Source organism: Oncorhynchus tshawytscha, linkage group LG05, assembly GCF_018296145.1.
Source record: "Oncorhynchus tshawytscha isolate Ot180627B linkage group LG05, Otsh_v2.0, whole genome shotgun sequence".
Taxonomy (NCBI): Eukaryota; Metazoa; Chordata; class Actinopteri; order Salmoniformes; family Salmonidae; genus Oncorhynchus; species Oncorhynchus tshawytscha.
In genome coordinates, this window is record NC_056433.1 from 65,694,750 (window position 1) to 65,747,096 (window position 52,347).

The following is a 52,347-nucleotide window of genomic DNA, read 5'->3' on the forward strand; positions in this document are numbered from 1 at the left end:
GCAGAGTACTGGAACGAAAGGCGGCCAAATGAGGTGTTGGCTTTAGGGATGATCAGTGAGATACACCTGCTGGAGCGCGTGCTACGGATGGGTGTTGCCATCGTGACCAGTGAACTGAGATAAGGCGGAGCTTTACCTAGCATGGACTTGTAGATGACCTGGAGCCAGTGGGTCTGGCGACGAATATGTAATGAGGGCCAGCCGACTAGAGCATACAGGTCGCAGTGGTGGGTGGTATAAGGTGCTTTAGTGACAAAACGGATGGCACTGTGATAGACTGCATCCAGTTTGCTGAGTAGAGTGTTGGAAGCCATTTTGTAGATGACATCGCCGAAGTCGAGGATCGGAAGGATAGTCAGTTTTACTAGGGTAAGCTTGGCGGCGTGAGTGAAGGAGGCTTTGTTGCGGAATAGAAAGCCGACTCTTGATTTGATTTTCGATTGGAGATGTTTGATATGAGTCTGGAAGGAGAGTTTGCAGTCTAGCCAGACACCTAGGTACTTATAGATGTCCACATATTCAAGGTCGGAACCATCCAGGGTGGTGATGCTAGTCGGGCATGCGGGTGCAGGCAGCGATCGGTTGAAAAGCATGCATTTGGTTTTACTAGCGTTTAAGAGCAGTTGGAGGCCACGGAAGGAGTGTTGTATGGCATTGAAGCTTGTTTGGAGGTTAGATAGCACAGTGTCCAATGACGGGCCGAAAGTATATAGAATGGTGTCGTCTGCGTAGAGGTGGATCAGGGAATCGCCCGCAGCAAGAGCAACATCATTGATATATACAGAGAAAAGAGTCGGCCCGAGAATTGAACCCTGTGGCACCCCCATAGAGACTGCCAGAGGACCGGACAGCATGCCCTCAGATTTGACACACTGAACTCTGTCTGCAAAGTAATTGGTGAACCAGGCAAGGCAGTCATCCGAAAAACCGAGGCTACTGAGTCTGCCGATAAGAATATGGTGTTTGACCTGTTCATAGCCCATCTGTATACAGCCCATCTATCTACCTCATCCCCATACTGTATTTATTTATTTTGCTCCTTTTGCACCGCAGTATCTCTACTTGCACATCCATCTTTTGCACATTTACCATTCCAGTGTTTAATTGCCATATTGTAATTACTTCACCACCATGGCCTATTTATTTCCTTAACTCCCTTATTTGACCTAATTTGCACTCTGTATATAGACTTTGTTTTCTTTTTTTCTACTGTATTATTGACCGTATGTTTTGTTCATTCCATGTGTAACTCTGTGTTGTTGTATGTGTCGAACTGCTATGCTTTATCTTGGCCAGGTCGCAGTTGCAAATGAGAACTTATTCTCAACTAGCTTACCTGGTTATAGTTAGGAATGGAAATTTCAAGGTTTTTGGTGGTCTTCCTAAACCAGGATTCAGACACGGCTAGGACATCCGGATCGGTGGAGTGTGCTAGGGCAGTGAATAAAACAAACTTAGGGAGGAGGCTTCTAATGTTAACATGCATGAAACCAAGGCTTTTACGGTTGCAGAAGTCAACAAATGAGAGAGCCTGGGAGATGGGAGTGGAGGTAAACACTGCAGGGCCTGGATTAACCTCTACATCGCCAGAGGAACAGAGGAGGAGTAGGATAAGGAGGGCATTATCCACAGTATGGCATTAAGTCTAGTCCTACAGTAGATAGCCTGATCCTTCTCAAACCCCATTCAAAAGGGTCAGTCTCTAGACTGTATGATGTGCTACAGGCCCACATAGAGGTATCCACAGACACTATTAAAAGGGCTTGGGAACAAGAAATTGGTTCAGAAATCTCAGATGAGGACTGGGTATGAGCTCTCTCAGGAATATAAACCATAGTTCAGTGAATGCCAGGCACAACCTTGTTCAGTTTAAGGTTATACACAGGTTACATTACTCAAAAGTAGAACTGCATAAAATATTCCACTGTGTGAGGGGACGTTGACCCACTTATTTTGGACATATCCTAAGTTACATGCTTACTGGGCTCTCATTTTTGATTACTTATCTAATGCCTTCAATAGAGTTCTAGCCCCAGACCCATTGATCGCTCTGTTTAGTACAATTGATGGGAATAACCAGGAGGGGAGGCTGTCTCTCTTTGTACTCTATTAGCCAAAAGGCTCATATTGCAATTTTGGAAACTGGAGTCTGTACCTACCTAAATGTGGTTACGGGATTTAGTAATACATATGGAAAAGATTCAATACCATACCTCAAATAGAAGTCCATTGTTTTACAAAATATGGCAGCCGATACTGGATAAATGGTCTAGTCAAGCTTCATAACTGGGTTGATGATCTGCTGCTACTCTGTGCTGTACTCCACTCAATTTTTTATTTTTGGCTTAACTGCACTGCTTGTAATGACTATATGCTGTCTTCTTATACATGTACCACCTAATAGGATTTCGTTTTATTTTGTGTATGTGTGATTTAAGTGTTGTTCGGGTTAGAGAGGGTTTGGCCGGCAGGGATAACCTTGTCTCATCGCGCACTAGCGACTCCTGTGGTGGGCCGGGGGCAGTGCACGCTGACACGGTAGCCAGGTGTACGGTGTTTCCTCCAACGCATTGGTGCGGTTGGCTTCCGGGTTGGTTGTGTTTCGGAGGACGCTTGTCTCTCGACCTTCGCCTCTCCCGAGTCCGTACGGGAGTTGCAGCAATGAGGCAAGACTGTCACTACTACCAATTGGATACCACGAAAAAAGGGGTGAAAAATACTAAAAAAATAAAAAATAATAATAAGACAACTCAATCGAAGTGTATCAGTAATTGGGAGTTTTTATTATCCGTCTTTGACATTGGTTGTGTGTGTAGGTTCAGAAAGAGCTGAGGCAGAGCCAGAGAGGATCAGAGCTGTGAACTGAGGTCCTGAGGTTAAAGAGTGAGAGGAAGCTGACACTGACCTACAAACCTTAGCGGATTTAGGTATGGGCACCCGTACAAACATTTTCAGAATGGTGACATTTGCACTATCGGTTTTCTATCGCTCATTTGCATGTCACGTCAATGATATCATGTCACCATGTGGGACTGAGGGTCAATTCACCTTGTCAGAGTGGGCGTCCTGATTCTAGTTTCTGAGCTAGGCAGGCCTGGGAAGGTCTCCCTCTCAGAAGTACGAGATGGCGGGGGTAGGTTGACCTCAGGTCTCCCCACTGGAAGCCCGAGGTAGGGGGAGCAGGGGAATCTATCAAATAGCGCACCTCTAACTTTATACAGTACTAATGCAATTAGTAAAATCAGTCACACTATGAAATGCTACCAAATAAACCACAATTCATTCATAATACTGTAAATATATAGTTTCACAATATACTGTTGTTGTTTTTCTGGTTTATGTGAAGTTGTTAAGAATAATATAAAACTAATCTGCACACCACCAAGGTGAATTGGTTTAGTCTTGACTTTTGCTCGACAGTGTTGGGGGATGGGTAATGTATTAGATGCTCGAGTGCCAAATCAACACAAATGGATAAGAAAAGTATTAAACCATCAGGTGCCCAGTTTAGGAAAAAGAGGAAAGAAGAAGAGGAGAAAAAGATAAAGATATGCAGCTACGTCATCTCTTTATGAGTATAATATTATGCATGTATTGAAATTGGCTAGTATAACACTTATGTTTGTTAGCCTATGTTGCTATACATATTGCCCATTTTTTAACCTTTATTGTACCAAGCAAGTCAGTTAAGAACATATTCTTATTTACCGGGGAACAGTGAAAATTTGATAAATTGTGCATAATGACATGCATATTTAATTGTGCAACAAATGTATTTAGGGTGTCAAACTCATATACCGTATTTCAATGCAAATTCAGGGGCACTTCCAAAATATTTTGGAGCACCCTCTGGCACTGGCCTTGTGCCTTGTTCAGGTGCAGAATGACAGATTTTTACATTGTCAGTTTAGGGATTTGATCCAGCAACCTCTTGGTTACTGGCCCAACATTCTAACCACTAGGCTACCTGCACATAGGGTGACAATTTTCCATTTTCTGTCCAACTAACTTACATAACATTGGATATAATTTCACACAGTTTCATCATGATAATGTGTGTAGCCTGCAGCAAAATGATTACAACCTAACTAGCACATTATTGATTCGGTTAACTTTCATTGAGGTGACATCAAATGTTTTCTGTGATTGTATTGACTAGGTCTTGAGCTCAGTAAGGGGAACTTCCAATGCTGTAGGCTAACTTAAAAGACATCGATATTATGCTGATATTTTGTATATTTTGTGATATATGGAGTCTTTTGGGGTGTCTTATGCCTAAAATTAGCCAAGGAGGTTGTATGGTTCATTTGGTTCCTATTCTGAAAGTTTGATAAATTTTGCATAATGACATGTATATTTAATTGTGCAGCAAATGTATTTAGGGTGTCAGACTCATATACTGTATTTCAATGCAAATTCAGGGGCACTTCTGAAATATTTTGGAGCAACCTCTGGCACTGGCCGTCTACCTCCTCAGCTACACAGGCCTCTTCAGAAATGATCTCGGAGCCTCAGGATGAGGAGCCATCCACCTCCTCAGCCACACAGGCCTCTTCAGAAATGATCTCGGAGCCTCAGGATGAGGAGCCATCCACCTCCTCAGCCACACAGGCCTCTTCAGAAATGATCTCGGAGCCTCAGGATGAGGAGCCATCCACCTCCTCAGCCACACAGGCCTCTTCAGAAATGATCTCGGAGCCTCAGGATGAGGAGCCATCCACCTCCTCAGCCACACAGGTGTCTTCACACATGTTGTCTGAGCCTGAGGATGAGGATGAACACCTGTTTGCTTCCACTTCTACCCAGTAGGATTCTTCAGGTGTGTTTGTGGGTACACGCACATGTGTTTGTGTGCATCCCTGCATAACATAAACAATAAATAATATCCCTTTTGCAAAGTTTGAAGTTTCCATATTGTAGGTAACAATGCTGATTTTATTATTATTGGGTATGTATGTAGGATGTTCCACCACTATAAATGCTGTGAATGATGTGTGTAAACTAATTCCAATGTGCTCTCCGTTAGAAATGCCTGTAGCAGCAACCCCACCAAATCCTGCTGCTGAGGATGAACCACTGTCTACAGACCGTGCTGCTGAGGATGAACCACAGTCTACAGACCCTGCTGCTGAGGATGAACCACAGTCTACAGACCCTGCTGCTAAGGAGGAACCACTGTCTACAGACCCTGCTGCTGAGGATGAACCACTGTCTACAGACCCTGCTGCTGAGGATGAACCACTGTCTACAGACCCTGCTGCTGAGGATGAACCAGTCTACAGATCCTGCTGCTGAGGATGAACCACTGTCTACAGATCCTGCTGCTGAGGATGAACCACTGTCTACAGATCCTGCTGCTGAGGATGAACCACTGTCTACAGATCCTGCTGCTGAGGATGAATCACTGTCTACAGATCCTGCTGCTGAGGATGAACCACTGTCTACAGATCCTGCTGCTGAGGATGAACCACTGTCTACATATCCTGCTGCTGAGGATGAACCACTGTCTATAGATCCTGCTGCTGAGGATGAACCACTGTCTACAGATCCTGCTGCTGAGGATGAACCACTGTCTACAGACCCTGCTGCTGAGGATGAACCACTGTCTACAGACCCTGCTGCTGAGGATGAACCACTGTCTACAGACCCTGCTGCTGAGGATGAACCACTGTCTACATATCCTGCTGCTGAGGATGAACCACTGTCTACAGACCCTGCTGCTGAGGATGAACCACTGTCTACAGACCCTGTCTACAGACCCTGCTGCTGAGGATGAACCACTGTCTACAGACCCTGCTGCTGAGGATGAACCACTGTCTACAGACCCTGCTGCTGAGGATGAACCACTGTCTACAGACCCTGCTGCTGAGGATGAACCACTGTCTACAGACCCTGCTGCTGAGGATGAACCACTGTCTACAGACCCTGCTGCTGAGGATGAACCACTGTCTACAGATCCTGCTGCTGAGGATGAACCACTGTCTACAGATCCTGCTGCTGAGGATGAACCACTGTCTACAGATCCTGCTGCTGAGGATGAACCACTGTCTACAGATCCTGCTGCTGAGGATGAACCACTGTCTACAGATCCTGCTGCTGAGGATGAACCACTGTCTACATACCCTGCTGCTGAGGATGAACCACTGTCTACAGATCCTGCTGCTGAGGATGAACCACTGTCTACAGATCCTGCTGCTGAGGATGAACCACTACAGTCTACAGACCCTGCTGCTGAAGATGAACCACTGTCTACAGACCCTGCTGCTGAGGATGAACCACTGTCTACAGACCCTGCTGCTGAGGATGAACCACTGTCTACAGACCCTGCTGCTGAGGATGAACCACTGTCTACAGACCCTGCTGCTGAGGATGAACCACTGTCTACAGACCCTGCTGCTGAGGATGAACCACTGTCTACAGACCCTGTCTAATGACCCTGCTGACTGGCCTTCAGTTCTGACTGACAGAATGACGTGGATCAGAAAACTGAGAGCCTGGCCCTGCTGCAGGATGAGCTGTCCAGGATGGTAGGGCACTAGGTACCACTGACAGACCTGTCTATGTCAGCCTGAGTACAGTTATAAGATCTGTCAAACGGGGACTAAACACTGTTCTGTCTTTCATTCTGCAGGAAAATACTCTGTTACAGACATGGAGAACTCTCTATAGTAAGTGTAACCTTTTTCAGTATGAGGGAGAATTATCCGTTTGTGCATTTGTGTGAGAGGCCTGTCGCCCGAATGTGTGTGCGTGGAGAGTGAATCAGTTATATTGTGTTGTACCTGAGCAGCTTTGAGAGGGAGACAGCCAGTCTACACAGACAACTTGACTCTGCCCAGGAGGAGCTGTCTGGAGTGGGGAGAGACAGGGAGATTGCCCAGGGAGAGAACAGGAGACTACAGGATGACCTAGCCACTATGACCAGAGAGAACCAGGTACAGACCAAAGTTTGATATCCAAGAGCTTTTATGAAGACAAATACTGTAGGAAAAGAGTCCAGTGGGGAGAGTTTGAGTTCTGTTTAATATGTTAAATCTTGTCTGTCCTTGCTCACCTCTAACCAACATCCTACTAAACTGAATTCACTTGCATTCACTTGCACTGGCTCCCGCACAAACATGAACTTGAAGTAGTGTTTTAGCCTGTAGCGGATCTCCTCTGGCTTCAGGGAGGACAGGAATAGCAGGTCACTCTTGTGGTCCATCTTGATGCTGACGTCCACGTTCTCCAGAGTCCCACTCAGGACCTTCAGAACCCTCTTCCAGTTGGAGCAGGCCACCTTGGGGACGTAGCAGCAGAGGAAGCGGTGCTCGTCGTTCACTAGGACGTGCTGCAGCAGGGTTTTCCTCTGCAGGGGGCTCAGGCACCTCACACTGTGAGGCATGTTCTTCTGACCACATATGGTCCGGATACGGATCTCCTGGAGAATCTGATTGGGGAGATGAAAATGTTTTGACATAACTATTATTATGTTACACAAAATGTTACACAAAATAATAATGCATGTATAATACAATATCACGTCAATATAATACCTACACAATGATATGCATTCCATCAAAGAGTGGACAACTAACAAAATGTAAACAATGTAGCAAATGCATCATGACATTTTCATGATATAGCCCAGGGATGAGCAACTTTGATGGGGTGGGAGCCACAACAAATCTGAACTCATGAGGGGCAACAGTGGCTCATGGGTCTGCGTACCCACACATGCAGTCAGCCGGTGTCATGTCTGCTCCTGCTCCTCCGGCGTATGAGGTGACCAGAGTACTAACCACCGGTCCTGAGATTCATCAGCACACCTGGCAGTCATCATTACGCGCACCTCATTATGATTCACACCTGGACTCCATTACCTTCATAATTTCCTCCCCTTTATATGTCAGTCTCCCATGTTCACTCACTAGTTGGTATTGTTCTTGTGTATTGGCGTACTGCCTTATGTTAGTGTCATGTTCTTGGTTTTATTAAAATGTTGCACCTACTTCTGACTCACCACCCCATCATCACACCCGGGAATAGCCCAATTCTACACATCTTGCCATGGGGCACAGAGAAAATGTTGCAGGTTTAAAGAAAGTTTGCTGCAATTCTAAACATTTTGCCATGGAGCGGAGAGAAATATTTGCAGTTTTGAATATGATATCTGAGTGAGACTAACAAAATCAATGGGGTGGGGTCATTTGACCATGATTACTACAAGTTTAGATAGCTGGTAAGACCAATCTAAAAATGTGTTTGCTGACTTTTTATTTAACTAGGCAACTCATCTAATTGAGTGACTGACATAACAGAAACTGCGGATGCACAACCAAATTTCGAAATTGCACCTGTATTCTACTATAGATACATGGCGAGGCGTGGCTTAACGTGACCATGCCCCGGCGTAGGGTACTCCTATTTCTCCATTGTAATTAGCCTAACTTTTGCTGGCATCCTAAGCAAACTGACACTTTTTTTTGTCGTTTCAATAAATGTTTTCAGCAGCCTCACGTGTTAACATACGTGGCTGTCACAACAACAAATGACTTGCATGATACTTGTTCTGCCACTAATTTGTTACCCGACCTGCTGACACTAACAGTAAAACTGCCGTATCATCCTACGTCACTGTTTGTTTACCCCTAGCTTTTTTTCCCAGTTAGCTAACTTCTCTCGCTAGCCAGTCAATCTCGATCTAATTCGCTAGTCTTTGATACGTTGCCTAACTACTTGCAGTCTTTGCAAATTGAACAGTCAAGGGCTATTTAGAAAAATGTATTATTGTTGGCTTGCCTATGTCCTTTCAACTTGCCGGGGACCAGCTGGGGAGAAAATCCTACCAAATAGTTAATTATCTACACCTACTTGGTGGAATCTCCAGATTTCCATAAATCTCCACATGCAGAAGAATAGTATAGCTGTTATTTGGATGGATATAGCTCACTAGTCCTTACTACAAGCTAACTAGCCAGCTTTATGCAATACACATTGCTAGTTAGATACAAACAAGTACTGGTGACTTACCGGTAATGAAGTGCATCGCGGAGTAATAGCCTGAAATCATGAGGTTCGTCTAACTTGGTACTTGGGCAGTTGATCAAACTTAATTTGGTCGTCTTTTTCGCCTACTATTTTTCAAACAAAACGGCACGCCACAGCTTTTTGTTATTTTAAAAGCAAGGTTAGCTAGTTAAGAAAGTCAGTGGTGAAACAGAAGAGTTGTCTGTTCTTTTGAGTTTTGATGTTGATTCTTTGCCCAGCAAAGTGATGTCATGATATATAATTTATCCTATACAAGCTTTTGTGCCGAATACAATACGCTGTTAGATGTCAAGTTTATGGACATGTGGCAACAGTGTGTAGGAGGGATGTTCCTAGGTGTGAGAAGTGTTCAGAATGGAATGAGACAAAGGAATGTGTAGCATTGGGGAAAGTAGTGGTATGTGTTAATTGTAGTGGTGCCCAATGGGCTGGGGATCAGAAATGTCCTGTGCAAGAGAGGAAGGTTGAGGTTTCCAGGGTTAGAGTAGTGCAGAAGTTGTCATATGTTGAGGCAGTGAAGAAAGATGGGTCAAGGGGGAGGGATCCTGAGAGGAGTGGTGTGAGTAGTAGATATGTACCAGTACAGAGGGATAGGCCAACAAGTGAGTAGGATTTATAGCAATGGTTATCAACTGTACTGCAGGGATGGAATGCAAGTCGCAGAAAATTGAAGTTGTGGTGACAGCTGCAGAGGTTTTTGAGTGTGCGAGTTACAGGGTGTGTTAAGTGGTGGTGTCCCATCCTTTCAGGTTGTTGAACTGAGGTAGGACTAAATATATTTCAATAGTGGTATAGGGTGGTATTATTTTTTATTTTTTTGTGAGTGTAGTGTTAGATGCTTGGTTTATTTTTTCAAGCAATGTGTAAGGGAGTTAGTAGTAGGTGGCGGTAAATGCAACATTTATTGTATGCCAACCGCCAGTAAACCTCATCGAAGAAGAAGTCTCTTCGGCTGATAATCGTGATGTACATTCCATGTGACAGTCTGTTCATGCTAACATTTTTATGTTTAGAATCCAAGTGTTTTTAGGTATGATGTAGTTTGTTGATTAAGGCGACATGGAAGTATGTTAAAAATTACCAACCAAGAATATCCTAAATGTTTATAGAATGATGAAAAATACAGCTGATTATGAGAAATTAGTAAAGTAGACAATTTACAATAGGAGTAACGGGAGTACCTCAAGTGGGCTACTGCTGGAAATCGTAATGGATTTAAAAGTCTTCCGTTTACCTGAGATTCTGCGTCCACAGATGGATCAGGATGACGAGCTTGTCTGAGGCAGTATGACCTTGCTGCTTCCCCGATGTGGAGGTGTCTCCATACTATTCAGCATTCCTTTCTCTATCATGAACAGAAGCCCCCCAGACGCCACGATGACAGTGAACGTCAGCACCGACAGCGGATCTGCGCAAAGAGCCAGAGTTCACTGTTCGTCTGAAGTTTATCACGTACCCGCTACTGGCCCCTCCAGAGCTTCTCATTCCGAAATCCTGCTTTGATGGCTCACTCGGGATATGTTATCAGAGTCGGTACAGCCACCTGGTTTAGTCACGCATCGCGCCGATAGAAACAAACATCTCTCTGGTAAGAAGAAGGGAGGGGGTGTATGCCTTATGATTAACGAGTTGTGGTGTGATCATAACAACATACAGGAACTCAAGTCCTTTTGTTCACCAGACCTAGAATTCCTTACAATCAAATGCCGACTGCATTATCTACCAAGATTATAATCACAGCCGTGTATATCCCCCCCAAAGCAGACACATCCACGGCCCTGAAATAACTTCATTGGACTCTTATGTAAACTGGAAACCACATATCCTGAGGGTGCATTTATTGTAGCTGGGGATTTTAACAAGGCAAATCTGAAAACAAGGTTCCCTAAATTTTATCAGCATATCGAATGTGCAACCCGGGCAGGCAAAATTCTGGATCATTGTTACTCTAACTTCCGCGATGCATACAAAGCCCTTTTCGGCAAATCTGACCATGACTATTTTATTGCTCCCAGCCTATAGACAGAAACTAAAACAGGAAACGCCCGTGCTCAGGTCTGTTCAACACTGGTCCGACCAATCTGATTCCACGCTTCAAGATTGCTTTGATCACGTGGAATGGGATATGTTCCGGATAGCATTGGACAACAACATTGATGTATACCCTGATTCGGTGAGCGAGTTTGTTAGCAAGTGCATCGGTGATGTTGTACCCACGGTGAATATTAAAACCTTCACCAGCCAGAAACCGTGGATTAATGGCAGCATTCGCGCAAAACTGAAAGCGTGAAACACTGCTTTTAATCAGGGCAAGGCGACCGGAAACATGACGAATACAAACGGTGTAGCTATTCCCTCCGCAAGGCAATCAAACAAGCTAAGCGTCAGCATAGAGACAAAGTAGAGTCGCAATTCAAAGGCTCAGACACGAGGTATGTGGCAGGGTCTACAGTCAATCACAGACAACAAAAAGAAAACCAGCCCTGTCGCGGACACCGATGTCTTGCTCCCAGACAAACTAAACAACTCCTTTGCTCACTTTGAGGACAATACAGTGCCACTGACACGGCCCGCCACCAAAACCTTCGGGTCGCCCCCAGTGGTGAGGGTACGAAACAACATCTCCTCCCCGCTGATCCTCAACACTGGGGCCCCACAAGGATGTGTTCTCAGCCCTCTCCTGTATTCCCTGTTCACCCATGACTGCGTGACCATGCACGCCTCCAAGTCAATCATCAAGTTTGCAGACGACACTACAGTAGTAGGCTTGATTACCAACAACAACGAGACGGCCTACAGGGAGAAGGTAAGGGCTCTCGGAGTGTGGTGTCACGAAAATAACCTCCCACTCAACGGCAACAAAACAAAGGAGATGATCGTGGACTTTAGGAAACAGTAGAGGGAGCACCCCCCTATCCACATCGACGGGACAGTAGTGGAGAAGGTGGGAAGTTTTAAGTTCCTCTGCGTACACATCACAGACAAACTGAAATGGTCCACCCACACAGACAGCGTGGTGAAGAAGGCAACAGCGCATCTTCAACCTCAGGAGGCTGAAGAATTTTGGCTTGTCACCAAAAACACTCACAAACTTTTACAGATGCACAATCGAGAGCTTCCTGTCAGGCTGTATCACCGCCTGGCTCCGCCCACAACTGTAAGGCTCTCCAGAGCGTAGTGAGGTCTGCACAACGCATCACCGGAGGCAAACTACCTGCCCTCCAGGACACCTACACCACCCGATGTCACAAGAAGGCCAAAAAGATCATCAAGGACAACAACCACCCGAGCCACTGCCTGTTCACCCCGCTATCATCCAGAAGGCAAGGTCAGTACAGGTGCATCAAAGCTGGGACCGAGAGACTGAAAAACAGCTTATATCTCAAGGCCATTAGACTGTTAAACAGTCGTCACTAACATTGAGTGGCTGCTGCCAACATACTGACTCAAATCTCTAGCCACATTAATATTTTAAAATTGGATGCAATAAATGTATCACTAGTCACTTTAAACAATGCCACTTTATAATGTTCACATACCCATATCATATGTATATACTGTACTCTATACCATCTATTGCATCTTGCCTATGACGTTTGGCCATTGCTCATCCATATATTTATATGTACATATTCTTATTCATTCCTTTACACTTGTGTGTGTATAAGGTAGTTGTTGTGAAATGGTTAGATTATTTTTTAAATCTTTATTTAACTAGGCAAGTCAGATAAGAACAAATTCTTATTTTCAATGACGGCCTACCGGGAACAGTGGGTTAACTGCCTGTTCAGGGGCAGAATGACAGATTTGTACCTTGTCAGCTCGGGGATTTAAACTTGCAACCTTTCGGTTACTAGTCCAACGCTCTAACCACTAGGCTACCCTGCCGCCCCAGTTAGATGTTAGATATTACTGCACGGTCAGAACTAGAAGCACAAGCATTTCGCTACACTCGCATTAACATCTGCTAACCATGTGTATGTGACCAATAATATTTGATTTTAGAGGAGGGCCCTAAAAATGGTCAAAGACTACAGTCACCCAAGTCATAGACTGTTCTCTCTGCTACCCCCAAGCCATAAGACTGCTAAATAGGTAGTCTGGGTAGCTATTGGTTAACTATTTAACTATCTGCATTGACCCCTTTTTTGCACTAACTCTTTTGACTCATCACATACACTGCTGTTACTGCTTATTATCTATCCTGTTGCCTAGTCACGTTATCCCTACCTATACAGTATGTACATGTCTACCTCAATTACCTCGTACCCCTGCAAATCGACTTAGTACTGGTACTCTGTGTATATAGCCAAGTTATTGTTACTCATTTTGTATTTATTCCTCATGTTATTCTTTAAAATTATTTATCTTTTTTTCCTCTGCATTGTTGGGAAGGGACGAAAGTAAACATTTCACTGTTAGTCTACTCCTGTTACCAAAGCAAGTGACGAAAACAATTTGATTTTATTTAGATTTGTTTACTAGTCACATGCACAGCATACGCAGGGTACAAAAAAAGAGAAATGAATGAGAAAATAATCATTTAAAAAATAATATACACATTTACAACTGTAGCAATGATAAATGTCCATTGGGGGGTGGGGGCAGGGGAAGTGTCTGTTGGGGGTGTAGAATGCCCATAGGGGGAGCAGCACGGGAGTGAAGTGTGAAGTCAATGAGACAATAATGCAAATTATAATAATAGACACATTTACAACTGTAACAATGTCCATTGGGGGTGTGGGCAGGGTAAATGTTTGTTGGGGGTAGGAAGTCACGGGGGCAGGAGGGAGAAAGGGGGAGCAGATAGCTGCCTAGTGGCTATTCAGCAGCTTGATGGCCTGGGGATAGAAGCTATTAGCCAGTCTGACAGTTTTTGCCATGATACGCCTGTACTTTCCAGGTCTGAGTGATGGAAGCAGGGAGAACAGGCCGTGGCTACCTACCACAGAGGGGGGCCCTCTGACCTTCTCATCCAATGGTTTTTGAGAAGAAGGCAAGGAGAGAGGACATGAGGAATCAAGGGAATGTATTGATATTCTCCCTGAGTCTGGGAGCTGACAGAGGAAGTGAAGGACTTGTGTATATATAAATGATTGATCCTATACCGACTCCTACTGGAAGACCAGCCTACCTACAGCTGCAAGCAGCTGTTTTCAGTTTCTGACTGCATTAGTTTATGAATGCCCTTCCAGTAGCATTTTTGCACATTGATTTGATAAAAGGTTGCCTACATTTTTTTCATGACTTTAAGCCTAGAACTATCAGGGTGGTGTTAAATCACTGAAATGGTCCCAAACTATTTAGGCCTTTATGCTTTAGGAATTATTAAAGCACCCACTCCCATTGCAAGTAAAAATAGTAATTAATCTGGTTCCTTTTGCCAGGGTTGGCTCAAGATGCACAGTATAAAGAAGTCAGTCATGTCAGTCTTGATCAGAGAACAATAACGATGTGAATACGTTATGCCTCATGAATTGAGAAAGCGCACATTCTTCACATATCATTTTTTTCATAATATTTTGAGATCCATTGCACAACGGCTGACGGAAGGGAAATTTTGATTAGTGCAATACTAATTATACAAGACAGAAATATGATAGCCACTGCACCGTAACAGACTGAGACAAACAAGCACCTCCACTCCGAATAAAATACTAGGCCTATCCATACATTAGGCCTATACAAGATCGATAGCCAAAGCTATTTGTGTGAATATATGCTATATACAGGCAACCATTTTCGACCAACAGATGAGCCGCATCGCAGCGGAGATCGGTTGTGGACGTTAGGTGATTTTTGTGCCAAGCACAGCCTCCGCCAGCCCCACCCTCCCGCCTCATGTGCTTGCAGGTTTCTGTTCGATTGTCTGTGCGCGTTGCCGTGCGTGCGCGTCGGTGCGAGCACCCGCAGCATCAGTAACACAAAGAGGGTCGAAGAGCTGTGGCTGGGAGATACAAGGCGCGGTGGGCAACTTCAAGACCGATTTGCGGGCAAACAAGATCACTTATAAGGTGGTGGGAGCTTGTCCTTTACTCTTGCATATTTTCTTAGTCATAAATGGTGTCTTTATTTTCAATAAGCTGCTGACCTTGTCACAGCCTTTCATTTTCATTGACCTGCTGACGATTGCTCCATCGTTCAGAGATGTGTGTGCACTGGAAAAGGACAGTGTCGTTTCATTTGATTATAAATGCGTAAATATATTTGGCATGGCTCGAATTGTGGAGATCATTGGCTATTTGGCATTTTCATTATATTATTTTATATTGCAATTGGAACACGTTCACCCTACAGCTTTCGTTTATGTTGGCTACTGTCTCAATTTACAGAAGGCATATTTGTGATAAAATATGAAATAAACAACAGATGCTTTGTTCTCCATATGCTTAAGACAGCCTTTTTATATCAATGTATAACCAGGATTGCAGCTCCTACGTTATATTATAAACCCTTATGTTTTATCCCTGCATCTCTTTGTAGGCTACCTGTGCTGTGCCATATCCTATTGTGTCATGGACTAGAGAGATGGCATTATGCTTTTCACGCAATATTGTTTCTACTCGTATCCCCAGATATCAGATGGAATGTCTAAAAACAGAAATTATTGTCTCAAACCTTGTAACACGGAAGGCGCATAAACACGGGTTTGTTGAGTTTCAGCCAATGGTTTTGGCCTCATTTTCTTCAATGCAGCATGTACCGTTATAAATTGCAATTTTTCCTTTGATCTTAATATAGAAAACATGAATAATTGAATTTAGCCAGAAATTGACATTCAGAGCTGTTATCTGCAGTAAATACACTGTATCTCGGTTGGGTGATGCGGAGTTGTGTTCCTATCAGTTATGGTTGGCTTATTTTGAGTAACTCATAAGCTTACACATTGCAGAGTAAGCAATATGATGATCCAGTAAGGCCCCACACCTTTATGTGTGATGTAGCCTGTAGAAAAACATAATTTTAAATGGCCAGCCATGTTTATGTCTCCAAGCCAGGGAGGGGAGCATTGTTGACATTAGGCCTCTGAGAGAGTTTCATATCTCATAGCACATATACTACCTTAGAAATGTCCTTGTTTTTTAAATAAAAGCACATTTTTTTTGTCCATTAAAATAACATACAATTTCTCAGAAATGCAGTGTAGACATTGTTAATGTTAATGTTGTAAATTACTATTGTAGCTGGAAACGGCTGTTTTTTTATGGAATGTCTACATACAGTTGACGTCAGAAGTTTACATACACTTAGGTTGGAGTCTTTAAAACATGTTTCTCAACCACTCCACAAAGTTCTTGTTAACAAACTATTGTTTTGGCAAGTCGGTTAGGACATCTACTTTGTGCATGACACAAGTCATTTTTCGAACAATTGTTTACAGACAGATTATTTCATACACTAAGTTGGCTGTGCCTTTAAACAGCTTGGAAAATTCCAGAAAATTATGTCATGGCTTTAGGAGCTTCTGATAGGCCAACTGACATCATTTGAGTTGGAGGTGTATCTGTGGATCAATTTTAAGGCCTACCTTCAAACTCACTGCCTCTTTGCTTGACATGGGAAAATCAAAAGAAATCAACCAAGACCTCAGAAACACAATTGTAGACCTCCACAAGTTTGGTTCATCCTTGGGAGCAGATGAATGGATGTACCACGTTCATCTGTACAAACAATAGTACGCAAGTATAAACACCATGGGACCACACAGCCGTCATACCGCTCAGGAACGAGACGTGTTTTGTCTCCTAGAGATGAATGTACTTTGGTGCGAAAAGTGCAAATCAATACCAGAACAACAGCAAAGCACCTTGTGAAGATGCTGGAGGAAACAGGTACAAAAGTATCTATATCCACAGTAAAACGAGTCCTATATCAACATAACCTGAAAAGCCACTCAGCAAGAAAGAAGCCACTGCTCCAAAACCGCCATAAAAAGCCAGACTACGGTTTGCAACTGCACATGGCGACAAAGATCGTACTTTTTGGAGAAATGTCCTCTGATCTGATGAAACAAAAATAGAACTCTTTGGCCATAATGACCATTGTTATGTTTGGAGGAAAAAAGGGGAGGCTTGCAAGCTGAAAAACATTATCCCAACCGTGAAGCACGGGGGTGGCAGCATCATGTTGTGGGAGTGCTTTGGTGCAGGAGGGACTGGTGCACTTCACAAAATAGATGGCATCATGAGGATGGAAAATTATGTGGATATATTGAAGCAACATCTCAAGACATTCATCAGGAAGTTAAAGCTTGGTCGCAAATGGGTCTTCCAAATGGATAATGATCCCAAAAGCATACTTCCAAAGTTGTGCCAAAATAGCTTAAGGACAACAAAGTCAAGGTATTGGAGTAGCCATCACAAAGCCCTGACCTCTAACCTATAGAAAATTTGTGGGCAGAACTGAAAAAGCGTGTGTAAGCAAGGAGGCCTACAAACCTGACCCAGTTACACCAGCTCTGTCAGGAGGAATGGGCCGAAATTCACCCAACTTATTGTGGGAAGGTTGTGGAAGGCTACCCGACACGTTTGACCCAAGTTAAACAATTTAAAGGCAATGCTACCAAATACTAATTGAGTGTATGTAAACTTCTGACCCACTGGGAATGTGATGAAAGATATTAAAGCCGAAATAAATAATTCTCTACTATTATTCTGACATTTCACATTCCCAGTGGAATGTGAAAATAAATTTCACTTAAAATAAAGTGGTGATCCTAACTGACCTAAAACAGGGAATTTTTACTAGGATTAAATGTCAGGAATTGTGAAAAACTGAGTTTAAATGTATTTGACTAAGGTGTATGTAAACTTCCGACTTCAACTTTAGGTTTACAGAGGTCCATTATCAGAAACCATCACTCCTATGTTCAAATGGCACGTTGTGTTAGCTAATCCAAGTTTATCATTTTAAAAGGCTAATTGATCATTAGAAAACCCTTTTGCAATCATGTTAGCACAGCTGAAAACCGCTGTGCTGATTGAAGAAGCAATAAACCTGGCCTTCTTTATACTAGTTGAGTATCTGGAGCATCAGCACTTATGGGTTCGATTACAGGCTCAAAATAGCCAGAAACAAATAACTTTCTTCTGAGACTTGTTTGTCTATTCTTGCTCTGAGAAATGAATGCTGGCCTTCTAGGCAGAGTTCCTCTGTCCAGTGTCTGTGTTCTTTTGCCCATCTTAATCTTTTCTTTTTATTGGCCAGTCGGAGATATGTCTTTTTCTTTGCAACTCTGCCTAGAAGGCCAGCATCCCGGAGTTGCCTCTTCACTGTTGATGTTGAGACTGGTGTTTTGCGGGTATTATTTAATGAAGCTGCCAGTTGAGGACTTGTGAGGCGTCTGTTTCTCAAACTAGACACTCTAATGTACTTGTCCTCTTGCTCAGTTGTGCAACGGGGCTTCCCACTCTTTCTATTCTGGTTAGGGCCAGTTTGCGCTGTTCTGTGAAGGGAGTAGTACACACGGTTGTAAAATATCTTCAGTTTCTTAGCAATTTCTTGCATGGAATAGCCATCATTTCTCAGAACAAGAATAGACTGACGAGTTTCAGAAGAAAGTCATTTGTTTCTGGCAATTTTGAGCCTGTAATCGAACCCACAAATGCTGACGCTCCAGATACTCAACTAGTCTAAAGGCCAGATTTAGTGCTTCTTTAATCAGAACAACAGTTTTCAGCTGTGCTAACATAATTGCAAAAGGGTTTTCTAATGGTCAATTAGCCTTTTAAAATTATAAACTTGGATTAGCTAACACAATGTGCCATTGGAACACAGGAGTGATGGTTGCTGATAATGGGTCTCTGCACGCCTATGTAGATATTCCAATAAAAATCAGCCGTTTCCAACTACAATAGTCATTTACAACATTAACATTGTTTACTCTATATTTTTGATCAATTAAATGTTATTTTAATGGACAAAAAATGTGATTTTCTTTCAAAAACCAAGACATTTCTAAGTGACCCCAAACTTTTGAATGGTAGTGTACATCGAACCCTAAATGACCTTAGAGTGCCTAGGTCCATGTCTTATTTAAGACCAAAGTGCTTTGGCAAGAATAATTATATCCCTGCTTGGATGGATGGTTGGGTAGGTAGTTGATAAATTGTATTTTTATTTATTATGGATCTCCAGCAGCTCCTCTTCCTGGGGTCCAGCAAAATTATGGCAGTTTATACAATTTTAAAACATTATAATACATTTACAGATTTCACAACAGACTATGTGCCGTCAGGCCCTACTCCACCACTACCACATATCTACAGTGCTAAATTCATGTGTATGTATAGTGCGTGTGTGTGTGTGTGTGTGTATGCATATGCATGTGTCTGTGCTAATGTTTGTGTTGCTTCACAGTCCCCCCTGTTCCATAAGGTGTTTTTTTAATCTGTTTTTAAATCCAATTTTACTGCTTGCGTCAGTTACTTAATGTGGAATAGAGTTCCATGTAGTCATGGCTCTATGTAGTACTGTGTGCCTCCCATAGTCTGTTCTGGGGACTGTGAAGAGACCTCTTGTGGCATGTCTTGTGGGGTATGCATGGGTGTCCGAGCTGTGTGCCAGTAGTTTAGACAGACAACTCGGTGCATTCAACATGTCAATACCTCTCATTAATAAAAGTAGTGATGAAGTCAATCTCTCCTCCACTTTGAGCCAGGAGAGATTGACATGCATATTATCAATATTAGCTCTTTGTGTACATCCATACAATTTTCCTAAGTCCTTTTTTGTGGCACCTGACCACACGACTGAACAGTAGTCAAGATGCGACAAAACTAGGGCCTGTACGACCTGCCTTGTTGATAGTGTTGTTAAGGCAGAGCATCACTTTATTATAGACAGACTTCTCCCCATCTTAACTACTACTGCATCAATATGTTTTGACCATGACAGTTAACAATCTAGAGTTACTCCAAGCAGTTTAGTCATCTCATCTTGCTCAATTTCCACATTATTTATTACAAGATTTAGTTGAAGTTTAGGATTTAGTGAGTGTTCTGTTCCAAATACAATGCGTTTAGTTTTAGAAATATTTAGGGCTAACTTATTCCTTGCCACCCACTCTGAAACTAACTGCAGCTCTTTGTTGAGTGTTGCAGTCATTTCAGTCTGAAGTCTAACAAGACAGCGCCACAATCATTTTATCATCAATTTCTCTCAGCCAATCATCAGTAATTTGTGTAAGTTTGTGCTTGTTGAGTGTCCTTTCCTATAAGCATGCTGAAAATCGGTTTTCAATTTGTTTACTGTAAAATAGCATTGTATCTGGTCAAACACATTTTTTCCCAGAAGTTTACTAAGGGTTGGTAACAGGCTGATTGGTCGGCTAGTTGAGCCAGTAAAGGGCGCTTTACTATTATTGAGTAGCGGAATGACTTTAGCTTCCCTTCAGGCCTGAGAGCACACGCTCCCTAGTAGGCTTAAATTGAAAATGTGGCAAATAGGTTTGGCAATATCGTCTGCTATAATCCTCAGTCATTTTCCATCTAGATTGTCATTGTTGATAGACAACAACAATTTTTTCACCTCTTCCACACTGACTTTACAGAATTCAAAAGTACAATTCTTGTCTTTCATAATTTGGTCCGATATACTTGGATGTGTAGTGTCAGCGTTTGTTGCTGGCATGTCATTGTTGCTGGCATGTCATGAGGTTTGCTTATCTTGCCAATGAAAAAGTAATTAAAGTAGTTTGCAATATCAGTGGGCTTTGTGATGAATGAGCCATCTGATTCAATAAATGAAGGAGCCGAGTTGACCCCAAAGCTTTTTACTATAATTCTTTGTATAATTTATCTTTGATTCATAGTGTAGTTTATTTTTATTTATTTTAGTCACATGATTTCTTAATTTGCAGTACGTTTGCCAATCAGTTGCGCTGCCAGACTTATTTGCCATTCCTTTTGCCTCATCCCTCTCAACCATACAATTTTTAAATTCCTCATCAATCCAAGGGGATTTAACAGTTTTTACAGTCATTTTCTTAATGGGTGGGTGCTTATTAGTAACTGGAATAAGTAGTTTCATAAATGCGTCAAGTGCAGCGTCTGGTTGCTCCTCATTACACACCAAAGACCAACAAATATTCTTTACATCATCAACATATGAATCACTACAAAACTTCTTGTATGACCTCTTATACACTATATTAGGCTCAGTCTTTGGAACTTTGTTTTTTTTGGTGATCACTACATCCTATGGATTTGGATACTGCTTTAAAGCAAATATCAAGGAAAACCAAAGTTCCAGTAACTACCGTGCGAAGGTGTAAGGTCCTCTGCCTTTGACCAAAGTGCTTGTTGTTTCTCAGATTGTACAGTCAAGTCGTCTCTTGCTAGACAGAAACATAATTTGTCAAAGACATACAGTATTGCTATGTTGTTTGTTTATACATTTGGGTCTGTAACCCTTGGCATCTGTGGTGAGGCAGGCTACATGTAGCAAATAGTGTTATTGATATACTGTACGAAAATACAAATGGAACTTAGCTCGGTATATTTAAAATAGCATATTGAGGGTAGTACTGTACTGGCTCCCTCTTCCATAAGTGGATCTGAGCCCTTCCTATGAAGTATGATCCATGAGCCTCTTGCAATGGCATCTGATCCAATCACACTATTCAAACACGACAAAATCCCTGTAGTACCACAGACTTAAATCCATCAGGACATTCCTGAATTGGACCAGCTTATCATAATGCATCATCGGACAGGCCAATCATACTGGAGGAATTCCAATAATTACACATTTGCGTTCAAATTAAAAGCCACACTTATGATCCCTGAATGAATTAATGGCTTACGATATAAGAAAAAAAGGCTGCAACTGTATGACTGAGAATCATCGCTGCAGGCTGTTGATCTTGGCCTGTAAACCTCCCAGCTCATGTAATGTTGAATGATTTAGACTTATTCTCCTCTCATTCCCCTTCTGTGTTTTGTGGGAGTTTCTATGAATTAAGCCAGTCAGAGAGCAGTGAGTCTATGATGTGTTATACTTTTGTTATGTCAGCCAGCCTCCAGGCTGGTAAAGCCCCATCATTACTACTGTACTGTATATCCCTATGAGGCTGTAGTGTGATACTACTGCCAATTCCCTCCTGTAACACGACACCGCTCCAACCCCATTATGATGCTGGAGGAGACCGTTACAAGTGTGAAATGATTATGGATGACTTGTAGCTAAATAAGATTATTTGTTATCTGTTGAGGTTACTGTAAATGATCTCAGATTACAATAAAACATATAACTCGATGGAACTCGTATAGCTTTACCCTATAATGGAATTTGGTGTTAAGTCCAATTAAGCATTGTCAGTCTATGATCATCCTGTGACATCTCTTTAGAGCTAATGAGTTCTAACCCGCTCAGAATTGTATAATCCTATGAAATATCATGTTACTGTTAGAACCCTTTGACAACATAATGATTCCACCAGCATATTCTCAGTGAAGGAGTCCACAAAGGCTCTGAATTCCTCAAGACTGCAAGGCAGGTCTCTTGACATTAGAGAAGTTCTATGGGAGACTGCAATAACATTATGAAGCATGCTGACTATAATGGGTACAGATGCAGTTACACACACATTTACAGTTAATTCACAATGATTGGCTGTGTGTGCATGCGTCAGCCAGTTGAAATGATGAATGCCACATTGTTCTCACCCTGCACTGGCTGATCTGGCTAAGAAACAAAGTATCACTTTGTGCCTCTTCAGCAGACACAGCAGAACACACGGCATCTAGCCTATCACAGGCCAAAAGACCACCCCTCCCTCTCCTCAGAGACACTTTCTCCTGCCCACTCACACATTTACAGTGCCTTCAGAAAGTATTCATACCCCTTGACTTATTCCACATTTTGTGTTACAACCTGAATTCAATCATTTTTTTCTCTCTCACATGTCTACACATAATGACAAAGTGAAAACATGTTTTTAGAAATGTTAGCAAATTTATTGAAAATGAATATCTCATTTACGTAACTATTCAAACCCCTGAGTCAATACTTTGTAGATACAGCTTTGGATCCGATTACAGCTTTGAGTCGTCTTAGGTATGACTGTATCAGATTTGCACATCTGGATTTGGGGATTTTCTCCCATTCTTCCTTGCAGATATTCTCAAGCAGCTGTTAAGTTAGATGGGACGCTGCAGTGAGCAGCAATCTTCAAATCTTTCCACAGATTTGTAATGGGATTCAAGTCTGGGCTTTGGCTGTGCCACTCAAGGACTTTCACATTCTTGTTCTGAAGTCATTCCAGCATTGCTTTGGCTGTATGCTCTGGGGTCATTTTTACTGTTGGAATGTAAATCTTCACCCCCAGTCTAAGTTTTTTTGAACTCTGAAGCTGGTTTTCATCAATGATTTGCCTGTATTTGGCCCCATTCATTGTTCCCTCTATCCTTACCTGTCTCCCAGTCCCTGTCGCTGAAAAGCATACCAATAGCATGGTGTGTATGTGTGGAACAGCCACACATACACACCACTCACATAGAGATATCTTTGCACACAGATACAACAGCAGCAAGGTAAGACTGCATTCTTATGCACAGAAACTGACATTATTGCTCTTTAAACATCATTCAAGATCATCTAACATGAATTAACATTAATGTATGCACAGTACACAATGATAGAAGCACTGTTAGTTTGCTCTTGACTCTAATCAACAAATAGCAGGAACGTATAATGCTCTCAACACAAAAACATTAAATCATATTTGAACAAAACTGAATTTTACATTTCTTCCTGGTAAATAGATAATGTAATACTGTATACTGTATCCTCCAAGTTCATAGGATGAAAATAATTTACCAGGTAAATTGACAGAGAACACATTCTCATTTACAGCAATGACCTGGGGAATAGTTACAGGGGATGAATGAGCCAATTAGAAGCTGGGGATGATTAGGTGGCCATGATGGTATGACGCCAGCTGGGGAATTTAGCCAGAACACCGGGGTTAACTCTCCTACTCTTACTATAAGCGCCACGGGATCTTTAGTGACCACAGAGAATCAGAACACCCGTTTAATGTCCCATCCGATAGACAGCACCCGACACAGGGCAACATCCCCAATCACTGCCCTGGGGCATTGGGATATTTTTTAGACCAGAGCAAAGAGTGCCTACTACTGGTCCTCCAACACCATGTTCTGCATCATCTGGTGTCCCATCCAGGGACCAACTGGCCTTAACTTCAGAGGCAAGCCAGCAGTAGAATGCAGGGTGGTATGCTGCAGTAGGTAACATGAAAACCGGTTTGCACATGAAGTGTCAGCCTCACATCACTGTGCCATTGTGAGATGTCCAGTGAGAGAAAAAAAGCATATTTGTTTGTTTTCGTTGTCATTGCATGGCACATGATGGAAGCCTATTACCTCACTAGTGGTCAGTAGGGTAACGATAACCCTGCTGGTCATGTGACTGCTGCGTTGTGTGTCTCACGCTCTGTCCCACAATCCAACCATCTCTCTTCTGCTACTCTTCACATCTAGACTTCAACTTCATGTTATTTTTTCATCCCTTCTATCTTTCTTTCTCTAGCCTATCCTTTTATCTTTTTCATTCCAACTGTTATATTAAAGCTGATGTTGTCGCTCTCGGTTTTATAGATCATATATACTTGCATATGGTAAGACTTGCTCAATATTAAGCTGATCCACCCCTTAAAATTAAAAAATTAAAATACTTGCAGTACGGTGACAGACCGCATCATTTGGCCATCATACTTCTGTGTATGTACACTACCGTTCAAACGTTTGGGGTCACTTAGAAATGTCCTTGTTTTTGAAAGAAAAGCACATTTTTTTTGTCCATTTAAAATAACATAAATCGATCAGAAATACAGTGTAGACATTGTTAATGTTGTAAATGACTATTGCAGTTGGAAACGGCTGGCTTTTAACGGAATATCTACATAGGTGTACATAGGCCCATTATCAGAAACCATCACTCCTATGTTCCAATGGCACGTTGTGTTAGCTAATCGAAGTTTATAATTTTAAAAGGCTAATTGATCATTAGAAAACCCTTTTACAATTATGTTAGCACATCTGAAAACTGTTGTTCTGATTAAAGAAGCAATAAAGCTGGTCTTCTTTAGACTAGTTGAGTATCTGGAGCATCAGCATTTGTGGGTTCGATTACAGGCTCAAAATGGCCAGAAACAAAGAACTTTCTTCTGAAACTCGTCTGGACAAGCCTCTTGATCTCTTTGGTGTCTCCTTCATTACTGATTTGCCAAGAGGATTTTGCCATGGTAACCGGAGGTTGCTAAACTTCAGATATTTTTCATCAGTGTATGGAGAGAAGAGAGAGGGCAGCAAAGAGAGGGATAAATGTTACACTAACAACCCTGTTGTCATGTTTGTGAAGCATTGCAGATATTATTAGCACTTTAGTCAATAACAACTGATATTCTGTAACCAAGAAGAGGCCCTTACCTGAATCTATGGATTCTATGTCCCTCTTGTTCCCCGCTCCCACCATGCTACAGTACATGTAGTACTACTGACTCAGACTTCTTCCTCATCCATACCTTCAATTACTTTAGTTGCCTTGATGTCATACCTTATCTCCATCCTATATCCCTAACTCTCGATAGAGTTCCTTAAGCAACCCTAATAACTTTAATAACAACCCCAAGGCTGCTGTTTACCTTTCTGTTTATATTTCCCTTTGTTTCTCCCAAAGCCCCAGAGAGAGGAGGCAACAGCAGCAGCGCCGCTGGCCTGGTCTGGGTAAAAGAGACACACATTGTGCAGAAGGGCAGATCGATGTTCCCTAAGATTTTACTGCAGTGGTGCGCAGCCCTGTCGAGTTGTGTCGTTGAAATAGGTAAAGGGTTGCACTGCTGCATCGCATCCATGCGCTTTGACAATGACAACAAGCTGTTTACGCTGAAAAGCTATACGGCACTTTAGCCGACCCATTGCGCTATCATGGCACTGAGTTATGCTATTGAGCTATGGCTGTTAGCTGTCCCACTATGCTTATGGCTATAACCAGTGCTATGAAGCCATGGTGTAGGGCTGTGTCACAGAGGAGGGATGTGGAGCTGTTGGGTGGCTACACAGCAGTGTGATGCTATACCACTGCCACTCTGTGTTGCAGCTGTACCCTTGTCAAAGGCATCTCTCTCTCTCTCTCTCTGCTTTTGCAGAGCACATAGCCGCTCCTCCTGCTTCTCTCATCCTATCTGCAGCTCTGCTCTCAAGTCTGTCTACTGCGTGCCAACGCACGCACACACGCACACAGACACCCACACGCATGTACACACACACATACACGCACGCACACACACACAGACACACACATACAGACAAACGCACGCACACACACAGACACACACGCACACACACACAGACACACACACGGTCTCATTGCCACGCAGACACCTGCTCAACATACACTCTCATTTGGTCAGTTCAGCTAAAGCTATTATACTCACACACCGCATATATACGTCCATATCCACACACATACTGTACACAAACATATTGTACACACATACTGTACACGCTTTCACACTATTCACATACATATACAGTACACTAACACACGTCATTACAATCAATAACACAATCTCTCTCTCACACATCAATACACACAGTATACTCCAACACATTCCCTCTCTTACATCTCCACATACATCTCCTTGTTCTGTGCTAACTAGAGTCAGTCAGTAGAAAGAGCCATTCTGAGTGAGGCATTTCTGAGAGGCTCTGTCACCCTCAGGAAGGAGAAGCATTGAGCAGAGGGAGTACAGCACGTTGCTGATCCTTCTGGGGACGGGATCATTTTCTCTGTCTGTCTCTCTCTCTCTTTCTCCATGTCTCTATCCCTCTCTTTATCTCTCTCTATCCATCTCTCCCTCTACCCCCCTCTCTCTGTCTTTCCCTCTACCCCCCTCTCTCTCTGTCTTTCCCTCTACCCCCTCTCTCTGTCTTTCCCTCTACCCCCTCTCTCTGTCTTTCCCTCTACCCCCCTCTCTCTCTCTTTCCCTCTACCCCCTCTCTCTCTCTTTCCCTCTACCCCCTCTCTCTCTCTTTCCCTCTACCCCCTCTCTCTCTCTTTCCCTCTACCCCCTCTCTCTGTCTTTCCCTCTACCCCCTCTCTCTCTGTCTTTCCCTCTACCCCCTCTCTCTCTGTCTTTCCCTCTACCCCCTCTCTCTCTGTCTTTCCCTCTACCCCCTCTCTCTCTGTCTTTCCCTCTACCCCCTCTCTCTCTCTGTCTTTCCCTCTACCCCCCCTCTCTGATGAGAGGTGTTGCAGCCAACAAAGTGCAGAGACTGATGAGAGGTGTTGCACCCTACAAAGTGCAGAGACTGATGAGAGGTGTTGCAGCCAACAAAGTGCAGAGACTGATGAGAGGTGTTGCAGCCAACAAAGTGCAGAGACTGATGAGAGGTGTTGCAGCCAGAGGGCTGTGTGTGTGATTGAGGTGTTGAGACAATTGGTTAGTGAGATAAAAACAGCATCTTTCATTTGAATCTATTTTTTACAACATCATTTTTCTTAAATTGTCTCTGTTAGAAGTGGTGAACCATGTGGTTTTGTTCAGAAGTTGCACTGCAGTCATGTGTGATGGGTGTTACTCACATTGTGATTAGGTGGAGGATCTCTAATCGAATGCAGGTCTGGAGGAACAAAGGACTTCCCTGCTGGGCTAACACGTTATCCACAGCTTCAGTGAGAGAAGGAGATAGTAGAGAGAGGGAAGTAGAGAGAGAGAGTACTGTGAGTATTCTGTGATTTGCTCAGTTGAAAGATATGTAATTCTCATTAACACTTTAATTTAATTGCAACCCTTTTCTGAGCTATGTAAGGTGTTTGTTTGGCTATCTAAGCAATAACGTTTATATATATATATATATATATATATATATATATATATATATATAATTTTTTGTTACCTTTATTTAACTAGACAAGTCAGTTAAGAACAAATTCTTATTTACAATGACAGCCAAACCCGGACAATGCTGGGCCTATTGTGCGCCACCCTATGGGACTCCCAATCACAACCGGATGTGATACAGCCTGAAATTGCCAGGTAGAATTGTCATTGCCAGGTAGAGGATAAGAGGCCTAGGGAGAGAGAGGAGGGCAAGGGACACGTGTGCTATTCAAACTGCACACTTTGCATGAACTCTCATGTTTCTCCCTTCACTCAGTGAGTGCTGCTCTGTCATCTCCTTTTCTCCTTCCTTACACGGGACAGGACTCACACTCTCACACTAAAGACGACAACAACCCCCGTGTTCCCGCTCTTTTTTCTTACCACAGACAATGTGTGTCGTTACCATTGCTAAGGATGCCAGGGAAACTAAGCGTGACACTCATTTATCCAAAAGCCCAGGTAAATATATATATATATATATTTTTTTTTTTTTTAAAGTGATTTTAGACAAGGCCTTAAAGAGATTGGACTCAGACTAGACTTAATGATAACCTTGGGAGAATACAAGGAGGCCTTTGTTGGCTTATATTTATACCTCTTTTTAACTGTCTCTTTAAGAAATGCATGGTGTGGTGATGCAGTGATGGGTTGTACAGTAACTGATATCAAAAGCTTACAGGGCATATCTTAGACTTGTGTGATGGTTTAAGGCCTCTGTGTGACCCTGTGTGTGATTTCTGCACTCTGTACCTACTTTTATCACCTATTGATATCTACTTTCCTATGGTGAATTAATACATTCTGAAAGGATGTAATTGAAAGGACAAAAACAAAAGGAAATAAAGCAACATATCAGGACAGCGAGCAGCACTGTAGATTATTGATTATCCAAGCTAAAGTAAATAACTGAAATTGATCAGTGGAATAGTTTTAGTTAACAACTCTGAATATGGACCTACATAAATCAATACACAGCCTGAGCCCATATCTCTTCACTCTAGGCTTAGGCTTGAAGCATTTCCTTTCTGCATTTACAGACAGCCCGATGTGATGTTAGGCTATAGTTCAAAATATAGGTCTGTGTTGATAGTAGAGAGTAATAATAGCTTTACTATGTAGTCGATTATGTTTCATGCTGACCATTCAGACTTAACCCTAAAGTAGACGTGTGGAATGCTACTGGTTGTTCTACTCTGCTGAAAACATGTCCTTTCTGGTTTCATTTTTTAAACTTTATTTAACGGTTAAGAACAAATTCTTAATTACAACAGCCTAGGAACCGTGGGTAACTGCCTTGTTCAGGGGAAGAACAACTGATTTTATTTCGATCTAGCAACGTTTAGGTTACAGGCCCAACAATCTAACCACTAGGCTATCTGCTGCCCCATGCATGAGTGTGTGAGCACGCCAGGGGCAGTAAGTGCAGTATGGGCCAGCCAGTGAAACAGAGCAGAAGCAGTGTAGTATGGGCCAGCCAGTGAAACAGAGCAGAAGCATTGTAGTATGGGCCAGCCAGCGAAACAGAGCAGAGGCAGTGCAGGACAGGCCCTAATGCTGGGAAGAATAGGGCATCATCCACAGTAGAACACTCAGTACTTCCCCAGAGGGAGAAACAGTCAAATCAAAGTTTATTATTGTCACGTGCGCCAAATACACCTTAAGGTGAAATGCTTACTTACAGGCTCTAACCAATTGTGCGAAATAAAGGTGTGTGAAGTAAAGAAATTAAACAACAGTAAAAAGACATTTGAAAATAACAGTAGCAAGGCTATATACAGACACCTGTTAGTCAGGCTTATTGAGGTAGTATGTACATGTAGGTATGGTTAAAGTGACTATGCATATATGATGAACAGAGAGTAACCGTAGCGTAAAAAGAGGGGTTGGCGGGAGGTGGGTCACAATGAAGATAGCCCGGTTAGCCAATGTGCGGGAGCACTGGTTGGTCGGGCCAATTGAGGTAGTATGTACATGAATGTATAGTTAAAGTGACTATGCATATATGATAAACAGAGAGTAGCAGCAGCGTAAAAGAGGGGTTGGGGGGGCACACAATGCAAATAGTCTGGGTAACCATCTGGTTACCTGTTTAGGAGTCTTATGACTTGGGGGTAAACACTGTTGAGATGCCTTTTTGTCCTAGACTTGGCACTCCGGTACCGCTTGCCATGCGGTAGTTGAGAGAACAGTCTATGGCTGGGGTCTTTGACCATTTTCAAATCAAATCCAATTTTATTTGTCACATACACATGGTTAGCAGATATTAATGCGAGTGTAGTGAAATGCTTGTGCTTCTAGTTCTGATAATGCAGTAATAACCAACGAGTAATCTAACCTAACAATTCCACAACTACTACCTTATACACACAAGTGTAAAGGGATAAAGAATATGTACATAAAGATATATGAATGAGTGATGGTACAGAACGGCATAGGCAAGAAGCAGTAGATGGTATCGAGTACAGTATATACATATGAGATGAGTAATGTAGGGTATGTAAACATTATATTAAGTGGTATTGTTTAAAGTGGCTAGTGATACATTTTTTACATCAATTTCCATCAATTTCCATTATTAAAGTGGCTGGAGTTGAGTCAGTATGTTGGCAGCAGCAACTCAATGTTAGTGGTGGCTGTTTAATAGTCTGATGGCCTTGAGATAGAAGCTGTTTTTCAGTCTCTCGGTCCCTGCTTCGATGCACCTGTACTGACCTCGCCTTCTGGATGATAGCGGGGTGAACAGGCAGTGGCTCGGGTGGTTGTTGTCCTTGATGATCTTTATGGCCTTCCTGTGATATCGGGTGGTGTAGGTGTCCTGGAGGGCAGGTAGTTTGCCTCCGGTGATGCGTTGTGCAGACCTCACTACCATCTGGAGAGCCTTACGGTTGTGGGCGGAGCAGTTGCCATACCAGGCGGTGATACAGCCCGACAGGATGCTCTCGATTGTGCATCTGTAGAAGTTTGTGAGTGCTTTTGGTGACAAACCGAATTTCTTCAGCCTCCTGAGGTTGGGCCTGCAGCCTTGCGAGGGTTAACACGTTTAAATGTTTTTTGTGTCTGAGTTGAATTGCGACTCTACTTTGTCTCTATACTGATGCTTAGCATGTTTGATTGCCTTGCGGAGGGAATAGCTACACTGTTTGTATTCGGTCATGTTTCCGGTCATCCTGCCCTGGTTAAAAGCAGTGGTTCACACTTTCAGTTTCGCATGAATGCTGCCATCAATCCACGGTTTCTGGTTTGGGAATGTTTTAATCGTTGCTGTGGGTATAACATTGCCGATGCACTTTCTAAAGAACTCGCTCACAGAATCAGCGTATTCGTCAATGTTGTTGTTGGACGCAATGCGGAACATGTCCCAATGCACATGATCGAAGCAGTCTTGAAGCGTGGAATCAGATTGGTCGGACCAGCATTGAACAGACCTGAGCATGGGAGCTTCTTGTTTTAGTCTCTGTCTGTAGGCTGGAAGCAACTAAATCGAGTCGTGGTCAGCTTTTCCGAAAGGAGGGCGGGGGAGGGCCTTATATGCGTCGCGGAAGTTAGAATAACAATGATCCAGGGTTTTACCAGCCCTGGTTGCGCAATCGATATGCTGATAGAATTTAGGGAGTCTTGTTTTCAGATCAGCCTTGTTAAAATCCCCAAGCTACAATGAATGCAGCCTCGGGATATGTGGTTTCCAGTTTACATAGAGTCAAATAAGTTTGTTCAGGGCCATCGAGGTGTCTGCTTGGGGGGGAATATATACGGCTGTGATTATAATCGAAGATAATTCCCTTGGTAGATAATGCGGTCGACATTTGATTGTGAGGAATTCTAAGTCAGGTGAACAGAAGGACTTGAGTTCCTGTATGTTGTTATGATCACACCACGTCTCGTTAATCATAAGGCATACCCCCCCGCCCCTCTTCTTACCAGAAACATGCCTGTTTCTGTCGGCGCGATGCGTGAAGAAACCAGCCGGCTGCACCGATGGCGTCTCTCGAGTGAGCCATGTTTCCGTGAAGCAAAGAACGTTACAGTATCTGATGTCTCTCTGGAATGCTACCCGTGCTCAGATTTCATCAACCTTGTTGTCAAGAGACTGGACATTGGCGAGTAGTATGCTGGGGAGTGGTGCGCGATGTGCCCATCTCTGGAGCATGACCAGAAAACCGCTTCGTTTGCCCCTTTTACGGCGTCGTTGTTTTGGGTCGCCGGCTGGGATCCGATCCATTGTCCTGGGTGGATGGCAAAACACAGGATCCGCTTCGGGAAAGTCATATTCCTGGTCGTAATGATGGTGAGTTGACGTTGCTCTAATATTCAGTAGTTCCTCCCGACTGTATGTAAATGAACCCTAAGAGTACCTGGGGTACCAATGTCAGAAATAACACTTAAAAAAACAAAATGCTGGAACAGCTCATCAGTTTGCTCAATAACACACTAAGACACAGAGGCTGAACCCAATAGTCTCTCAGGGTTGGCTCAGTCAGCAGTCTGGGTCAACAGACTGGCACACTGTTGACAACCTGTTGGTAAACTGCCGGTACACTGTTCTGTTGAAGCCTTTGTTTCTCTAAATTGCACCATTGTTAATAAATGATTAGGTAACACTGATTACATGATTGAATTCTACCACAGATGATATGGTAGTTTGGATGAGTACAGATTATGATTTAGCTGAGGTCTTGGTAGAGGGGATTGATGGCTATTGAACATTTAATATGATTTACATGGTCAGGAGTTAGTCGACCTACAGTATAGTATTTTAATCATGAAGGATAGATGGATTCAGATGCAACTTTTTAACACTACTGACTCAAACTCACACAGCTCAGAGAGATTGTGCTTGTGACCAGAGTAGAAATTAGTTTACTGTATAATTTTCCACAATGCCCCTGTGCAGCAACACACACAGAGGGAAATCACACACTGGTTGCTACTTATAGCCCTGAAAGGGATACCCAGAGAAACCAGAAACCATTTGTCTTCACAGTGGTGCAGAGTAGCCTGGTAACCTCTCCCACTTCAGTTCATCCACAGGATCTCCCACTAACATTCAGACACACACAAACACTGACATAAATACATTACACACATCTGATCATACAGATACTCATATAAACATATAAAGTAATCCTGGAAAACACTGACCTAGAGCACATACAGTGCATTCGGAAAGTATTCAGACCCCTTGAATTTTTCCACATTATGTTACGTAACAGCCTTATTCTAAAATGAATTTGGAAATTTTAAAAATTCTCAATTTACACACAATACCCCATAATGACAAAGCAAAAACAGTTTTTTGAAGTTTTTGCAAATGTATTAAAATATTTTAAAAATATACCTTATTTACATAACTATTCAGACCCTTTGCTGTGAGGCTCGAAATTGAGCTCAGGTGCATTCTGTTTCCATTGATCATCCTTGAGATGTTTCTACAACTTAATTGGAGTCCACCTGTGGTAAATTCAATTGATTAGACATGATTTGGAAAGGCACACACCTGTCTATATAAGGTTCCACAGTTGACAGTGCATGTCAGAGCAAAAACCAAACCATGAGGTTGAAGGAATTGTCTGTAGAGCTCTGAGACAGGATTGTGGTGAGGCACAGATCTGGTGAAGGGTGACAAAACATTTCTGCAGCATTGAAGGTCCCCAAGAACACAGTGGCCTCCATAACTCTTAAATGGAAGAAGTCTGGAACTACCAAGTCTCTTCCTAGAGCTGGCTGCCCGGCTAAACTGAGCAATTGGGGGAAAGGCCTGGTCAGGGAGGTGACCAAGATCCGATGGTCACTCTGAAAGAGCTCCAGAGTTCCTCTGTGGAAATGGGAGTACCATCTCTGCAGCACTCCACCAACCAGGCCTTTATGGTAGAGTGGCCAGACAGAAGCCACTCCTCAGTAAAAGGCACATGACAGCCCACTTGGAGTTTGCCAAAAGGAACCTAAAGACTCTCAGACCATGAGAAAAAAGATGTTCTGGTCTAATGAAACCAAGATTGAACTCTTTGGCCTGAATGCCAAGATTCACATCTGGAGGAAACCTGGCACCATCCCTACGGTGAAGCATGGTGATGGCAGCATGATGCTGTGGGAATGTTTTCAGCCGCAGGGACTGGGAGACTAGTCAGGATCGAAGGAAAGATGAACAGAGCAAAGTACAGAGAGATCCTTGATGAAAACCTGCTCCAGAGCACTCAGGACTTCAGACTGGGGTGAACGTTCACCTTCCAACAGGACAATGACCCTAAGCACACAGCCAAAACAGTGCAGGATTGGCTTCGGGACAAGTCTCTAAATGTTCTTGAGTGGCTCAGCCAGAGCCCTGACTTGGATCCAATCGAACATCTCTGGAGAGACCTGAAAATAGCTGTGAAGTGACACTCCTTGTCCAACTTGACAGAGCTTGAGAGGATCCGCAGAGAAGAATGGGAAAAACTCCCCAAATACAGGTGTGCCAAGCTTTTAGCGTAATACTTTGTATTTATTATATTTATTATGGATCCCCATGACAGCAGCTACTCTTCCTGGGGTCCAGCAAAATTAAGGAAGTTTATACAATTTTAAAAACATTGCAATATATTCACAGATTTCACAGCACACTGTGTGCCCTCAGGCCCCTACTCCACCACTACCACATATCTACAGTATTAAATCCATGTGTGTGTATGTTACCGTGTGTGTGTGAATGATTTGTCTGTGTCTATGTATGTGTTGCTTCATAGTCCCCGCTGTTTGATAATGTGTTTTTTTAATCTAACTTTACTGCTTGCATCAGTTACTTGATGTGGAATAGAGTTCCATGTTGTCATGGCTCTATGTAGTACTGTGTGCCTCCCATAGTCTGTTCTGGACTTGGAGACTGTGAAGAGACCTCTGGTGTAGAGGTCGACCAATTATGATTTTTCAACGCCGATACCGATTATTGATTTTTTTGCATTTATACCGCTACCGATTATTAATTTTTTACATTTATTTATTTGTAATAATGACAATTACAACAATACTGGATGAACACTTATTTTAAATTAAATATAATACATCAATAAAATCAATTTAGCCTCAAATAAATAATGAAACACGTTCAATTTGGTTTAAATAATGCAAAAACAAAAGTGTTGGAGAAGAAAGTAAAAGTGCAATATGTGCTATGTAAGAAAGGTAACGTTTCAGTTCCTTGCTCAGAACATGAGAACATATGAAAGCTGGTGGTTCCTTTTAACATGAGTCTTCAATATTTCCAGGTAAGAAGTTTTAGGTTGTAGTTATTATAGGAATTATAGGACTATTTCCCTCTATACCATTTGTATTTCATTAACCTTTGACTATTGGATGTTCTTATAGGCACTTTAGTATTGCCAGTGTAACAGTATAGCTTCCGTCCCTCTCCTCGCTCCTCCCTGGGCTCGAACCAGCAACACAACGACAACAGCCACCCTCGAAGCAGCGTTACCCATGCAGAGCAAGGGAAACAACCACCCCAAGGCTCAGAGCGAGTGAAGTTTGAAGCGCTATTAGCGCGCGCTAACTAGCTAGCCATTTCACTTCGGTTACACCAGCCTCATCTCAGGAGTTGATAGGCTTGAAGTCATAAACAGCGCAATGATTGAAGCACAACGAAGAGCTGCTGGCAAAATGCCCGAAAGTGATGTTTGAATTAATGTTTACGCACCTGCTTCTGCCTACCACCGCTCAGTCAGATACTTAGATACTTGTAAACTTGTATGCTCAGTCAGATTATATGCAACGCAGGACACGCTAGATAATATCTAGTAATATCATCAACCATGTGTAGTAAACTAGTGATTATGATTGATTGTTTTTTATAAGATTAATGCTAGCTAGCAATTTACCTTGGCTTACTGCATTCGCATAGCAGGCAGTGTCCTTGTGGAGTGCAACGAGAGAGAGGCAGGTCGTTATTGCATTGGACTAGTTAACTGTAAGGTTGCAAGATTGGGTCTCCCAAGCTGACAAGGTGAAAATCTGCCGTTCTGCCCTTGAACAAGGCAGTTAACCCACCGTTCCTAGGCCATCATTGAAAACAATAATGTGTTCTTAACTGACTTGCCTAGTTAAATAAAGGTGTAAAAAATCAATAATAATAATAATTTAAAAAAAGATAATAAATATTGGTTAAATCGGCGCCCAAAAATACTGATTTCCGATTGTTATGAAAACTTGAAATCGGCCATTCCGATTAATCAGTCGACCTCTACTCTGGTTGCATGTCTTGTGGTGTATGCATGGGTGTCCGAACTGTGTGCCAGTAGTTTAGACAGACAGCTTGGTGCATTCAACATGTCAATAGCTCTCATAAATACAAGTAGTGTTGAAGTCAATCTCTCCTCCACTTTGAGCCAGGAGAGATTGACATGCATATTATTAACCTTAGCTCTCTGTGTACATCTAAGCGCCAGCCGTGCTGCCCTGTTCTGAGCCAATTGCAATTTTCCTAAGTCCTTTTTTGTGGCACCTGACCACACGACTGAACAGTAGTCAAGGTGCGACAAAACTAGGGCCTGTGGGACCTGCCTTGTTGATAGTGTTGTTAAGAAGGCAGAGCATCGCTTTATTATGGACAGACTTCTCCCCATCTTAGCTACTACTGTATCTATATGTTTTGACCATGACAGTTAAAAATCTAGATTTACTCCAAGCAGTTTAGTCATCTCAACTTGATAAATTTCCACATTATTTATTACAAGTTTTGTTGAGATTAAGTGAATGTTTTGTCCCAAATACAATGCTTTTAGTTTTAGAAATATTTAGGGCTAACTTGTTCCTTGCCACCCACTCTGAAACTAACTGCAGATCTTTGTTGAGTGTTGCAGTCATTTTAGTCGCTGTAGTAGCTGAAGAGTATAGTGTTGAGTCATCCACATAGATAGACACTCTGGCTTTACTCAAAGTCAGTGATATGTCGTTAGTAAAAATTTGAAAAAAGCAAGGGGCCTAAACAGCTACCCTGGGGAATTCCTTATTCTACCTGGATTATGTTTGAAAGGCTTTTATTAAAGAACACCCTCTGTGTTCTGTTAGACAAGTAACTCTTTATCCACATTGTAGCAGAGGGTGTAAAGCTATAACACATACGTTTTTTCAGCAGCAGACTATGATCAATAATGTCAAAAGCTACACTGAAGTCTAACAAGACAGCCCCCACAATCATTTCATCATCAATTTCTCTCAGCCAATCATCAGTAATTTGTGTAAGTGCTGTTCTTGTTGAGTGTGCTTCCCTATAAGCATGCTGAAAGTCTGTTGTCAGTTTGTTTACTGTAAAATAGCATTGTATCTAGTCAAACGCATTTTTTTCCAGAAGTTTACTAAGGGTTGGTTACAGGCTGATTGGTCGGCTATTTGAGCCAGTAAAGGAGGCTTTACTATTCTTGGGTAGCAGAATGAGGCCTGAGGGCACACACTTTCAAGTAGGCATAAATTGAAGATGTGGCAAATAAGAGTGGCAATATTGTCTGCTATTATCCTCAGTAATGTTCCATCTAGATTGTCAGACCCCGGTGGCTTGTCATTGCTGATAGACAATAATTATTTTTTCACCTCTTCCATACCGACTTTACAGAATTCAGAAGTACAATTCTTGTCTTTCATAATTTGGTCCGATATACTTGGATGTGTAAGACTCAAGGCTGTAATCGCTGCCAAAGGTGCTACAACAAAGTCCTGAGTAAATGTCATTTTATTTTTTTGTTATAAATTTGTGTGTAGATTGATGGGGGGGATTGATGGGGGGGGGTAGGAAACAATTTTAGAGTAAGGCTGTAACGTAACAAAATGTGGAAAAAGTCAAGGGGTCTGAATACTTCCCGAATGCACTGTACACGTACTGAACACATGTGTCTAAACACACCTCTCGTACTGGCAGGCAAAGATATGTGATTACCGGTATGCACTAGTCTAGTGTAAAATAACATTTGATTAAATTTTCTTAATTTACCTTGGCATGTGAAATAGTTTTCAACTAGGACACTCAGTGAGGATAGAAAAGCATTTTAGTGGGAGAAGTGATAACCTCCTTCCCAGTTCTTGACTTTTCTTGACTCATTTTGGGTACCGGTACTGCTTATATTTAGGTGCAGGAGCGCCGCAATACTTTTGAGCTAATATTCTATAAGAGGAACAGGAGGTCAAGCAGTAGAACATTTGAGGTGTACTCCGCACCAGTGAGCTCCTGCCCAAGTCAAGTACTGCTCCTTCCACTCTTGAGATACAGTAACAATATAATATCTATGGATAGCATATCTACACTGATTTCCCCATCTTTTCAAGAGCAGTCAGGAGATCCCTGAGAGACAACTGTCAGACATTTTATTTTAGACACGGAAATGTGTATCTTATATGACTGGGAGTGTATAACTGATTGGCAAGATAATGAGGAAATAAAGATAGGAAGCAAAGGTCCTCTTATCTTCAGTTCAGCTCTGTGGCATGGAAACTGCTTGGTTGTCAAGACTCAATCACTACCAACTGAAATCATGCCCTGTCAGTGTCTGCTAGTGAAGGGGGTTGCATCGGCCAGGGTTGTGTAGCAGGTAGCTATGATTTATGTTTTTGACAGTAATTTACTGATACAATATTTCACACCTGGTTATTGGTCAATAAATCACATAGCCAATACTAACAAAATTATATTTTGCTCTTGTAATGTAATCATTATGCTATAGTAGCAGTAAGCAACCACCTTGTAGATAAACTAACAGCAAGCTTCCTTCATAAGAGCTGTAACTAAAATAGCAGTAATATTTGTGCAATATAAGGTTAATATCTCTGAGTGTGGTTTTCCAATTAATTTGTGGAGAATAGAAACTATATGGACACTGATGTGTCCTTGTGCACATTGTCATTGTCATTTCCAGAGATAAACTTCTTTACTCAGGGAACCGCATTTTGTACTCAGATAAACAGGAAATTCATCTTAATATAATTTCCTGTGTGGTAGAGCTTCACTCTATATTATTACAGGGGATTCTGTAGATATATTGGTTTGTTTTGTTTGTGGGCTACCTGGAGTGCTAGCATTCTACAACATGGCAGCTCTGAAATGCTCTGTGAACCAAGGTTATTACAGTAAACGAAAACAAATCATGAAAAGTAAACGAAAATAAACTAAAATTATACTGACAATATTATCTTTGACTCCAAAACAAACTAAAATAATAACCCTAATGAATTATGTTCAGTTTGAGTTTTTTTCTCAACTTTGGGCAAAAATCTAATGGGGTTTCAAGCTACTGAATCTGGAGGGTAAATGCTGCTAGTATATAGCCATGTTTTAAATAGTCCTAGCATGTGCATCACTATCATTAGCTATCACGGAAAAATGTCTAGTTAGTTAACTTGATTCTTCTTACATGTACTACTTAAGTTTTAAAAAATCCTTCCACCATATTGGCGCACTATTCCTTTTAAATCCAAGTCACAGATAATGACTTAAAGATTTGAACCTAACCTTAGCCCTCGAGAACCCAACTTACGCAAAGCTACACAGCCATATGGTTTTCATTTGAACTGACCACAGCAGGGCCAATGTGTACAACAGTCCCGACACTCTGATTAACCGTTAACCACTGGTCGAACCTTCAGGTAGTGTCTCATCGTATACGCTGGTTGGCCACCGATAACCCGGGGGGAAGGATGGGCCTAGAGACAGCAGACAAATGACAGTGAGACACCGGCTTAATCCTAGACACAAGACGGACAGCAGTGGAACTCAGGACTCTGGAGATGGAAAAAGGACCAATGAACTGTGGAGACCGCTTGCAGGACTCTACCCGAAGGGGCAGATCCCGAGTGGAAAGCCATACCCTCTGCCCGTTGCGGTAGAGGGGAGCTGGGGTTCGGCGACGGTCCTCTTGACAACGATACCTGGAGTTGGTCTTGAGAATAGCCACCCTGGCTCTTCTCCAGGTACGTCGACAGCGGTGGACCGCAATCGGAGACCATGTCTACCGGGAGTCCATGGATCCGGAAGACATGCTGCACCATAAGCTGGGCAGAAACGTTGTCGAAGGAAGGCTAGTGTACGACGGGACCCTGGGTGACAGGTCAGCCTGGAGCAATGAGCCCATTCCAGGACCCGGGACCGGAATGGGTTAGGGACAAACAGCTGGTTAGCCGAGCCCCCTTCAGGTCCAGGTTGGGAGCGTTGCGCCTCGCGAAGCAGTTTCTCAATACTCCAATCCACAGTGGGCAGCAAGGCATGAGGTAGGGAGAATGGTTTTGGAACTCGAGGGTGTGGCAGAGGAACTGTATAGGCGGGAGAGAGCATCAGCCTTCATATTTTTAGACCCAGGATGGTAGGAAATGGTAAAGTTGAATCTGGTTAACAGGAGGGCCCACTGCCTTGAGTTAAGGCGCTTGGCTGAACGGAGATATTCCACGTTTTTATGGTTGGTACAGACCAGGAATGGCTGTTTTGCTCCTACCAGCCAGTGCCTCCACTCCTCCAACGCCATCTTCACAGCCAGGAGTTCTCGGTTGCCAACATCGTAGTTCCTCTCAACAAGATTGAGACGATGGGACAGGAAGGCACAGGGATGAAGCTTCTGGTCCTGGACAGATCGCTGGGACAGGATGGCCCCCACTCCAACATCCGAAGCATCCACTTCCAACACAAATTGATGCGAGGGGTCCGGATGGATGAGGATGGGTGCTGTTGTGAACCAATGCTTCAGTTCCACAAAGGCATTATCGACAGCTGGAGACCATTTGAACGGTACCTTGGGGGAGGTGAGTGCCGATAGGGTGGCCCGCCAGGGTGCTGTAATCACGAATTAAATGGCGGTAGAAGTTTGCAAAACCAAGAAACCTATGCAGCTGCACCCTGGACGTTGGTTGAGGCCAATCCACCACTGCTTTCACCTTTCCAGGATCCATCTGAACATTGCCCTCAGCAATGACATATCCCAGAAAGGGGATAGAAAAGAGGTGGAACTCACACTTCTCGGCTTTCACAAACAATTGGTTTTCCAGGATACGCTGAAGGACCTGTCTGACATGGAGTACATGTTCTTGGGCAGATCGGGAAAAAACAGGATGTCGTCCAGGTAGACAAACACAAACCAGTTTAGCATGTCCAGAAGCACATCGTTGACCAAAGCCTGGAAGACAGTGGGGGCACTGGTGAGTCGAAATGGCATGATCTGGTACTCATAGTGTCCACTGGCTGTGTTGAAGGCTGTCTTTCCACTCATCCCCCTCACATATTCGAACCAGTTGGTAGGCATTCTGAATGTCCAACTTGGAAAACATGGTAGCCCCCTGAAGATGTTCAAATGCTGACGAGAGGAGCGTTAGGGGGTAACGATTTTTGACAGTGATATCATTAAGCCCCCGGTAGTCAATGCACGGGCGCAGGGTCTTGTCTTTCTTCTCTACAAAGAAAAACCCTGCGCCGGCAGGAGATGTAGAAGGACGGACAGCCCCAGTGGCCAGAGACTATGTACTCCTCCATAGCAATGGTCTCTGGTTCAGACAGAGAGTACAACCAACCCCGAGGTGGTGTAGTGCCTGGGAGAAGATCAATGGCACAATCATAAGGACGGTGCGGGGGAAGGGAAGTAGCACGTGCCTTGCTAAACACTTCCAGGAGGTCATGGTATTCCGTGGGGATAACAGAGACATCCACCGTCTTTTTAACCTCCTGAGGAAGACGACTAGGGGAAGGCTGTGCTGCTTGAAGGCAGTGACAATGGCAAAATGTGCTCCAACCCAGGATGGAGCTTGTGGTCCAGTCAATCACAGGATTGTGCTTTTGGAGCCAGGATAATCCTAAAACAACCGGAACATGGGAGATGCAATGAGGAGGAACTGTATTGTCTCACTGTGGTTACCAGAAACCCATAATTGAAAGGGCACACTATTATGGGTGACTTGCCCTATAGAGCGACCGTCCAGTGCCCTAGCAACCATGGGCACAGAGAGAGGCTGAGTCGGAATACCAAGCTCCGAAGCTATCGTGGCATCCATAAGTCATTCATTAGCCCCAAAGTCAATGAGCACCCAGAGAGACTTAGATTGGTCTCCCCACAGCACAAGAGCAAAAAGGAGTGTGCAGGTGATGGGAATTAGGGAACTCCCAGTCAGGAGTATCCAACTCACCTGTCGTAGATTCACGAGAGAGCTCGGGTGACCTCGACTCCTCTCGGAAAAGCTGCCTTCGGAAACTTCCAGATTCCAAAGGTGAACACGTCATATCAGGTGCACGAGTGTGCCAGAGACCAGACCTCCTCTCACTCTTGAGTTCCCTTAGGCGTCCATCAATTTTAATGGTTAAGGTGATAAGAGAGGCGAGGTCCACCGGCAGTTCCCGAGCAGCTAACTCATCCCTTACCTCCTCAGATAATCTGTGCAGAAAAGTATCGAAAAGAGACTCCAGATTCCAGGCACTCTCGGTGGCCAACGTGCGAAAATCCACCGCTTGGTCTGCCACAGTACGGGAGTTTTGACGTGAGTCAAGCAGTTTGCTGGCCGCCTTTCTCCCGGATACCGGAGACTCAAAAACTTCTCACCTCTGCCATGAATTACTCCAAATGACAGATACTTGTTCCCAAACTGCCGGAGCCCAGGAGAGCGCCCTTCCCGACATTAGCATAATTATATACGCTATCTTCGATTGGTCTGAAGAAAACGAAGATGGCTGTAGCTCAAAAAATAAGTGAGCACTGAGAACGAAAACCCCGGCAGGTACCAGGATTTCCCGAATATCGCTCTGGAGGTGGTAAGCAGGATTGACGGGGAGTCGGGATAGGCTGTACAAACTCACCACAGAAAGGGGAAAAAATGAATGGGTGACTGTTTTTTTTTTCAGAGGTGGCAGACTGTCTCTGAGCTAACTCCCTGGTTTGCTCCATAATAGCCTTTAACCCATGGTCGTGGCGTTCCATCAAGAAACTGAGCCCTTCCAAAAGGCCCTATAGCAACTCCTGATGTCTCCCAATGGAGGCTCCCTGCAGGGAGACAGCTAGGTTGAGTTGGTCCAAGTCTGCTGGGTCTGTCATGGCCAGTTCGTACTATCATGACACAAGGCGAGACCCAGATGCAGACACAGGAGGCAGATGGTTGGAGTCTTAGAATATTAATTAATCCAATAGGGTAAGGCAAGAGAATGGTCATGGACAGGCAAAAGGGTCAAAACCAGTTCAGAGTCAGGCGGGGGTCAAAACCAGGACGACTATCAAAAAGAGAAGAGCAAAAGGAGTATGGGAAAAACATGCTGTTTGACTTGACTAACATACAAGATGAACTGGCACAGAGAGACAGGAAACACAGGCGACACCTGGAGGGGGTGGAGACAATCACAAGGACAGGTGAAACAGATCAGGGCATGACACACAGTTCCTCCATAATATATGACATGCTCACAGGAGAGAGGGAACAGCTGGCTCTGGTCTACTTTGTGTCCTCTCCCTAGTCGCCATACCTGCCCGACCAGAAAAAAATGTGTCAGTGAGATGTCTCGCTTTCTCTTCTGTCTTTGACCTTATGTGCAGTTGCATAAAGTAACAACCCAAAAACAAACAAAAAACAATATAACCCAAATGCCTCCTAGGCTCCCACTCATGCTTTCTGTGCCTAACACTAAACCTAAAACTGAAACTAAATAATATAAAAACGAAGTTAAACTAAATAAAATCTAGAAAATCAGGTCTGAAAACTCACTGAAACTAAACTGATTTGGGGAAAAAACGAATGGAAATAAAAACACAAAAATATAATAACCTTACTGTTGACATTAGGAGCTCCCTACACTTTAATAAGAGATCTGTTGGTCAGCTAAGTTGCTGCTCAGATGAAACACCATCTGACAAGGTCACAAGAGACAGGACAGTCATGATGAGCAGGCAGTCATGATGAGCTTCACCGCCATTGTTTCTGTGTTTGTAGTGAACTTCTGGTTATGCGATTACATAGATTTTCAAGGTTGATTTGTAATGAGTAATTGTGGTGGTGAATACTCTACTCCAAACGACCCAGCTGTTGGTATAGTGAAGTTGGTATAATAACTCTCCTTGGGGACAATTTAGGAATCAATTTGGCACAAGCCACGATAGAAGAGTATTTATGTGATGAAGGAGCATGTGCAAACGTCTGTGATAAATCACATCTATGTGGAATTAGACTACCTGGAACCTCAAAGGTCCACAGCACACCATGGTGTGTAGATAACATGAACAGTATTGAACTGTCTAAAATTGCTTTGGATAAGAGTATCTGTGTAGCCTTGAGTATCTGTTCAAGTGAAACAAATGTATGTTTGCATATGAGAAAGAGAGACAGTCGTTCAATGAGTGAGTGATTTCCTGAATGACTTCCAATGGTCCAGTCAGGTCAGAATGATTCTGCCTTTTTATGATTCGAATGTTGGTTTTCCTCCATGTCCTTATGACTATTCCTACTTTAATTAGCACATTCTGTTATTCAAGGTAAGTATTATCAACCGATCCAAGGTTTTCTCTTCACCTGATCTGCTGTGGAGTTATTTTGTGTAGATTCACACACACTCACACTACGGGCCACTCATTTAGATGTAATTATACAGTCCACCACAGATGTGATAATAAAGAGCGATAAGGTGTGACAGTCTCTGGTGTGTGTAGCTTTGGTTATCATTTCTCTTTCTGCCTGCAGAGAGGCGACGACAGGGCAAATTCCAGCCGTTCAGACGCCTGTTTGGGAAGAGGAAGAAGAAGGCAGCAGAGCAGGACTTCAATACAGCAGAGCTGAAGGCTATAGCTTCTCCACAGGGGAAGTGTCTAACGGAGTCATCTCAGATGATGAGGAGACCAATCAACATCTGAGGTAAACAGGACATCCATGCATTCTGTTTGATATTATGAGAAATACTCCAGTAGTCCAGGTTGCATTTATACACTGTTCATAATGTTGTCATGAGGACATGCAATGCAGTTGAGTTGCTCTACATTGTTGTTTTCCCCCTATTGCTTGTACAGGTCCCCACCTCAAAATGAAACAAGCTCTGAACACAGGTCTTATCAATGACTTAGACTGCATGGACTTGAGCACATTGTCTTTAATCCCTTCCAGTAAGCCACACCCAGACCACAGAGAAAGCCTCTACTACTATTTCCGCTAAGACCCAACGTGGATCCCACATATATTATCATGTGGCTTCTTGTTTGGCATGCAATGTTATCTATTTTCGAGTCGGCAGATTCGACTAAATCTCAGTCTGGTGAGAAAGGGGTGCAGTTCAGTTGAAATGTGGTCTATAAACTGCTTGACTGACTTTTAGATTTTAATTGGTGGAGTTTAGAGTGTGTGAAATGGTTTCTGTTTGTGCAAATGAATTTGCTCAGGGATACTACATCTTGTCAGGAATTAATGAGTGACTGACTGTAATAGCATGCTATAACTGTAGCTCCCGTTATGTCTTTGCAGGGAGCTGAACCCCATTGGGTCTCAAGCCCTCTCCCACGACAGTGTGTTTATCCCAGAAGAAGCATTACAGGAGCTCAGCCCAGAACAAACCATGTCCCAGGAAAACGTCCCCGATAAAGTCAGGAACTTGCAGGTGGGCCTTAAACACACATTCAGATGTATGTTCACAGTCTTGGTTGATGACTCTAATTACCATGTACTCGAAAGTCAACTGTTGCTCCCAGATAACAGACACTTTAACGTTACTGCTGTCTTCAATGTTAACAGTGTGTGTGTGTGTGTGTGTGTGTGTGTGTGTGTGTGTGTGTGTGTGTGTGTGTGTGTGTGTGTGTGTGTGTGTGTGTGTGTGTGTGTGTGTGTGTGTGTGTGTGTGTGTGTGTGTGTGTGTGTGTGTGTGTGTGTAAAATGCAGCGGCAGATAGCACAGAATATCAAGTTTGGCCAGAAGCACCCCTCTCTGAGGAAGAGTGAAGGAGACGAGGGCAGCTCGGATGAAGAGGAGGTGCCCAATAGCCCTCTGAGGGTCTTAGCCCAAGTGGAGGCTGAGCCAGTGGACACAGAGCCAAAGGTAATAGCGGATCATTAATTGCATAATGTTTGGTTCACTGTTAGCTTATAATGATATCGTATTAACTCAAAGAATTTTTGTTGGAAATATAGGAAGAGAATGAAAATGAGGCCGGTGAGAGCCATGGAGCTCCCCAGGCTGAAGCCCCCAGCTCTCCAGTGAAATCTTCCAGGTCCAAACAAGTTCTTCCAGCCATCGGCACCATTGAGTCCATCAACCTGGATGAAGTCTCACAGTCTGTCCCTCGGCTGGACAACACCGCTGCCAAGCATAAGCTGTCTGTCAAACCCAAAAACCAGAGGATCTCCCGCAAGCACCACCGGTATACACAGGTGAGAGGGGGTCATGGTCCTTACAGTTGGTGGTCTTTCTTTGGTTTGAATGTGCATACATAGAATTGTCATGTAGACTGAATATAGTGAGATAAAGCTCACCAATAGAAATCAAAATACATAATTTTTTCCAGGATCTGCAAGAGGTGGATATCCCTGGCATACAGCAGGAGGAGAAAGATGCAGCAGACAGCCAACACAGGAACGCTGAGGAGGAGACACCCCCAGAGAAAACCAAGAAGCAGAAACTGCAGGAGGAGGAGAGATGGGAGTCCAGGACAAAGAGAGAACTGGCGGAACAGAGGCACAGAGAGGAAGAGGAAGATAGGAAGAAGAAAGCAGAGGAGTGGCGGCTGTGTGAGTTAGAGGAGGAGCGATGTTGCGAACAAGAGGAGGGACGTATACTTAAAAAGGAGGAGGAAAGGAGGCAGAGAGAGGATATGGAGAGGAGGATGAAAGAAGAAGAGGAGAGGAGGATGAAAGAAGAAGAGGAGAGGAGGCAGAGAGAGGATATGGAGAGGAGGATGAAAGAAGAAGAGGAGAGGAGGCAGAGAGAGGAGATGGAGAGGAGGATGAAAGAAGAAGAGGAGAGGAGGCAGAGAGAGGAGATGGAGAGGAGGATGAAAGAAGAAGAGGAGAGGAGGCAGAGAGAGGAGATGGAGAGGAGGCAGAGAGAGGAGATGGAGAGGAGGATGAAAGAAGAAGAGGAGAGGAGGCAGAGAGAGGAGATGGAGAGGAGGCAGAGAGAGGAGATGGAGAGGAGGATGAAAGAAGAAGAGGAAAGGATAGAGAAAGAAGAAGAAAGAAGGATGAGAGAGGATTTGGAGCTTATGCAACGAGAGGAGAAGGAGAGGACACTGGAGGAAGAGGAGAAAGAGGAAGAGGAAAGGAGTAGGAAAGAAGAAGAGGAGAGGAAGCAGTGTGAACTGGAGGCAGAGCGTCTTCGTGTAGATGAGGAAAAGAGACTAAAAGAGGCAGAAGAGGAGGAGAGAATGACAAAGCAGGTGAAGAAAAAGAGAAAACTGCTTGCAGAGGAGGAGAGGAAGAAAAATGAGGTGGATGAGGAGGAGAAGAGGCTGTGTGCAGAAGCAGCTGCGAGCAGCTCTGACCCTGAGAGGAAGAGGAGGGCAGAGGAGGTGCGCTGGAGAGAGATGGAGAAGAGACAGAGGCCGTTCACCGTCAAAGGGTCCTCTGGGGAGAAGCAGATCCTGTTCCAGAAGGTCAACCTAACGCCTGTTATACCGGCCTCCAGTCAGCAGGGGAGCGCTGTGACTGAACACAGAGAGAGAGCCAAGGCCTCATCGCTTGGAGGAGCTGATTCCCCCACCCTCCTGTCCTCTCAGTATGTCTGCCACACAGCCATCCTGGTGACAGGTGCCCAGCTATGTGGGACCGCTGTCAACCTGGACCATATCAACGAAATCGCTTGTAAGTCTCTCCTGGGTCTGGCAGATGAAAAGAAAGCTGCCATGGGAACCCCACCACCAACCAAGAGCAAGACCCCACCAGTATGTAAGTCTGGAAAAACCAAATCCCTCAGTGAGTCCACAGACCAGTCCAGTGCAGCCGTTCTTGCAGAGTGGGCCAGTATCCGCTGCAAGATATTTAAAGGGGCAGAGGAGGGGAAGTATGAGGAATACCCAGACCCCCATAGCCAAAGCCGACCCAGCAGTGAGGACCAGAGTCCGTTCTCCCATACCAACCTCAGGAAGACCATGTCCGCCAGCGCCAAGTTCTCCATCACTCCGGCCAGGAAGATGTTTGCCGACTCCAGCAGGAACTCTGAGGTGTTGAATCCGGAAGAGAAGGCAGGAGGAAGCCCAGCCTCTGCTCTCTCCAACACCTCCTCCAGCACCTCTGTTCCCTCTGCAGCCTCACCAGCCCCAGGCAGCAAAGCCCAGAGCAGGGGTGGTAAGACCGTCCGGATCGCAGACAGAAAAGGGGAGTGCATGTTTGCCAAAGACCTCCCATCGTTCATAGTCCCCAGGTCTTCTCAGTGGTCCCCCAGACCTGAGGGGTCAGTGACAGACGCTGTGAGCCTGGGAGGAGAATCAGAGGACTCTGACGGCCGGGAGGAAGGGAGGGAGCAGGGCCAGCCCTCTCCGTTTGGGATCAAGCTGAGGAGGACCAACTACTCCCTCCGCTTCCACAGTGATCAGTCGACTGACAAGAGGAAGAAGAGGTACAGCGCCGGTGACAGCTTCAACGGTGTTCCCTCACCTCTGACCCCCATTGACCCTGACTCTGACACCTCAGTTTTCTCTGATAGATCCAGCCCTGCGTCTCCATTCAGAGAGAGCATACCCGGGGTAAAGCCTGGACATATGGTTGTATCTCTTCCAAAGCCCCGGGCCAAAGCAGGCAAGTCTCCCACGCCTTCCATGCACAGCGAGGAGGAGAAGCCTTCCAAACCCTCACTCTACCAAAGACCGAGCACATCCCCTAAACCTGCTACCCCTCCCCCCTCTCCACTCCCCAAGGTGGGCAGAGGGGGTTCAAGCGATGCAGTGGTCCAGAGGACGAGGGTGGGGGCTGATTCAGCTGGCCATGAGGAGCAAGATGAGAGGAGGGAAGAAACCTCAGCTGTGGCCCAGCTCCACAGGAACGGCCAGGGACAGGGCCAGGGGGGTCAGAGGGAGGAGGAGCCCAAGGAGAAGAGGTCCTTCTTCCCCTCCATCAGTATGCCCTGGAGGGAGAAGGCTGACAGGAAAACGGAGCTCATCAGGAAAGGTTAGTGTCATCTTGGGAAGCGCATGTACTGCTAGTGCTCCAATCTCCATGACAGAGATTTTATGGATTGGTTTTTTTTAAGCGAGTAGGGATGTCACACCTGCATTTTAATTACTTGAGTGATTTTGTGTGTATGATGTCAAGTATGATGGTTGTCTCATCTCACCACTTACAGAGGGGAAGCCATCGCTGCAGAGCAAGCACTCGTTAGACAGCGTACGGGTCCAGGACAAGGAGGCGGGGCCTCCGTGGATCACTCTGGCGCTGCAGAAACAAAAGGGCTTCAAAGAGCACCAGCAGAGCCGAGACGAGCGCCGCAGCAATAGAGAGGCCAAACTGCCTGAGAAACAGGCCAAGGACAAAGACAGCGTATGATACTGCACTTTAACACACATTACTGTCCTTACCTTCATACCATTATGATTATGCTTATGCAGAGAGAGAAATGCATTCAGGGCAGTAGGAGAGATTGGGACAGTCCGCTAAAAGGTACATGTGTTTCACAGTGTGTGTTGGTTAGTCCTTCAGAAGGTAAGGGGAGTGGAAACACCAACCCTCCCAAATCACAGACACCGGAGGAGGCCAAGAGACCAGACACCCTCCTGGGCTGCTTTGAGCGCCGGGACCACCTGAAGAAAGCCAACACTCTGCCCAGCACAGTCACAGGTAAGAGCTTTCATATTCACAACTGTTTCTCATCACACTTTCCCAAGATCAGATCAGACAGTTAGGATATCTCACATATGAAACATGATTCTATTACATCTGGATCATCATAATCAAACAAATCTGTTATCAAACTGGGTTATACACTTTTATGGTGTCCTCAGCATGCATAATAACCCTTTCTCTCTGGGTCGTGTGTTACAGTTGAGATTGCAGACTCCACACCATCGCCCCCTGCAGTGAAGGAGGTGACCAAGCGCTTCCCGTCCACTGACTCTCCCCAGGTGTCCACTGAGCCGGCCTGGTTAGCTCTGGCCAAGCGCAAGGCCAAGGCCTGGAGTGACTGCCCTCAGATCATCAAATAACCTCCTCTCTAACCTCTACACTGCATCAGTACTGTACACACACTGCCCATGAACTATGACCCCTGTCCCAAACCCTCCCGACCTCTCCTCTCTGCCCCTGATCTGCCCCTGCACTCTAACCTCAACCCAAGCCTCCCCCTATTTCACCATAACCATGTACTTGTATGATTAAAAGTGTGTTTCACATTCATAATATAAACACAGTCACACATTTACAAACACGAACACTCAGTACAAGCATGCACTTATACAAACACCTGAAAACACAAAGTTTAAGATTACCTGGCTGTATGTTATCAACTATATAATATCTTCCAACAAGTCAAAAGATCCTACTGTAGCCAATCATGGCCACTGCTGGCCTTTGAAATAGCCAATCCCAACCCTTACTTCCCAACAGTAGCCAATCAAAGCACCACGGCTGTAAATAGATCATGCACTTAACATAATACAAGAAAAAAAAGCTTATGTATTGAAAAGATCAATCCCACAGGTCTGAAAAGGGATATAGATTCTTCATTCAAGGGTACTTTGGGAACAGTGTTTTAAGGGCTACCAGTAACCAATAAACCAACATGACATATGATCACCCAGTTGTATCACCCTTAGAACCACAATATTTATGTTACCTTATCTCGTGGGTATTATTTCAAGCACTGATTTTAACAGTGATAAAACAATATATTTGTAATCTCTGAGCCTTGTCTGCGTTGTACAAAAGCTTTTTTTTTATTTTTTACTTGTATTCAAAAGCAGTACTTAGTATAACTATTCTCACTGTGCCCGTGATGACTGTGACAGCTGTCTAAGATACTATATTGCAGAAAAAAAAGAGAAAAAAAATCCCTTAACAAAGTTGTTTGAAAATCACCGCAGTTTGTAAAATAACACTAAAATCTGTCAGAATCAAATGTCAACTGCACTGAAACACAGCACTAAAGACCAAGGTTCAAGTGGTTGAATTGCACAGTATTCTCACCATTCTAATGTGTCATGGATTTTGCTTTGCTATGGAAAGAGACTACCTGCCTGCTGTAACATCCCATGTGCTCAAGTCACTGCTAATGTGATGATCCATAAGGCCTTTACATGGTCCTCCAGCATTTGGAAAGTCACATTCTCTGAATCCCATCATTGGACAAGTTAAACTCTATCACATCCTCTTAATTTACCTCAATGTGATTTGAACCAATCAGCCCTGCTGTGAGAACCTCTGCTGGGCTGTCTGTTGGTGACTGACAGCGTATGGATATTTCTTCCATCATTATCTTCCTCTCACTACTCAATGTAATGATCTGTATGTATGGATGTAAGTATGGATGTATGTTAGAGGTGGTTTTACCAGGACATTGGTCAGAAAAAAGCCTGTAAGGCATTTTCATTTGGTCGTGTGCAATAGTGTAGTATACAAAGTGTTGTATGTAAAAATAATTGGGGTAATAATTGCACTTTTTTGTCCCACTTAAAAAAGGTATTCATGAGAACATCTTTAAAGTGATGCAAATGTTATGAATTATAAATTAAATACTGATGTCTGAACTCAAAGCCTCAAGTCATATTTCTCCTCCAAATTAGTATCAATAGTTTGCATTTGTTTCCTATATTACTTTTAAATATTATAACATAGTACAAAAATACATGATGTCATACATGTCATCTCAGGAAACTATTCGAGCTCATCTGTCGGCTCCACACAGTACACAAAGTCATTGCGACATTCGACCACCAGGAGCGCTGACACACCACAGGAGAGGAGCTCCCTGGGCAGAGAGAGGCTCTCAGAGTTCCATTCTCTCCATCCAGAACACACAGGGTCCCATCTGTGGTGGCCAGGCCCACCAATGTACCTTCCATACCTCAGGGTGACCCCTCAAACACACAGGGGCTGGAGTACACCCTCTGGTAGAGCCACATCAATGAGCCGTCAGCACAGTTCAGACAGTACACACACCCGCCATGTGACCCACACACAATGCTCTGCTTGTCTGGTGTGATGCAAGGGGATGAGAAGACTGCCCTTGGTCACATACTGCCACAGCAGCAGAAAACACAGTATTAAAGATGAAACACATAAGTGAGCAATATCAATAGTTACTTGGTAAAAATGAAGATGTTAAGGAGAAAGACTAAAAATGGACATTATCTTAGTGCCAGTTCTTCCTCTCACCATTTTCCCTGTGTGTCTGAGGCAGCAGATGTTTCCATCCACAGAGCTGATGATTAGGTTTCCAATGAAGCAGCTTGGGATGGAGAAAAATGTAGTCTTCCTGGAATACATCTACAGGACAATACCAGTGTCCTGAAACAGAAAAAGAGTTTGAATCTTTTCTCA

General features: G+C 43.7%; 2 protein-coding genes across 3 annotated transcripts; one reads left to right on the top strand and one right to left on the bottom strand.

The window, feature by feature from the left end:
- Window positions 1-6,948: 6,948 nt before the first annotated feature.
- Window positions 6,949-41,181, bottom strand: LOC112251823 (carbohydrate sulfotransferase 14). The gene is given in 7 exon segments (XM_042322716.1): window positions 6,949-7,429; window positions 10,265-10,291; window positions 10,293-10,431; window positions 10,433-10,527; window positions 39,533-39,595; window positions 39,760-39,900; window positions 40,933-41,181. Coding segments are annotated over 7 exon segments (1,122 nt in total). The 3' UTR covers window positions 6,949-7,021.
- LOC112251143 (capping protein inhibiting regulator of actin dynamics-like) lies at window positions 14,134-51,548 on the top strand. 2 transcript variants are annotated; one of them, XM_042322259.1, is made up of 9 exons: window positions 14,134-15,044; window positions 44,585-44,755; window positions 45,356-45,488; window positions 45,767-45,922; window positions 46,015-46,254; window positions 46,389-48,984; window positions 49,160-49,353; window positions 49,491-49,650; window positions 49,855-51,548. In XM_042322259.1, exons 3-9 carry the CDS (start codon window positions 45,447-45,449, stop codon window positions 50,013-50,015), a joined length of 3,549 nt encoding a protein of 1,182 aa, XP_042178193.1. In that variant the 5' UTR covers window positions 14,134-15,044; window positions 44,585-44,755; window positions 45,356-45,446; the 3' UTR covers window positions 50,016-51,548. The 2 variants fall into 2 exon arrangements, with proteins under 2 accessions (XP_042178193.1, XP_042178194.1); XM_042322260.1 differs by lacking the exon at window positions 14,134-15,044 and adding an exon at window positions 38,381-38,487.
- The last annotated feature ends 799 nt before the right edge of the window (window positions 51,549-52,347 follow it).

Excerpts from the sequence above, each read along its gene's own strand:
- LOC112251143 (XM_042322259.1), top strand. The coding sequence starts at position 45,447 with ATGTCCCAGGAAAACGTCCCCGATAAAGTCAGGAACTTGCAG. Across the intron at positions 48,985-49,159 it reads AACGGAGCTCATCAGGAAAG|AGGGGAAGCCATCGCTGCAG; the intron begins GTTAGTGTCATC and ends CACCACTTACAG. Across the intron at positions 49,651-49,854 it reads TCTGCCCAGCACAGTCACAG|TTGAGATTGCAGACTCCACA; the intron begins GTAAGAGCTTTC and ends CGTGTGTTACAG.